This window comes from Muscardinus avellanarius, assembly GCF_963383645.1.
Source record: "Muscardinus avellanarius genome assembly, chromosome: 15".
NCBI lineage: Eukaryota > Metazoa > Chordata > Mammalia > Rodentia > Gliridae > Muscardinus > Muscardinus avellanarius.
Genome location: NC_137801.1, coordinates 87,370,830 through 87,431,777, shown reverse-complemented (window position 1 = coordinate 87,431,777; position 60,948 = coordinate 87,370,830). Strand labels below are relative to the sequence as shown.

General features: G+C 52.3%; 2 protein-coding genes across 4 annotated transcripts; both read left to right on the top strand.

The window, feature by feature from the left end:
* Nucleotides 1-812: 812 nt before the first annotated feature.
* TTL (tubulin tyrosine ligase) lies at nucleotides 813-23,142 on the top strand (the record flags this gene model as incomplete). Its single annotated transcript, XM_080712056.1, has 7 exons — nucleotides 813-969; nucleotides 2,908-2,986; nucleotides 11,786-12,024; nucleotides 15,186-15,321; nucleotides 15,699-15,968; nucleotides 22,072-22,215; nucleotides 23,031-23,142. The coding sequence occupies 7 exons, from the start codon at nucleotides 813-815 to the stop codon at nucleotides 23,140-23,142; spliced, it is 1,137 nt and encodes a 378-aa protein (XP_080568182.1).
* A 4,979-nt stretch (nucleotides 23,143-28,121) lies between these two features.
* Nucleotides 28,122-48,834, top strand: POLR1B (RNA polymerase I subunit B; the record flags this gene model as incomplete). Of its 3 annotated transcripts, XM_080711904.1 has the most annotated exons (15): nucleotides 28,122-28,298; nucleotides 30,297-30,464; nucleotides 30,792-30,938; nucleotides 31,303-31,435; nucleotides 32,566-32,702; nucleotides 33,276-33,499; nucleotides 34,561-34,732; nucleotides 35,207-35,378; nucleotides 39,481-39,762; nucleotides 40,767-40,900; nucleotides 43,146-43,316; nucleotides 43,762-43,918; nucleotides 45,942-46,138; nucleotides 46,739-46,992; nucleotides 47,952-48,834. In XM_080711904.1, the coding sequence occupies 15 exons, from the start codon at nucleotides 28,122-28,124 to the stop codon at nucleotides 48,832-48,834; spliced, it is 3,408 nt and encodes a 1,135-aa protein (XP_080568030.1). The 3 variants fall into 3 exon arrangements, with proteins under 3 accessions (XP_080568030.1, XP_080568031.1, XP_080568032.1); XM_080711905.1 differs by lacking the exon at nucleotides 30,297-30,464; XM_080711906.1 differs by lacking the exons at nucleotides 35,207-35,378; nucleotides 39,481-39,762; nucleotides 40,767-40,900 and having other exon boundaries at nucleotides 34,561-34,738; nucleotides 43,128-43,316.
* Between the last annotated feature and the right edge of the window lie 12,114 nt (nucleotides 48,835-60,948).

Genomic DNA, 60,948 nt, shown 5'->3' with positions numbered 1-60,948 from the left:
GAGCGCCCGCGCCGACCCGATGGGCCTCTGAACTTTGTCCTTTCGAGCTAGGCAGAGGCGCCAGGAGCTCCAAGAGCTCAGGGACGGGAGGGCGGCCCCGCGCCCGGACCGCGCGAACGCCCGCCCCGAGCGCGCAGAGCCCGCAGGCGGCCGGGGGGCGGAGCCACGACGGGCGGGGCGGGGACGAGGGCGGAGCCACGACGGGCGGGGCGGGGACGAGGGCGGAGCCACGACGGGCGGGGCGGGGACGAGGGCGGAGCCACGACGGGCGGGGCGGGGACGAGGGCGGGGCGGGGCCGCGATGGGCGGGGACAAGGGGCGGAGCCACGACGGGGCGGGGATAAGGGGCGGGGACGAGGGCGGGGACGGGGGCGGGGCAAGCATGACGGGCGGGCGGTGGGCGGGGCGGAGCCACGACGGGGCGGGGACAAGGGGCGGGGCAAGCATGATGGGCGGGCGGTGGGCGACCGCGGGGCGGGGCCTCGGTGGGCGGGGCCTCGCGGGGCTCGGCGGGCGGGGCTCGGCGGGCGGGGCTCGGCGGGCGGGGCTCGGCGGGCGGGGCTAGGTGGGCGGGGCCTCGCGGGGCTCGGCGGGCGGGGCTCGGTGGGCGGGGCCTCGCGGGGCTCGGCGGGCGGGGCTCGGCGGGCGGGGCTCGGCGGGCGGGGCTCGGCGGGCGGGGCTCGGCGGGCGGGGCTCGGCGGGCGGGGCCTCGCGGGGCTCGGTGGGCGGGGCTCGGCGGCCTGGGCCGCGGGCGGGCGGGCGGAGCGGCGGTCCCGCGGCGGTCCCGGCCGGGCTGCAGCCCCGCGGCCGCCATGTACACGTTCGTGGTGCGCGACGAGAACAGCAGCGTGTACGCCGAGGTCGCGCGGCGGCTGCTGGGCACCGGGCACTGGCGGCGGCTGCGCAGGGACAACCCGCGGTTCAACCTCATGCTGGGCGAGCGCAACCGGCTGCCGTTCGGGAGGCTGGGTGAGCTTTTGTTTCTCGTCCCGGCGGCCTCTGCCCGCGACGCGGCCCCGGTGCTGCCCCCCGCCCGGCTGTGCAGGGCTGCGCAGGCCCCGCCGCGCCGGACGCCCCCCGCCCGCCTCCCCGCGCTGGGGCCAGCCGCGCCTTTCCCGATGACGTCAGCCAGAAGTTGTCCCGCGCGTGCCTGAGGTCGCCCGACCTCGGCCTCGGCTCCGGCCTCGGCTCGGCCTCTGGCCGCCGCGCTCCTCGCCCAAACCCCGCCGGGGTCGGGGCCAGTGGTAGCCGAGGACCGAGGGGGGGATTGAAGCCGGAGAAGAGGGTGTTCTTAGATAGGTGTGGTCCCCCGTGTGATGGCTCAGATCTGTAAGTCCTGGTACTTGGGAGGCCGAAACAGGAGGGTCGCAGGTCGGAGGCCAGCCTCAGCAATGCAGCAGGGCCGGGCTTCAAAAAGAAAGAAAGAAAAAGAAAAGGCCAGGCGTGGTGCACTTGTCATCCCAGCATTCGGGAGGCTGAGGCAGGAGGATCGCGGTTCACTGACAGCCGCAGCCACTTAGTGAGGCCTCTGCAACTTAGTGAGCCCTTGTTTCAAAATAAAGAATAAAAAATAGGGCAGGGGGTGTAGCTCGGACGTAGAATGTCCATGGACTCCATCCCTGGTACTCCCAGAGAGAGAGAGAGAGAGAGAGAGAGAGAGAGAGAGAGAGAGAGGGGGGGGGGAGGGAGGAGGATGGAAGTATCGATATAGGTGTGGCCGGAGGTTCCTGAACACAGCTTGAGCAGGGGCTGCGCCTGCCGGCGTCCGGCTGTACTGGGGACACTTTGCAGTGCCAGCTCGGGTGTAGCTCGCTGACTCCCTGGCAGGGCTGGCTGGAGCCCCCGGCATCTTGGGTTGCAGAGAGTGGCCTGGAGGGTTCCTTTGCTCAGGAAGCCGGCGCTCAGATGAGGAATGGCTTCCCTGAGAGGAGGAGAGGAAGGCTGCGTGTAGTTGAGGAGTAATTTCCTCCTGCCAGTCCTCCACCCTTCTTGACTTCCTTTCCTGGTTGCACTTGGCAGCACCTGGTTATGGAATTCCCAGTACTATTTTCTTAAAAAAAAAAAGTCCCAGTGGGTGTGGTGGTGTGCACCTGTAATCCCGGCATGTGAGAGGCTGGGACAGGAGGATCACAGGCTCGAGGCCGGCCTCGGCAATTTAGTGAGGTTCCTCAGCTATTTAGGAGGCAGAACGCCTCTAGGATCAACCTCCAGTACTAAAAAAAAAAGTAAAAAAAAAAAAAAATCCAGCCATACTGCGACAGGAGGATTGCAGGTTCAAGGTCTGACCACGTAATTTAGCAAGACCCTCTTTCAAAATAAAAAATAAAATAGGGCTGGGGGTGTAGCTCGGAGGCAGAACTCCCCTGGGTTCCATCCCAGCATAAGAGGTAAGTAGACGGATGGATAAGACGTAGCCTCATGTGTGTCCAGAGACTTCAAGTCTGTTGGTTTTAAGTAAGCCAAAGGAGGTGTGGGAGGGAGATGTGCAGGGAGGGGCCGACAGAACATCCCCGGCACTCTTTAACAAGAAAAAACAAGGGAGCGGTTTGGTGGCGCTGCGTGCTGGTTCCATACTATCCACTGTGGGGAGAGTGAGGAGAGACAGACAGACAGACAGACCTCCGGCGCAGAGAAACAAATACATCTCATTTTTTTTTTCTTTTTTTTTTTTTCTTGGTGCTGAGGGTTGAACCCAATGGTGGTCTAGCTTCTGAGCAACCCCCACCAGTCTTTTTTTTTTCTTTCAATTTTGAAGCAGGGTGTCACTATGTTGCTGAGGCTGGCCTCCAGCCCGCAATCCTCCAGCCTCAGCCTCCCAAGTACTGGCACTCGGAGCGCGTGCGCCGTGGCCAGCTCCGCGGCTGCTCTCACCACCCGGCCCCTTCCGAGTCTCTTCTCTCCTTGCAGGTCACGAGCCCGGGCTGCTGCAGCTGGTGAACTACTACCGGGGTGCGGACAAGCTGTGCCGCAAGGCTTCCCTAGTGAAGTAAGTGTGCATTCAGGCCCCGGCTCTCCAGGGCTTCCAGGAAGGAGTTGCACTCCTGCAGCACTCACGCACGCACAGTCGTGGGCTTCTCCAAAGGGCGAGATACTTCTACTATTTTAGAAGCCAGCAACGCCCCGCCCTGAAGCTCGCTCTAAGCTCCGGCTCAGCGTTTCTTAAGAAGTCGGCGGCTTAGGGCGGTGAGGCCGTCCGCCTCCTAGGTGAGGCTGCTGGAGGCGGCTCCTGGCTCAGGCTCCTTGCTCTGTGGTTTCTTGGGGAGAGGGGGTTCTCAAGGCAAACCCACCCGGAAGCAGAGGAGCAGGGCAGAACGAGGGGAAAAGCCTAGCGCAAGAAATTCTGCAGTGGACGGGACTGACAGGGTGTCGCATCTTGAAGCTGGGGACCAGGCTTCTGTGCTCCAGGGTGAGCCAGCCGTTGCTATGGGGAAGGGTGGAGGCCCCAGCCGCCCAGGCGTGTCTGAGCAGAGGCTGGTCCCGGAAGAAGGATGTACATAAATCCTGGGCAGCCGACTCTGCCAGCAGCTAGGGATGAGGAAGGATATTGGGCAGACACGACAGAGTCAACCCACCGCCTCTAGTGGGCACTGCCTGGATATCGCAGGAACAGTACTGAGCCGGGCGTGGTGGCGCACGCCTGTAATCCCACAACTCGGGAGGCTGAGGCAGGAGGATCGCAGGGTGGCGGCCAGCCTCAGCGATTTAGGGAGACCCCTCGGCAATTTAGCAAGACCCTGATTCAAAATAAAAAGGGTGAGGGATGTGGCTTGGAGGAAGAATGCCCCTGGGTTCAACCCCCAGTACCAAAACCCACAACAAAACAGTCTTACGGGGAGGAGACAGCTTTATCCAGTGATTTGGATCTGGGGTCAGCAGCTTGGGCCTTAACCCCAGCTCTCTATCCCATTAGCGTGGACCCATCTCCTAATCCCTCTAAGCCTCAGCTCGTCCCTTGTAAGGCTTTCGTGAGGATTAAGTACAGTGATATAAGCCAGGCCAAGAGCGGTGGCCCACGCTTGTGATCTCAGTCCTGGGGAGGCTGAGACTGGAGGATCGCAGGTTCTTGGCCAGCCTCAACTACTTAGCGAGGCCCTCCGCCACTTAGTGAGTCCCTGTTTCAAAATAAAGAATAAAATAGGGCTGGGGATATAGCTCGGAGGCAGAACGCCCCTGGGTTCCATCCCCAGACAAGAAAGTAGTGTTTTGCATACCTGCATATTTAGCCGCTCTACCGAGGCAGAGTGAGAGCAGGGCTGGACCAGGACCGGTGCTGAGTCCGCGCCGTGACCTTGGATAGCGCCGTGACCTTGGGTAGCCACTCCAATCCCAGCGTCCTGTCCGCATGTGACGGGACCTGCGATGGCGCCTTGGAAGCGATGACAAGACTTTGGGGGCTGGCGTGGCGGCCCTCATCAGCTGGTTCATTTTCTCGGGCCCCACAGGGGCTACCGCGAGGCCCAGAGGTGACGGTTCACTCCGCCCGTTGATCTCTCTGCTGGGACTCTGTAGGACTTGAAAGGGCCTCAGAGAGTTAAAATCACCTCCGCTGGGCATGACGACGCACGCTTGTGATCCCAGCATTCGGGAGGCTGAGGCAGGAGGACCGTGGTTTGCGAACAGCCTCAGCTACTTAGTGAGGCCCTCTGCAACTCAGTGGGATCCTGTTTCAAAAATAAAGAATAAAAAATCAGACTAGGGATGTAGCTTGGAGGTAGGATGCCCCCGGGTTCAAACCCCAGCAGTCACCTCCTTCATCAAAAAATCAAAACAGCAGCTCAGAGAGGCCTGCCGCCTCGTCCGGGCCACAGCACCTCCTGTTGGGTCCATCACCGGGACCCCGGACAGTGTGCCTGGTGCCCTCGTGCGCCTCCCGGGGGTTCTGCGCCGGCCCGGTCCAGCCTTCCCTTTCCTCCTGCCACTTCAGAGAGATTGCGGGATTCTTCAAGGCCCCACGGCCAGCCAGAGTCTTGAGTCCCCGAGGGCTTTTCTTGTGAGCGGCACTCCCTGTCAATGCTTCCCAGGCGGGCTGAGGGGTTGGAGGAGTGCGGAGGGTTTCCTGCACAGCTTGAACATGATTCTGTGCAGGAAATGAGGGCTCCGGCCTAAGGGCATCTCAGCCCGCGCTGTCCCCCAGAAAGACAGTGCCAGCCACACATGGGATTGTCAGCGTCCTAGGAGCCACGCTGAAACAAGTGCAGAGAAGCCGGGTGCGGTGGTGCATACCTGTAATCCCAGTACTTGGGAGGCCGAGACAGGAGAATCACAGGTTCGAGGCCAGCCTCAGCAACCTAGCGAGGGCCTGTCTAAAAATTAAAAAATAAAGTTGTTCTGGGTGTAGCTCTGTTGTTAGAATGCCCCTGGGTTCCCTCCAGTGCCCTCCAAAACGTACAATTAAATGAATAACCTATTTACTGAACCAGAGAAATCTAAAACATTAGGCGAGAGTGTGGCTCCGTGGGAGAATACTTGACCTAGCGTGTGTGAAGTCCTAGTGTTGTGGGGGATAGGTTGGGGGGAAAGGTGCGTGGTGTGTGTGTGTGGAGAAGTAATCCCCCCCCCCCACTATCACACAGACAGACAAACAGAAAAACCATGGATTCTTGTCCTAAGCTAAGAATAAGTATTCATCGCTTGGACAGCTGCTGAAGATTTAAAGAAGTTTATTAAAAAGATAGAAATATAGAGATAGTTACAGCCCTGTGCCGGAGCGGGGCACAGGGGGGCAATTCGAATGAAAATGCCAAGGAACTCCAGTTTATTGAGTTTTTATCCTGTCTAAGTCCAGCAGGTCCCTCTGATTTTTGGAGATCATGTTACCCCTTATCTCCAACCCCGGCTCTGCTTCTGTTATCTCTCCAGCCGAATTTATGGCCTAAAGGGGGAGACATCTCTGTCTCCAAACACAGGCCCAGATTTATGGCCTGAGAGGGAGGCATCTCTGTCTCCAGACACAGGCTTTTACCTTTCGTCTTCTCCCCCAAAATGTGTTAAATTGTTCTTAGGAATGCAAGGACATGTTAGCTAACCCTGGCTTTCTTAGTAAAGAAGACATATTTCAAGATTGGACATCTTTCCCAGTATTGACACATTAATACATTTTAAACCCTCTTCCCAACACCAGTCCACTAGGTTTGAACTCTAGCACTATAAAACAAACCCTCAAATATTGTCACTTTGACAATATGTTTGTTATTAATATAGCAGAATATCTTATTAATGTAAAATTTGCTAACATGATTTTTGTGTGTGTGGTTCTGGGGATGGAACCCAGGGACATTCAACCTCCGAGCTACACCCCCAGCCCTGTTTTTTATTCTTTATTTTGAAACAGGGTCTCACTGAGTTGCAGAGGGCCTCACTAAGGAGCTGAGGCTGACCACAAACCATGATCCTCCTGTCTCAGCCTGCCAAGTACTGAGATTACAAGTGTGTGCCACCACACCTGGCTCTAAAATAAATGTTAATATAAAAACAATGAGACATTTTTATTTTTTTTCATTCTGAGTCTTCAAAACCTAATGTGTGGAGCTGGGCATAGTGGTGCACTCTCGTCATCCCAGCGTTCGGGAGGCTGAGACCTGGAGGATCGCGGTTTGCGGACAGCCTCAGCTACTTAGTGAGGCCCTCTGCAACCCTGTTTCAAAATAAAGAATAAAAAACAGGGCTGGGGGTGTAGCTCGGCAGTAGAATGCCCCTGGCCTCCATCCCCAGGATCAAAAAAAAAAAATCTGATGTGTATTTTATATTTATCACATACCTTAATTCAGACACTTAAATTTTCATTGGACATCCTCTGTCTGAATTGAGATTTCACAGAAATTGATGGGTGGAAATGTAGACACGTACCCAGGCTCTTTCACCATGCATAAAAGTTCTCAGTAACTGAATTAAATACCAAAAGGATTATTTAAAAAAAAAAAACCTTTCCATCCATGTTGACCAAACTGATTCATCCTAAAACCGACTTGACTTTGGAGCAGAAGGGTGTCCTTGGGGAGCTGGGTCTGTCCAAGGTCAAGGAAGACACAACCCTATCAGCTCAGCAATAATGCTGGGCTCAGGGTAATATATAGAATAGAACAAAGAATGGCTTTGTGTGTGTGTGTGTGTGTGTGTGTGTGTGTGTGGTACTGGGGGTGGAACCCAGAGGCTTTCTACCTCCGGGCTACACTCCCAGACCTATTTTATACTTTATTTGGAAACAGGGTCTCACTAAGTTGCCGAGAGCCTCACTAAGTAGCTGAGGCTGGCTTCGAACCCGCACGATCCTCCTGTCTCAGCCTCCCGAGCGCGGGGATGACGAGCGTGCGCCACCACGCCCGGCCGAAGAATTACTCTCAGGCTTAGCGACATCAGCAAAGTATTCTTCGAATTTCGTTTTTGCCAATTTTCATGATGCTTTTTACTATAATTATAATCTTCGTCATCTTGTCATGCTATACAAATGTGTAAAATAATGACTACTGACTTGTTTCGTGAAGTCGGACCATAAGTGATAACATCCGCAAGGATCAGCCATGAACATCTTTGCCTTTCCTGGGAAGGGGAAACTTAACCCGCCCCTAGCCAGCGTGGATGTTAGCGGGTAACGGAAATAACACTGCCGGTGTTTACACCTGGTTATTAAGTGAAAGAAGGCTTGGCGAGTACAGTTGACGATTTGGCAGCCATTCTGTTTGTTTCAGGAAACTCTGAGTTGGAGTTGATGTGCAGCAAATCTTTGCAAAACTCGTCTCTCCATCAGTAGGTTTTGGCAAAGGCTCATCATTGCTTCATTGTCTGTTGACTGAGGGATCCTTGTAACACTTGCTAGTACATTCTATCCTGTTACTTTTTATAGTCCGCTTCAGAAAACTGAGAAAGCAAATGTTTCCAATGTGTCTCACACGTGCAGGGAAGCAAATGTTTCCAGCACGTTCCATAGGATAGCTGCTGTAAAAAAGGAAGCCGTCTTTGGGGATCCCAGTAAGTCCGCATTTGAACCCAACCTCATTGAGGCCCCGTCTGATGTGAGAAAGTAAAATTTCAAGCTTCATATGGCGCCTTGGCCTGGAATTCCAGTACGTGGAAGGCTGAACGCGAGGGTCTTAAGTTGGAGGGCAACCTCGGCAACTCAGTGAGAGCCTGCTTCAAAATGAAAAAGTAGAGCCCGGCGCGGTGGGCACGCTTGCAATCCCAGCACTCGGGAGGCTGAGACGGGAGGACCGCGGTTCGCGGACAGCCTCAGCTACTTAGTGAGGCCCTCCCCAACTCAGTGAGACCCGGTTTCAAAATAAAGAATAAAAAATAGGGCAGGGGGTGTAGCTTGGTGGTTGAATGCCCCAGGGTTCCATCCCAGACCTATAAATAAATAAATAGGTCTGGGATTGTAGCTCAGGGGTAAAATGTCCATGGGTTCAATTCCCAATACAAAAATAAAACAAAAACAAAGGTTTTTTGTTTGATATCTGTGATTTTAGCCACTAATATCATTGATACTTTTTTGACTGTTGAGAAATACATATTAAATACATGGTGTGTGTGTGTGTGTGTGTGTGTGTGTGTGTGTGTGTGTGTGTTACTGGGGATTGGATTCAGGAGTATATACCTATATTCCAGTCCTTTTTACTTTTTATTTTGAAACAGGGTCTTGGTAAGTTACGGAGGGCCTTGCTAAGTTATTGAGGCTGGCCTCAAACCTGTGATTCTCCTATCTCAGCCTCCTAAGTACTAGGATTACAGGTGTGCACCACCACGCCAACCCATATTTAATCCCTTTTTTTTTACAATATTGGGGATGTCAGCCAGGGGCATTCTACCTCCGAGCTATACTCCCAGCCCCATTTTTTATTCTTTATTTTGAAACAGGGTCTCACCAAGTTGCAGAGGGCCTCACTAAGTAGCTGAGGCTGGCCGAGAACCCAGATCCTCCTGTCTCAGCCTCCCGAGTGCTGGGCTCACAAGCGTGCCCCCACGCCCGGCATTACCGAGTGTAATTTGCATAGCACCAGAACTCGTGCTTTCTATAGAATAATGACTTTGCTGCGTTTCATCTCTGCACAGAAAAAGATCATTTGAGCTAAATAAACCTATTGTCTCCAGACCAGAGAGAACAGTAATGTGTTTGTGTGTGACCCCGGCCTCATGGGCCTGGTGTGCGCACAGCCACCCACACAACCACGAAGTCCAATGCCAAGCTACCAAGGCGGTACAGTTGCGATTAATGGTGCAGTGTTTTAGGAGTCATCGGTTTTAAAATCCAAATGGAAAACAGTTTTCAATTCAGTCCTCCAATCACTCCGGCCACATTCTAGCTGCTCGGGAGTGGACGTGACAAGTGGCCGCCACTCGGGACACAGCGGGCACACGGCCGCGCAGCCAGGTGCAGGGTGCACACCTGCGACCCTGGCACTTGGGAGGCTGGGACAGGAGGATCGCGCAGGTTCAAGGCCAGCCTCAGCAACTTAGCGAAAACCGGTCTCAAAAGAAAAAACTAATAGCCAAGCGTGGCGGCACACGCTTGGAATCCCGGTGCTTGGGAGGCTGAGACGAGAGGCTTGAGGTTCGCAGCCAGCGGCGGCAACTTAGTGAAACCCCGTTCAACCTAAAAAATAAAACAGTGCTTGGGGGTGTAGGTCAGAGGTTGAACACCCCAGGTTCAATCCCCAGTATGTATCATACACATACACACACACAATAATAATAATAATAATAATAATAATAATAATAATAATATTAAATAAATAAAAGGGCTGGAGGTATCTCTGGGTTCAAGTGACTTAAGTTCTGTTGCCTCTCACTTTCAAATGATTTCTTTTTTTTACTTTTCTTTTCTTTTTTTGCAGTACTGGAGATGAAACCCAGGGGCATTCTACCTCCAAGCTACACCCCCAGCCCTACTTTTTATTTTTTTTATTTTGAAACAGGGTCTCACTGAGTTGCAGAGGGCCTAAGTAGCTGAGGCTGGCCTTGAACCTGCGATCCTCCGGTCTCAGCTCCCAAGTGGTACTGGGATTACAAGCTTGGTACTGGGATTACAAGCTTGGTACTGGGATTACAAGCTTGCACCGCCATGCTCAGCTTAAATGATTTCACTTTTTGTGTGTGTGTGTGTGTGTGTGTGTGTGTGTGTGTGTGGTACTGGGGGTGGAACCCAGGGGCTTTTCTACCTCCGGGCTACACTCCCAGACCTATTTTTATATTTTATTTGGAAACAGGGTCTCACTAAGTTGCTGAGAGCCTCACTAAGTAGCTGAGGCTGGCTTCGGACCTGTGTGATCCTCCTGTCTCAGCCTCCCAAGCGCGGGGATTACAAGCGTGCGCTGCCACTCCCGGCATGATTTCACTTTTAATCTTAAATTACCTTATCATTTCTGCCATTTGCTCACGGACCAGGCCTTGGAGGTGAGCATGAGCGGCGGGAGGGAGCGGGCCGGGCCAGGCGTGCACCCACCTCGGCAGGAGCGTGGCGGGAGCTGAGCTTGAGTTCTGACCACACTGCTGCTTGAGGGTCTCGGAGCGTCCTCTGTGGCCAGTCCCTCCTCAGTGGAGTAGGCTTCGCTTCTACTGCCTGAGGCTGGGAGGAGCCGCAGGAGGAAGCTGCTTTGCGTCAGACACCCTGCCCGGGACCTGACCATAGGGCCATTATATATAATCCTTCTATAATCAGAAAGATTTTTTTAAATTCTGTCACTAAAGTGAGACTGAGCTAAAAGCAAAGAATGCGGGACTTTAAAGTAGTCTAATGAGCCGGGCGTGGTGGCGCACGCTTGTCATCCCAGCACTCGGGAGGCTGAGACAGGAGGATCGCGGTTCGCGGACAGTCTCTGCTACTTAGTGAGGCCCTCTGCAACTTAGTGAGACCCTGTTCAAAATAAAGAATAAAAAATAGGGCAGGGGGTATAGCTGGGAGGTAGAATGTCCCTGGGTTCCATCTCTAGTACTGAAAAATAATAGTTTTTAGATAAAGCTAATTCAGATTCTTTTTTTTTTCTTCTTTCGGTACTGGTAATGGAACCCAGGGGCATTCTCCCCTCAGCCCTATTTTTTATTCTTTATCTTGAAACAGGGTCTCACTGAGTTGCAAAGGGCCTCACCGAGTAGTTGAGGCTGGCCGTGAACCCGGATCCTCCAGTGTCAGCCTCCCTAGTGCTGGGATGACAAGCGTGCCTGCCATGCCCAGCTCAGTAATTCAGATTCCTAATAGCTTTTTCTTCCCTGAGATGGTGGCGCACGCTTGTAATCCCAGCATTTGGGAGGCTGAGACAGGAGGATCTGGTTCACAATCAGCCTCAGCAATTTAGTGTGAGACCTTGTTTCAAAATAAAGAATAAAAAAAAAAAATAGGTGTGGGATGTAGCTCAGGGGTAGAATGCCCCTCGGTTCCCTCCCCAGTGCTGTAAAGAAAAAGGAATTACATCAAGTTGTGTGTCCTTAGACAGGCATTTTAGAAGGAGCTGTGGAATTCTAAGAAGTAAGCCTTTTTTCTGTAGTAGATTTTTTTTTTTTAGTACTGGGAATCACACCCAGGCGTTCTCTTCCAAGTGACATCCCAGCCCTTTTGAAAATTTGAGTTGGCGTCTTGCTAAGTTGTTCGGGCTGGCCTCAAACATCCCGTCCTCCTGCCGCAGCCTCCTGAGTGGCTGAGGTTACGGGCGTGTCCCGCTGGGCTGGGAGAAAGTGTTTTGAATTGATGGGTGATGTCTTTAGGGTTGCACCTGACAGCTAGAGTGTGGCCAGGGAGGCGGAGAGCCAGAGTGGGTGGGCGGAGGCTGAGAAGGGAGCCTGAGCCCCTCTCTCCTGCCAGGCTAATCAAGACGAGCCCAGAGCTGGCGGAGAACTCGTGGTTCCCCGAGTCCTACGTGATTTACCCAAACACTCTCAAGACCCCGGTCGCTCCGTTGGCTCCGGCACAGAATGGCATTCAGCCACCCATCAACAACTCGAGGACGGATGAGAGGGAGTTCTTCCTGGCTTCTTACAACAGGAAGAAGGAGGACGGGGAGGGCAATGTTTGGATCGCCAAGTCCTCAGCCGGCGCCAAAGGTGAGTTTGGGGGCTACTCTTTCCTGTTGAGCTGAGTGTTGATGAAGGCACTTCAGATTTCAATTGTGTCTTTGGAGGAGAAACTGGGTTCTAATCTCAGTCACCAGGGATAGAGCCATGTCTAGTTTTAAAATTCATCCCTAAGCCGGGCGCGGTGGCGCACGCTAGTAATCCCAGCACTGGGGAGGCTGAGACAGGAGGATCCCGGTTCACAGCCAGCCTCAGCCTCAGCTACTTAGCGAGGCCCTCTGCAACTCAGTGAGACCCTGTTTCAAAATAAAGAATAAAAAAAGGGCTGGGGGTGTCGCTGGGAGGTAGAATGCCCCTGGGTTCCATCCCGAGTACTGCAAAAAAAAAAAAAAAAATTAGAAGACAATATTACAGAGTTTAATTTTATTTTTTATTATTTTGCGGTCCTAGGGATGGAAACCTGGGGCATTCTGCCTCTGAGCTACACCCCCAGCCCTTTTTTATTCTTTATTTTGAAACAGGGTCTCACTGAGTTGCAGAGGGCCTCACTAAGTAGCTGAAGCTGTCTGCGAACCATGATCCTCCTGTCTCAGCCTCCCAAATGCTGGGATTACTAGCGTGCGCCACCACGCCTGGCTTTAAATATTTTATCTTTAGTCTGGGTCTTCCTTTTAATCTGCCTATTTATGGCATCCCCTCCATCTCTAAAAGGCCAATCTTTCTTTCTTTCTTTACTTTCTTTCTTCCCCCCCTTCTCTGCCTTTCTTGCTCCTTCTCCTCCCCAGCATTGAACCAGGAGCATGCTACCTCTGTACTACTCCCCAGCTCTATTTTATCTATTTACTTTTTAATTATTTATGTATGTATGTGTGTGTGAAAGAGAGAGGGGGGGGTCTGACTCTGAGTCTTCCCTTGCGAGGCCACTGCCCCAGGCTGTAATGGCCGCGCCTTCTCCCAGCCAGCTCCCTCCTCCTGGACAGAGGGAGGCTTCTGGAGCACAAATGAGATCGAGTTACCTCCCTCGGACTCACCAGCTGGCCTCCCGCTGCGCTGAGAATGCCCAGCTCCGGCCATCAGGTCTATCCCTGCCCCTGGCCGCTCGGGAGCTGTCGAGCTGTCCGCCGTGGCGCCCCTCGGACTCTCACTTTGTCTCCGCACCTGAATGTGCCGACGGCCGTTCTCTGTTTCTGTCGGCCGGCGTTGCCTTCCCCGCAAAGACTTTCCTGGCCTAAAATAGCCCGGTGCCCTGCCGCCTGTCCCTGACGCGCCGTATTTTTCTTCCTCCCCAGCTGTCAGCGGCCTTCCCTTCCCTGAGCTTGGCCTCCACGCCCGCCTCGCAGGCGCCGGGCTTATAATATCCACCCGGCTCGATACCGGCGGCTCCAACGTAGCCTGCACATGAGCGGGCTTCTGTGACCACCAGCATAGGCTTTTTTTGGTGGGGGGCAGAACTGGGATGGAACCCAGGGGCATTCTACCTCCAAGCTACTCACCCAGCCCTACTTTTTATTCTTTATTTTGAAACAGGGTCCCACTGAGTTGCAAAGGGCCCCACTCAGTAGCTGAGGCTGTCCTCGATCTGTGATCCTCCTGTCTCAGCCTCCCGAGTGCTGCCATGACAAGCCTGCACCAGCACACCTTGCTATCATAGGCTCTTTTAAAAACCATCCTATTTGGCCAGGTGTGGTGACACATGCCTGTGATCCCAGTCCTTGGGAGGCTGAGACAGGAGGATCACGGTTTGCAGACAGCCTCAGCTACTTAGTGAGGCCCTTTGCAACACAGTGACACCCTGTTTCAAAATAAAGAATAAAAAATAGGGCTGGGGATGTAGCTTGGAGGTAGAATGCCCCTGGGTTCCATCCCCAGTACCACAAAATAATAATAATAATTAATAATAATAATAATAATAATATAATTTGAGTGTATCCAATTTTTTTTTACAGTATTGCAGGGAACATGCTTGTAGATTTGTTTTTATGTCCTAAACTTCCTGATATTTCTATAAGATACAGTGTTAGAAGTGTATTTACTGGTTGCTGGGCATGGTGGCGCATGCTTGTAATCCCAGCGCTGGGGAGGCTGAGACAGGAGGATCACACATGTTCAAAGCCAGCCTCAGCTACTTAGTCAGGCTCTTAGCAACTTAGTAAGACCCTGTTTCCAAATAAAAATATAAAAAAATAGGTCTGAGAGTATAGCCCAGAGGTAGAAAGCCCCTGGGTTCCACCCCAGTACCACCACCAAAAAAAAAAAAAAAAAAAAAGTATATTTATTGGTCATAAGCAGTATAGTCTTTTTTTTTATTTGGTGGTGGTGGTAGTACTGGTAATTAAATCCAGGGGCATTCTATCTCTGAGCTACATCCCCAGCCCTATTTTTATTTTTGAAACAAGGTCTTGCTAGGTTGATGAGTCTCACTACTTGCTGAGGCCGTCCTCGAACCTGCAGCCCTCCTGTCGCAGCCTCCCAAGGACTGGGATTACAAGTGTGCACCACCACGCCCGGCTTATGTTTTGTATTTTTAGACAGGATCTTGCCACGTTCCCAGGCTGGCCTTGTACTTGTGATCCTCCAGCCTCAGCCTCCGAGTTGCTGGGCTTACAGGCACACACCACCACACCCATCATGGTAACGTCTTTATTACAGCCAGTGATCAACAGTAAAAGGGCATTTATTTTACGTCTCAAACACTTCAACTGTTGATAAAACTAAAGTGTCCTGGTTGCAGCCTGCCCGGGGTAGAGTTAGGGGTCCTAGGTAGAGACAGAGGGTGGGTGGCCCTGGGTGCTCTTGTCTGCAGAGGGCGCGTGTGAGGGTCAAATGAGGGCAGAGGAGGAAAAGACAGCAGCCGCGGGCCAGCGAAAGCCCCCTGCGTCTGCTGCTGGTTTCCTGCCGTGTGTGTGTGTGTGTGTGTGTGTGTGTGTGTGTGTGTGCATGTGTGTGTGTTGCTGGGGGTTGAACCCAGGGACCTCTTCCTCTAGGCTACACCCCAAAACCTATTTTTTATTTGGAAACAGGGTCTCACTAGGTTGCTGAGAGCTTCACTAAGTAGCTGAGGCTGGCCTCTAACCCAGATCCTCCTGCCTCAGCCTCCCAGGTACTGGGCTCACAAGCGGCGCCGCCGCGCCCGGCTGTTTGTGCTTCCTCTAGAAGACTGGGCTGCTTTCTCTCTTGCTCTGTTCCGTTAGGTGAAGGCATCCTCATCTCCTCCGAGGCTGCAGAGCTTCTGGACTTCATCGACAGCCAGGGCCAGGTGCATGTTATCCAGAAGTACCTCGAGCGCCCTCTGCTGCTGGAGCCCGGTCACCGCAAGTTCGACATTCGGTAAGGCTCAGAGCCCCCGCCTCGGCTCTACCCCTCCGAGGGACTGTGGTGGGTGAGGCGAGAGGGGACCTGCAGCATGGAGAGAGAGGGGACCTGCAGCGTGAGCACGCGGACTGTGCAAAGCGTTACCAAAGACAGCACCGGTGTACGCCTAGAATCTCGGTACTGGGAGGCCAAGTCGGGAGGGTTGCAGGTTTGAGGCCAGTCTTCGCAAGTTAGCTAGACCCTCAGGAACTTAGTGAGACTTGTTTCGAAATAAATAAAATAGGGCTGGGGGTGTAGCTCAGAGTTAGAACATCCCTGGTTCAGTCTTCAGTGGGGGGGGGGAGTGTAAAAGCCCAGGTGACCTGAACCCGATAGCATTTTCCTGTCTGCAGAAGCTGGGTCCTGGTGGACCACCAGTATAACATCTACCTCTACAGAGAGGGCGTGCTGCGGACCGCTTCCGAGCCCTATCACGTTGATAACTTCCAAGACAAGACTTGCCACCTGACCAATCACTGCATTCAGAAAGAGTACTCAAAGAATTATGGGAAGTACGAGGAAGGGAACGAAATGTTCTTCGAGGAGTTCAGCCAGTACCTGGCCAGCGCCCTGAACGTCTCCCTGGAGAGCAGCATCCTGCTCCAGGTCAAGGACATCATCAGGTGACGGTCCTTTGAAGAGGCACTGGTGTTTGTACGCCTTCGGGGACGACTCCACTTAGGTTGTCTAATGGGCAAAAAGTCACTCACAGAATGCCCTTATTTTATCTTAATCTGTTGGAGCTGTCATGATGCCATCTCTTTTGCTCTTGATATTGATAATATCTATTTTCTGTTTTACTTGGACAGATTGGCCAGAGGGTTATTTGTTTTTACTCTTTCCCTAAAAAAAGCAGCTTTTGGCATTATTGATTTTTTTCTGTTGTTTTTGCTTGTGAGTCCTTTGATTTAGGTTCCTTATTATTTTCATTCTTCTGCCTTTGGGGTATTCAGTTTCATCTTTTTCTAGATTCTTAAGGGGAAAGCTTGGGTCATCAATTTGAGGTGTGTGTGTGTGTACGTGTGTGTGCATGTATATATGTGTGCGTGTGTGTGCATATGTGCACGTGCATGTGTGCGTGCGCGTGCGTGCATGTGTGTGTGCATGCGTGTGTGTGCGTGTGCGTGTGCGTAAAACAATGAGCATCTGAAGCCTTCGGTTTTCTTCTTTTTTTTTTTTTTTGGTGGTACTGGGGTTCCTGGAAGCCCTTCTACCTCGGGGCTACACTCCCAGACACCTATTTTGTATTTTTATTTGGAAACAGGGTTTCTTAAGCCAGCGCATGCGCCTGGCTTCGAACCTGCGCGATCCTCCTGTCTCCGCCTCCCAAGCGCGGGGATGACAAGCGTGCGCCACCACGCCCGGCTTCAGTTTTCTTCTAAGCACTGCATTAGCTGCGTTGCACAAATCGCTGTGTTATATTCTTATTCCTATTATGTTAAAATATTTTTAACTTCCCTTGTGACTTTATCCTTGAATTGTGTAACTTAAGGTTTTTTTCCTAAATACCCAAATATTTGAGGATTTTCTAGTAATTTGATTATGGTCATAGAGACATACTTTGTATGGCTTAATTAATTTTGGGGGTACTGGGGATGGAGCCCAGGGCATCTGCCTCTGAGCTACACCCGCAGCCTGGTATTATTTCTTATTTTAAAACAGGGTCACACTAGGTTGATGCAAGTCTCACTACTTGCTGAGGCTGTCCTCTAACCTGCAGTCCTCCTGTTTCAGCCTCTCAAGTGCTAGAATTGGAATTAGAGGCATGCGCGCACCACACACACAGTTGATTCTTTTGTGTGTGTGTGTGGTACTGGGGATGGAACCTTTCTACCTCCGGGCTACACTCCCAGACCTATTTTATATTTTTTATTTGGAAACAGGGTCTCTTAAGCCAGCGAGGGGCTTCGAACTTGAGCAATCCTCCTGTGTCCCCCTCCCAAGCGCGGGGATTACAAGCGTGCGCCACCACATCCGGCTGGTTTATTCTTTATTTTAAAGCGAGGTCTCAATAAGTTGCCAAGGGCCTCACTAAGTAGCTGAGGCTGGCTGCAAACCTGCGATCCTCCCGTCTCAGCCTCCTGAATACTGGGATTATAAACTGCACCACCACACGTAGCTCAATTTGTGATCCTTGTGTCTTGGCCTGGGATTAGAGTATGGCTCTTCATTTTAAAAAAAATTGTTAAAGTTTGTTTCATGGAATTGGGAAAACAGCGAAAAGATCCATTAAGAGCGATCCCAAAAGCCGGGTGTGGTGGCGCACGCTTGTAATCCCAGTACTTAGGAGGCTGAGGCAGGAGGATCCGGGTTCGCGGCCAGCCTCAGCAGGTAGTAAGAGACTCTCTGCGACTTAGTTTCAAAATAAAAAACAAATGGGGGTGGGAGTATGGCTCGGAGGTAGAATGGCCCTGGGTTCCATCCCCAGCACCACACACACAAAAAGCGATACTAAGATTTCTGCTGATTCTCTGCTTTGGAAAGAAGCCAGAAGGCAAGGTTGTGCCACCTTCTGGGTGGGAAAGCGCATTAACTGCTGACCTAGAACTGCTTCCTGAGAACATGTCCTAAAAACAAAATCCTAGAGGATGCCGCCCCTGCTTCCAGTCCCCAGCACGCACGCACCCCGAGGGCGGCCGGGCGCGCGCGGCTCATGTGGAGGCCCTGGGCCCCCGGCCCACTTCCCACCCGGGGAGTCTGCACTTGTCCTTCACTGCATTCACATTTCTCCTGTAGCTTTTCTGAACTATTTTATCTTTTTATGTCTCCACTCATTCTTTTAAAAACATTTTTTAGCACTGGGGATGGAACTTAGGGGCGTTCGAACTCTGAGTCCACCCCCCTGCCCTAGTTTCTTCTTTTATTTGGAAACAGGGTCTCACTAAGTTGCTGAGGCTGCCAGGAATCTGTGATCCTCCTGTCTCAGCCTCCCAAGTACTGGGATTGTAGGCGTGTGGCCGTCATAATTCCCAACACTCCCAGAGACTCCTGTGAATCCCCTTAGGATATTCCTGCTGGGCATGGTGACACGTGCCTGTGATCCCAGGACTTGGAAGGCTGACACAGGAGGATCAGGTTAGAGGCCAGCCTCAGCTGCTTAGTTTCAAAAAAAAGGATATTTATGCCCTGGCAAAGAGGCCCATTCTTCTTACTTTCATCCCCACACATTCCTTTGGCTTGTTAGTTAAGCCTGTGTGAGCGGGATTCCTCTGTAGTTTCTGTGTGAGCGGGATTCCTCTGTAGTTCCTGTGTGAGCGGGATTCCTCTGTAGTTCCTGTGTGCGCGGGATTCCTCTGTAGTTCCTGTGTGAGCGGGATTCCTCTGTAGTTTCTGGTTCATGTTAAACTTATGTCTGTAGCTTTCTTCCACGTTGCTACACACTCAGTAGCTTGTCCTTTATTGTTGGGAATATTTTGGAGCTTGTCTCTTCTGCAGTCGATAGGCCTCCGAGTGTGTGTGTGTGTGTGTGTGTGTGTGTGTGTGTGTGTGTGTTACAGGGAATGGAACCCATGGACCTTCCACCTCTGGGCTATACCCCAGCCCTATTTTATTTATTTTGAAACAAGGGCTTGCTGAGTTGCTGAAACTGGCTTCAAACCTGTGATTTTCCTCTCAGGCTCCCAAGTACTGGGATTAAAAATATACGCCACCACACTCAACTAGAGCCCTGAGCTCTATTTCTTACATTTGAGGCCTATAATCTGTCTGGAATTGCTACAGGTCAGGCTTCATGTGTTTCCACAAGGATAGCTCAAGACCGATTGTGCAGGGGACGGCCCCTGCACACTGCACGCGGAGGCCCTTGTCCCAAGCCAGGTGCCGTTGGAGGCAGGTCTATTCCTGGGCTCCGGTCCTCAGCCCAGTCTGTGTATCTGCAGTGTCGCTGTCACCTGGTCCCGTGGCTGACATTTCTTCTTTAATGTAGCCTGATATTGAATTCAGCAGAATAATTCAGGGCGTGGGGTCCTGTTTCTCCAGAGATCATAGACGGCTAAAATGCCAGCACCAAATAAGCAAGATATACCAGAGAAAGAGTTCCCATCTCGGAGTTACGGGCTGGCACCTAGTCATCCCCCGGCTCCCGCAGCCTCGCTCCTCGGTGCTGTGGCGGTGCCAGCCCCACGCCGCTCTGCTCGCCCCAGCCAGCCTCCCCTGGCTTCCCGCTCCAGCCCAAACAGGTGCTGTATGACAGGAAGAGCCTCTGCAGGGACCGTCTGCTGCGAGCTTCCGCCTGGGGAAGATACTGGGTGTGTGTGTGTGTGTGTGTGTGTGTGTGTGTGTGTGTGTGTGGTTTTTTTCAGTACTGGGGATGGAACCCAGGGGCATTGTACCTCTGAGCTACACCCCCGGCCCTGTTTTTTAGTTCTTTTACTTTTGAAACAGGGTCTCGCTGAGTTGCAAAGTACCTCACTAAGTAGCTGAGGCTGGCTGCGAACCGGCATCCTGCAGTCTCTGCCTCACGGATGCCGGGATTACAAGTGTGCACCACCATACCTGGTTGAAAATACTGTTTTGATTTGGTTCTAACTCAGTTTCTTCTTGCCAGAGGCCAGTGCTTCTTTTCTTTTTTATCCTTTCGATTATTGGTTTCTCTCTTTCATCTATTTTTTCTTAATAATTACATTTAAGGGTTTCTTATTTTTTTATTTATTTTAATTTATTTATTTTTGGTGGTACTGGGGTTCCCGGAAACCCTTTTACCTCTGGGCTACACTCCCAGACCTATTTTATACTTTTTATTTGGAAACAGGGTCTCTTAAGCCAGCGCGGACAGCTTTGAACCTGGGCGATCCTCCTGTCTCCGCCTCCCAAGCGCGGGGATTACAAGCGTGTGCCACCACGCCCGGCTTAAGGGTATTTTTAATTAAAACATTCTCAAAGGTGTTGTCTCAGAGTGAACAGAGCTTCTTTTTTCCATTTGTTTTCCAAGACAGGGTCTCGGTCTGCTGCCCAGTGTGCCCTCAAACTCCGGAGCCGCAGTGATCCTCCGGCCTCAGCCTCCCAAGCACTGGGACTGCAGGCGCGTGCCGCCATGCCGGCCTCAGGTTTGCTTTAAAGTCATGCGCCAAACCCTGCCCGTAAGGCTACCTTGCATAGTCAGTCACATGTGAGCCAGTTCCCGCACCTTTACCTGCTAAACACACAGCCACAAAGAAGGCCCGTCATCTGCTCGGCCTGCAGTCATCAGAACACACTTTATTTCCTAAGATACAGCATTCCCCATAAATCATTTGAAGGGATCATCATGGAAGATGTTCCTAAAGCAGACAGCCTGGGTGTTCTGAGATGTCCGCACCGCACCGTAGCTGGTGACTGTTCGCAAACAGTAACCTGTTCCTGAGGGCAACATCAGGTGCTTCCTAGAGGCTGCGTTCCGCCAAGTTCCTCGGGTAGTTCTCTCAGTGGACAGTCTCAGTTCTAGGAGCAGGGAGGGTATTTTTACCCTCAACTATACAGGTAGTAAGGAAATCAGAGTTTAAGCAAGGTTAAGAAACTTACCCAAGACTCACGCCTTGGGGCTCCTCATTCTGTTTCTGAGATTCCCTTTCAACTCCTTTCTGTGTCACTAAAATTCCCTTTAGAAGCCGGGTGTGGTGGGCACGCTTGTCATCCCAGCATTCAGGAGGCTGAGACAGGAGGATTGCCACTTGCGGACAGCCTCAGCTACTTAGTGAGGCCCTTCACAACTCAGTGACACCTTGTTTCAAAATAAAGAATAAAAAATAGGGCTGGAGATGTAGCTTGGAGGTAGAATGCCCCTGGGTTCCATTAGCAGTACCACACAAAATAAAATAAAATTCCCTTAATCTTTTCAGACAGTAGTTGATGCTAATAATAATCCCGTGTTAGTCAGGCGTGGTGGTGCACACTTTTAACCCAGCACTTGGGAGGCTGAGACAGGAGGATCGCACAGGTTCGAAGCCAGCCTCAGCTACTTAGTGAGGCTCTCAGCAACTTGGTGAGACCCTGTTTCCAAATAAAAACTATAATAGGGCTGGAGGTGTAGCTCAGAGGTAGAATGCCTCTGGGTTTAATCCCCAGCAACACACACACACACACACACACACACACACACACACACGCTATATTTTAGCACTTAGTTTTAATATATATCGCTCTTAAATCTCTTGTTAGCAATAATTTCACAGTAGAACTAGAACTAGTGAAAGAAATAAATGAGGCCGGCAGTCTGTTGAAAATTCTGCTTTTCACCAGACGGTAGTGGGTTTCGTTTTATTTGTGGTGCTGACTGAACCCTAGGGGGTTCTGCCTCTCAGCTACGCATCCAGCCCTTTTTACTTTTTATTTTGAAGCAAGGTCTCACTCAGTTACTATGACAAACCCCAGTCCTATCCGCCTTCCGAGCGCTGGGATTCTAGGTGCGCGCCACGGCACCTGGCCGTGCTCAGTTATCTTTACATAGCAAGGTACAGGGGAGCGTTTTATTTGTTGTGGAGCCATGGTCGGCGGCCCCTGTGGAGGGATCTGCATTCCCCCAGGCTGCCGTGCAGGGGCCTGGGACCGCGGCCTTGGTCTGGAAGAACACAGCCTACTGGAGTCTCTAACGAATCGCTTGATAAGTAACATTTACTTAAATGTGGACTGCTGGGGAATTTTGAGAGTTCAGTGGAACTGCTGCTTCTACACATTTGCTGCAGAACGTCCCAGCCCCTGAGTCCTCTCCGCCTCCCCCCTGCTCAGCCAGCTCTCCCCTTCTGCCCGCAGGAGCTGCCTGCTGAGCGTGGAGCCGGCCATCAGCACCAGGCACCTCCCGTACCACAGCTTCCAGCTCTTTGGCTTCGACTTCATGGTGGACGAGGAGCTGAAGGTCTGGCTCGTGGAGGTCAACGGCGCCCCCGCGTGTGCGCAGTAAGCCTCTTCGCCTTGTGTTTGGCAAGTGGGGGGTTTGTGGCGCCCTGAGAATAGTTTTGCGAGAAGGTTCGAGTGGGCCCCTCGAGCCAGGCGTGGCGGCGGGCCTGGCATCCCTTAGGCGCTTAGGAGGGTAAAACGGAAGGACCCCGGTTGGAGGCCGGCCTTGCTAACTGAGCAGGACCTTCAGTAACTTAGTAAAGCCCTGTTTCAAAAAATAAATAAATAAACAGCTGTGCGTGGAGGCACATGCTGCAATCCCAGCATTCGGGAGGCTGAGACAGGAGGATTGTGGTTCGCGGACCACCTCGGGTACTTATTGACGCCTTTTGCAACTTAGTGAGACCCTGTTTCAAAATAGAGAACAAAAAATAGGGTTGGGCTGTAGCTTGGAAGTAGAATGTCCCTGAGTTCCATCCCTAGTACCGCAGAATGTTAAATAAAACATCAAAGCCGGATGTGGTGGCGCACACTTGTAATCCTAGTACTTGGGAGGCTGAGAAGCCAGCCCTGACGACTTAACGAGGCCCTTCACGACTTAGTGAGACCCTGTTTCCAAATACGACATAAAATAGGACTGAGGGTTTAGCTCAGAATGCCCCTGGGTTCAATCCCCAGTACCAAAAAGTGAACATTATAAAACAGTTTTAAGTATTAAGAGTAAAATATGGCTGGGGCATAGCCCAGATAAAGCACATCCCTGGGTCAATCCCCCAGTATCACCAAAGGAAAAAAGAAAAAAAAAGGTGACACGGCGGCGGCCTTGGGGCAGGCCTTGCACCCGGCGCCCCTCAGCGTCTCTAATCGACTTCCAGGAGGCTCTACCCCGAGCTGTGCCAGGGCATCGTGGACTTGGCCATCGCCAGTGTCTTCCCGCCCCCGGAGGTGGAGTCGCCGCCGCCGCCGGCCGCTTTCGTCAAGCTGTGACCCGGGGCCGGCGGGCGGACGGACGGGTGGACGGATGGACGGATGGATGGGCTGCCGGCTGCCCTGGGGAAGGCGGACCAGCGGCTGCTCCTTACACAGGAGGGGAAGGAGAGGCAAGGCCCCTGGGGGCGACGGAAGAGGAGGGGGCGACTCCGAGGCAGGTCCTCCAAGCGACCGCGAGAAGCCAGGCGTCGGGCTGGACTCGCGGATTGTACGTTCTCACCCCTAAAACGTCGCCACGTCCCTCGGCGCGGAGAGACCCCTCCCGAGGGATGGCAGGCGCGGGGCCTCTCCCCGGGGAGGGCCGGGACCCCCGCGCGCCCCTGCAGCCCTAGTGCCTTAGCTCGCTGGACGCGAACTGGACGCGGCGCCGGGCTCGCCTGTGCCCCCTGGGCGCTGCCAGGACCAGGACCAGGCCGCAGGGCGGGCGGCGCGTCTGGGTCTGCTCTCTGCATGTTTTAGAAACAGCAGCACGCTGGCCGAGCCTGCAGGCACCGAATCCGCATGAGAGGAAGCCAAACAAAACGTATCTTGCTTTACTTGGGGGGGGCATTGAAATGGGCCCGGGTCTCCATTGTTTTTGTTCTAACCAGAGGTCTAAATGTGGGCTGGGTGCGGCTCAGTGGCAAAGCGCTTGCCTGGCGAGTGCACCGCCCTGCCTTCCATCCCCAGACCAAAATGACAAAAGAAAGAAAAAAAAGATTTTCTCTAAAAAACAGAAAGCTGAGAAGTCTAAATGTACATTTGCAAAGACCCTGTTCCTCACTCTCATTTTTAAGCTTTGTTAAAACCTCCCCAAGGGTCAGGGTCCGACTCCCTGCCCCCAGTCACAGTGGCCATCCCTGCCCTGCTCTCGCAGGAGCGAGAGGGGGGCTCTGCTCCAGGCAGGATTCCCGCCGCTGGGGCCGTGGGCAGCAGGACAGACCTCCGTGAGTCCGTAGGTCTTACCCCTAGTGGGAAGGCGGCGGTCTGAGAGCCAAGGGCAGCGTCTCCGGATGTGTAGGTCAGGGGTGGCTTCTCAGGAGGCCCTGTGGCTAGCCGGGGCGGAGGTGCCTTTGTGCTCCATGTGGGCTGGCTCCGCGGCTCTTCCCAGCCTGGCCTGCAGATCCAGCGGCCGCGCAGAGGCCTCGCTCCTCCCCACACTCTTCCTGGCGCACAGGGACACTCCGGTCCTCATTTCTACTTGACACTTCTCTGCAGTCAGGTGAGACTTTACAGAAAAAAAGGCCCACAGCTTCGCCTGCTCGAACAGGGTCGTCTGTGTGAGCTTAGGGTGAAAAGTAATCATGGTAAGAAGTCCTTTAGCAGATGCCGCAGTGCAGGCGTGCGCAGTGCAGGCGGGCGCGGTGGCGCACGCCTGTAATCCTAGTACTTTGGGAGGCTGAGACAGGAGGATCTCAGGACCGAGGCCGGCCACGGCAACTTAGCGAGACCCTGTTTCAAAATAAAATGGGCCGAGGATGTAGCTCAGAGGTAGAACACTGCTGGGTTCAGTCCCCGGCACCAAGTATATCTAGGTGTAGATGTAACAGCAGTGGGTGATAGGTGTCAAGGTATGCTGTTGACGCGAAGGAAGTCCAACTGGGTTGGTTCTGGTGGGGATTTGGGATTCCAAAATAAAAGTCTTATGAGTTACCTAGAATATGGAAAGTAAAGTCTATATCCAGAGCAAAACAAAATAATCAATAGTATGTCAACCCCAGAGACCCAGCGCAACTGGAGGGAGAACTTCCCAGAAGAGAGAGGTCCGGCCAGATCCCGGAAGACCCATGCCCATTTAGAAAGTGGAGGGTGCCGGGGCCTGGGCAAGCCATGGGCTGGGCTGGGGAACAGGGAGACAGTTTTGTGTCCTTCTGGAGCTGAATCGGGCGAGGAGGCGAGTTCCCAGCTGTTAGGGCGACTGCGCTAAGCACTCGGTGTCACTAATGCTGTCGCCCCGATGGCTTTTCTAAGAACCCTGACTCCATAGCATGTATTTGAGAGAAGTAGAGCTTTAGGAAAAGGCCGTCAGCCGGGCACAGTGGCACACGCCTGTCATGCAGTGGGAGGCTGAGACAGGAGGATGGCAGGAGGAGATCAGTAACTTAGATGATCCTGATTTAAAATAAAAAGGTCTAGGGGTGTTGCTTGGAGGTAGAATGCCCTGGCATTTAATCCCCAGTGTGAAGAAAGGAAAAAGGAAGAAAAGAAAGAAGAAAGAAAAAAGAGGAGGGAGGGAGGGGGGAGGTGCATTATGGTTCATCCCTCCCATGGTTAAATACATGCCTATTTTATGATTCCTTCTCTGGCCTGGTGTAAGGTAGGCTGACTGTCCCACACCCTTCCTTCGTGGTGTCTGCCCAGATGGGCAGCCTGGCTCCTGTCACTTGCCATACATCTGGTCCACCAAAGCGCTGCCAGTTGCCAGGGGAGAAGGTGCTGCTCGTTTGGAGAGGTGGATTCCAATCTTGGTTCTTTGATCGCGTAGTCCCAGAGAGCTGCCAACCTCTCTGTGCCTTCCTTCCTTACTTTGCAGAAGAGGTTATTGCTTTACCCAGGACTAACTCGGCTTTTTTTTGGGGGGGGGGCAGGTCTGGGGATGGAACCCAGGGGCATTTGACCTCCGAGCTACACCCCCTGCCCTATTTTTTATTCTTTATTTGGAAACAGGGTCTCACTGAGTTGCAAAGGGCCGCACTAAGTAGCTGAGGCTGTCCGCGAACCAAGATCCTCCCAAATGCTGGGATGACAAGCGTGCGCCACCACGCCCGGCCCTCAAGGGCTTTTAACGGGGACAGATGAGAGTAGAAAGAGCCTTCGGGACCAAGGTTCCCCAGTGCTGACTATTTGCTGGAATCAAGCTTTTAAAACAGCCTCCCCCCTCCCCACCCCTGGCCAATTAAATCAGGCAGAAGCACGTTCTGAGATGCCCTGACCTCTGCTGGGGAAGGGAGGATGGGTGCATTGTTATTTTGGAAGAACTGCATATGGTTTACAGCCTTTCAAAATATTCTTTCTGGCCCGGCCTAGTGGCACGTGCCTGTAATACTAATACTTGGGAGGCTGAGGCAGGAGGATCACAACTTATCGAGGCCCTCAGCAACTCAGTAAGACCGTTTCCAAGAAAAAATAAAAAGGACTGGGAGGTGTAGCTCCGAGGTAGACTTCCCTGGGTTCAATCCCCAGTGCCAAAAAATAAAATAACATATTCTTTCTGGAAATAGGCCTTTCTTTCAGGATGACCACACGATGACCTAGGTTTGCACGGCGCAGGCCAGCGTGGGCCAGGGAGGCGCGCTCTGTCTGTCTGGTCACAGTACTTGGAAACTCAAACATGCTCTCATTAGGTAAGCAGTGTATGAATCCTGGACAACAAAAGGAAGCAGACACAAATGTCTAAATCTACTAAATAAGTGTTCTCACTAATCATGAAGAAAAAAGCCCCTTCGCTCACACTGAACTCACAATAACTGTGAATTCCATTTACCAAGAACTCAGCAGTGCTTGTGCCATGACGGAGCGAGCAGGCGGGCGCGATGCTCGGGTCTCTCGCAGGATCGCAGTCCCGCGGCATGGACTGTGTCAGTGACGCCACAGTGTTCTCATTACCGGCCGTGGTGGTGTGGACGGGTGTCCGCGGGGATGGAGGGGGTGGGGGCTCTGCTAAGGAAGAACAGGTGCCAAAGGGGATCGCACGAAGCATGTGGACACTAGAGAGAAAATGCAGGGGTATATGTGTCTCTGTACCCAAAGGGAGATGACTTCTGAATGTTTAAAATGCCTGGAGCATTAAAGTCATACTATTTCAAGAGCGTTGCAGCTGCTGGTTCTGTTATCCTCTGTAGGTGTTGACTCTCCTAGGACCTCACCGGCTCTTTAAACCCACGACACTGCGGACGCGGGGGCGCGCGCTGGTCATCCCGGCACTCGGGAGGCTGAGACTGGAGGATCGCGGTTCGCGGACGGCCTCAGCTACTTAGTGAGGCCCTCCGCAACTCGGTGAGACCCGGTTTCAAAGTAAAGAATAAATAGATAGTGCAGGGGGTGTGGCTTGGAGGTAGCATGCCCCTGGGTTCCAGGCCCAGACCTGCAAAATAATAGTATAAATCCACGACATTACTCATTACCCGGAGGTAGGTAGGCTTCCCCAGGAACAGCCACGCAGAAGGTAGGCTAGGCCTTTGCGAGCCATATGGGCCCCTTGCATATTCTTTGACCCCCCAACTCTGGGTGTGCGGTACTGGGGGTAGAACCCAGCGGCATTCTGCCTCCGACTACACCCCCTGCCCTATTTTTTATTCTTTATTTTTGAACCAGGGTCTCCCTGAGCTGCACTAAGTAGACGAGGCTAGCTCGAAGTTGAGATCCTCTCTTCTCAGCCTAAATCCTGCCATCACAGGCACGCACGCGCTTTAAACGCGTGCCCTTTAAGGCGGCCACACCCCCGCACAGCTGTTACACGCGCGCGCGCACACGCGGAAGCTCGGAGCGGCAGCCGGTCCCCGACGCAGCGCCGTTCTGGGGAGACACGTGACTCGCGGACCCTCCAAGGTCTGGAGGCTGCGAACCCACTGGGGCGCCCCGCCCGGTCTCCCCAGCCAGGCCCGCCCCAGGACTTGGCCCAGAAGATGGGGCGGGCCCGGCCCGCCGGGCTTTGTTCTGGGGCCAAGACTCCCGCGGGTGTCTCCCCCAGATCCGCATCAGCAGCAGATCCGAAACCGCTCCGGGAGGAGACAGCGCGCCCCCGCGGTCCTAAGGCCCCGGGCCGGGCGGCGCCCTCTGACGTCACTGGGCGGGGCCGGGGCGGGTCCGACCTGCGCGGGGCCGGGCCGCCGCGCTTCCGCTTCCTGCAGTTTGGGCCGGCGCCCTCGCGCCGCGGCTTCGGTTTCCGGCCGGCCCCATAAAGCGAGGGTCGGGGGGCGGAGCCAGCGAGGACTACCCTTCCCGGCAGCCCGCGCGGCCGGCGCCGCCATTGCTCGGGTGCGCGGCGCGCGGGGCACATGGAGCCCGGCGGCGGCTGGCGGGGCCTGCCCGGCGGGCCCAGCCTGCGGCACCTGACCGCCCCCTGCTACGGCGCGCCCCCCGAGCGGCAGCAGGCCGCCCTGCAGGAGCTGACGCGGGCGCACGTGGACTCCTTCAACTACGCCGTGGGCGACGGGCTCGGCCGCGCGGTGCAGGTGGGCGCGGCGGCGGGGCCGCGGGGGGGGCGCTCGCGTGCACGTGGGCGCGCGCCCCTTAGTTTCTGGCGCTGCGAGTCTCGAGGTGCCCCCTCAGGTGCCCCCAGCCACTCAGCGCCCGCGCCTCAAGTCGCCCAAAGCCTTACCTTCCCAGCCTGCCGCCAGGTCTGCCGAGTTGCCCGGGCCCTCGCTTCGTAGCCGAGGCCGCCCTCGAACCGCCATCCTCCGGTCCAGCCTCTCCGGTGCTGGGATTGCAAGCGCGCGCCACCACGCCTGGCTTGCCTCCATTCTGCGAGTCCGAATTTATCCGTCTGCCACATTAATCTTTCCAGAATACAATTGGCGTTTACTATTTGGGGATTCAATATTTGCAAATTCACCTATTCGCTAAAACTTACCTGTGATCTCCAAATGCGTGTCACCAACATGCCACCGGGTGACACTGAGCCTCGGGTCAGGCGCAGGACCACAACGGTGCCTGGTTTCAGGCTCCGACCTGAAGCCAGCCTCCTCCTTGCTGTCTGTTCGGTGGCATGTTTTTCACATTTTGTTGCTGGTGGTGGTGATTTTGCTATTTTAGTGGCACTCAACCATAGTACTAGTGTTCCAAGAGGCTGTGCTGTGCTTTAAGAATAAAGTACATGTGTTAGATAAGTTAGTGTTGCTAAGAGTTCTGTGTTACTGATTCACTAGAATCCTCATATATTAAGTACAGCATCCTTAAACAGAAACACCCAAAGCAGAGCTAAGTATTGAGCAGTTGAACAATGTCAGGAGACCCTCCAGAAACTCATCTTGTGTTTCGTCTAGGATTTGAGAACTGGTTGTACTTGGAAAGTCTATCTGTGGTTGGAGAAAGCAACTCTTAGCCGAGCGTGGTGGCGCACGTTTGTAATCCCTGCTCTTGGGGGATTACAGGAGGATCGCGCAGGTTTGAAGCCAGCCTTCCTGGCTTAAGAGACCCTGTTTCCAAATAAAATATAAAATAGGTCTGGGAGTGTAGCCCGGAGATAGAAGGGTTCCATCCCCAGTACCACCAAAAATAAAAATAAATAAATAAAACTCAGTGAGATCCGGGTTCAAAATAAAGAATAAAAAGTAGGGCTGATGGTGTAGCTTGGAGGTAGAAATGCCCCTGGGTTCCATCCCCAGTACCGGTACACACACACACACAAAAAAAAAAAAAAAAGAGCGAGAGAGAGAAAGCAATTCTTCTAATTTTTTTTTTCAGTGCTGGGGGTGGAACCCAGGGGCATTCTACCTCCGAGCAATACCCCCAGCCCTATTTCTTATTCTTTATTTTGAAACAGGATTTCACTGAGTTGCAGAGGGCCTCACTAAGTAGCTGAGGCTGGCCATGAATATCCATCCTCCTGTCTCACCTCTCGAGTGCTGGGATTACAAGCATGTGTCACCACGCCAAGCTTGTTTTAATTTTAAGTTTATATATTTAAATATATATTTTTAAATATAAATTCAAAATAGTACCCGCTTGAGATAACAGCTTAAAGGTTTAGACTTGGTCATTTTCTTGGCTCTGTTTTGGCGGTCTTGTGACTCCAACTCTAAGGCTTCCCTTCTCAGCGCCGGCGTCAGTGCGAGGCTGAGGTGACACGTGGAGGGGCGGTGCTTGGTGCCAGGTCCTGATTGGGCTGTCTCCCTTCCGCTGTTCACAGCAGTCCTGCTTGTGCTGTGCATAGAGGCGATGAGATGTGTGAAGAGGGGCGCTTGGTTCAGAGCACAGGAGCTTTTCCACTGCTGTAGCCGGCTGCGGAATCTGACACTTGATGCGGAATCAAAATAATCCTTAGCTGTGGGTTATGGTCTTCAGGTGGCCAGAGGAGTTAGTGGACCGCCACGCCCTTCACTGCCCTCTCCAGATGAGTTATTGTTGGCGTGTGGGCATCGGTGCTCGTAGAACACGTGGGAGTTGCTAGTCTGAGGAAGAGCACCTCGGAAATGCAAGAAATTGACTGAATAGTGTGAACTGTATTTCAGGCGATCCCTTCCTTTGAATTTCTTTTCAAAGATGAGCGGATCTCTCTTACTATCGTGGATGCTGTCATCACTCCACCCACGGTTCCAAAGGGGACCATCTGCAAAGAGCTCAGCGTTTATCCAGCCGAATGCCGGGGCCGAAGGAGCACCTACCGTGGGAAGCTGACGGTGAGTGTCGGGCGCAGGGCTCTTGCTGTATGTTTGAGAATGGGAGATGCCTAATAAGGCTTACGTGAGAATTCTGCCTCCTTCCCACCCCCTTTGGGCCTAGGATAGAATCCAGGTGCATCTTGCTGTGTTGCTGAGGCTGGCCTCAAACCTGCAGTCCTCCCATCTCAGGCTCCCAAATAGTGGGATTATGGTGTGTGCCACCAGCCTGGCTCATAATTCTGCTTTCTTGGTCACCTAAGAGGTCCCGTCGTCTAAATCGAAGGCATAGAGTCATGTAGCCGTGATCCCGGTGTCTTAGGTCATTTTTCTCTTGTTTTCATGTAGGCTGATATCAGCTGGGCAGTCAATGGAATCTCAAAGGGAGTCATTAAGCAGTTTCTCGGCTATGTTCCCATCATGGTGAAATCCAAGCTTTGCAACTTGCACGGCCTTTCCCCACAAGCCCTAATTGAGCACCACGAGGAGGCAGAGGTGATCGCGGGTACTGGCGGTGGGCCGGAAGTAGCCAGGGCTGGGAGGAGTGGGAGGCAGGGTGCTCCTTGGTGGGAACCAGGTTTTGTCTGCTCGGATTTCTGGGTGGTGAAGTGGGGCTTTACTGTCTTGTCTGCACACTAACTTCTCTTTGGAGATTGAAGTCATTTGGGGGCAGCAAGGCAAGTTGGGCTGCGCCTGCCTGGTGAGGGCAGCTCCCTGTTCCCTCCCATCCTTTTGCGGCCGTGGGCCCGCACCTGAGGTCCCTCCGTGCGCTGCTCCTGTATGCTGCGTGGGTTAGCGAGGTGTGTGCCTGTGGTCCATCCTGCACTCTCACCTAACATGCTGATCCGTCTCTTTGTAGGAAATGGGAGGCTATTTTATCATCAACGGCATTGAAAAAGTCATCCGAATGTTAATTATGCCTCGGAGAAATTTCCCCATTGCAACGGTCAGACCAAAGTGGAAAAGCAGGGGGCCTGGCTATACTCAGTTTGGTAAGTTTGGGTGACTACTGGAATGGTTTTTTAGAAAAATGTAAACCATTTTCTTTATTAAATAGACGTAGCTACACAGAATTCATTTTTTCCATAGTGCTTTTTTTGTGTGTGTATGGGTGTGTGTGGTTGTCGTTTTGTGGTACTGGGGATGAAACCCAGGGGCTTTTTATCTCTGGGCTACACGCCCAGACCCATTTTATATTTTATTTGAAAACAGTGGCCAGGGCCTTGGAATTTGCCCGAGGTCTCTAGCTGATCAAACAGCTGGCCTCTTCTCAGACGCTTTCCGTGACAGTGCCTGACTTCAGGGCCGTTCGTAGTGTTCTCTGACAACCCTACAGTTAAAGTTATTTGTATCATGAGATAAAAACCAGCCTTGTGTTGAGTGCGGTGGTGCACACTTGTAATCTCAGTACTTGGGAGGCTAAGGCAGTAGGTTTGTGGCCAGCCTCAGCTACTTAGTGAGACCCTGTTTCAAAATAAAGAATAAAATTAAATAGGGCTGGGGGTGTGGCTTGGAGGCAGAATCCCCTGGGTTCAACCTAGAGCACCTAAATAAATAAAGCTGGGGGTATAGTTTGGAGGTAGACTGCCCCTGGGCTCAATCCCCAGCACGGCAAAACCCCCAAAGCCAGCCTTGTCACTTCGTGGGGTTTGCCGTGCACGACACCAGGGAAGAGCCGCGGCTTGGCGCCAGCTGTCTAGTCCCTTGCGCTTCACTCACGCTGTGTTTTAGCAATCCTTGTCTGAAGCCAAAGTCGTCTGGAGTCTAAAGCTCTGCTTCCTTATGTTTGAACTTCTATGTGGCACCCCCATCTCTTGACCAGACTCCACAGGGAGGGTGGTAGGGATCTGACGTGCTGTCTGACCCCGCTCTTTAATGGAAAGTTCTGTCAGGTGTGGCCCTGGCCAGTCGGCGTCTTGGACGATTGGTTGAGTTCAGTTTTAGTTACTTTACACTGCAGCTTCACAGCGCAGGGCGGTTTCGCGCCCAGAGGACATTTGGCAAGGCCTAGAGACATTCGTAACGGCCTGCCTTGGCTGTCTCAATGATTTGGCTTGAATGACATCCGAGTGTGGCAGTTCAGAAAAAAAGATGTCCGAGCTGACGCGCCGCCCGTCCGCAGGTGTGTCGATGCGCTGCGTGCGGGGGGAGCACTCTGCCGTCAACATGAACCTGCACTACGTGGAGAACGGCACCGTCATGCTGAATTTCATCTACCGGAAAGAGCTCTTCTTCCTTCCCTTGGGGTTTGTGCTTAAGGTACGGCGTGAGGATGCATTTCTTTGTTGGGAAGACTCGTAGGTAGTGTAGCGTAGCGTGGGGGTTAGGCGACTCCTGCTGAATGCCCGCTGTCTACTGCTCTGGAACAGTCTCGGAACCGGTAGCTGAGCTGTCAGGCAGCAGTCAGGGCTGGCCCAGGAGCGGGCGGCATGGCTGGGCAGTTCTAGCCTGGGTGTCTTAGGAGGTAGCCGTCATGTTGAAGACTGGACCAGGTTCCGAGGGCCCACCCACCTCTGCAGGCCTGCTGTGGCCGGCAAGTCCTCCCAGCCACCTTCCCTAGAGTCCGTGGTGCCACCGTGGCCCGGGCCTGCGAGCCTCCTCGCGTGTGCAGGGCTCTGCAGCTTTGTGATGGCCCGGAAGTGGCGGTCGTGGCAGCCAGCCAGCCATCACAAGAGGGCTGCTCTATTTTGAAGACTCCCCTTGAGCTGTAGTGGAATGGTAATTTGGGGGCGAATAAGATCATTAGAGGAGAGAATTGTCATTGAGTGAATGTAATGGCTCGGTTGTTACTGGCAGTGACTAAGAAGAAAACGTCTTCGCTTCCTGTTGCAGGCTCTTGTCAGCTTTTCTGATTACCAGATTTTCCAGGAGCTCATCAAAGGGAAAGAGGACGACTCGTTCTTCCGGAACTCTGTGTCTCAGATGCTGCGGCTGGTCACGGAGGAGGGCTGCTCCACACAGAAACAGGTCCTCAGCTACCTAGGCGAATGCTTCCGCGTGAAGCTCAGCCTTCCCGACTGGTATTCCAACCAGCACGCAGCGGAGTTCCTGTTTGAGTACGTCCCCCACATACCCCCTGTGCGGGGACATCGGGAGGAGGGCGGCGGCAGCCCCTCACGTGGACCCTGGCATGCAGTCGCCGGGGCATCCCGTAGGGGCCAGCTTCCTCTCTGTGGGATCCTCACCTTCCTCTCTGTGTCTGGTTGTTTCGTTCATTGTATTGTATTTCTGTTATTCTGAAGTAATTTCAGACTTCAGGAACACTGATCCGGTAACACACTGGACGCTCCAGTGGTGGTTTGCTCACATTTTACCCTGTCGGGTTGATGAGGCCGTAGTGGCTCTGCGTTCCTTGGTGTGCCAGTTGTTGCCGGGATCGGGTCACTGTTGCCTCAAAGCAGGACTGAGTCTTGTGTGGTGGCTGTATCACCATCCAAGCACTCAGCTCTGGACCAGTCTGTCCGCTGTGTCACGACAGGCCACTTGGTGACATGGGAAATGTGGCCGGTGCAGCTGGGAGACCAAGTTCTCAATTTTAATTAAGCTTAGCTACACTGGCTGGCACAGCTCTAGACTTTGTGACAATACCTTTTGTTGCTAATAATGCCAGTAAGGGTGAAAAGCAGTTTTTAGCATTTTTATTTATTCATTTTTTTCGTGGTACAGGAGATGGAACCCAGAGGCATTCTACCTCTGAGCTACGCCCCCCACCCCAGCCCTATTTTTTATTCTTTATTTTGAAGCAAGGTCTCACTGAGTTGCAAAAGATCTCACTAGCCGGGCGTGGGGACGCACGCTGTAATCCCCGCGCTTGGGAGGCGGAGGCAGGAGGATCGCGCAGGTTCAAAGTCAGCCGCGCTGGCTTAAGAGACCCTGTTTCCAAATAAAATATAAAATGGGTCTGGGAGTGTAGCCCAGAGGTAGAAGGGTTCCGTCCCCAGTACCACCAAAAAAAAAAAAAAAAAAAAAATCTCACTAAGTAGCTGAGGCTGGCCATGGACAATTTTGGGGGGGAAGGATGTTTGTTTTAAGTGTACCTGAGTTAGGGAGCTTCATCATTAGGACACTGAGCAGGGCTAGCAACTGGATTGTTTTAAGATTTCTTTCTGTCTTGCAGCCAGTGCATCTGCATCCACTTGAAGTCCAGCACTGAAAAGTTCTATTTGCTTTGCCTCATGACCCGGAAGCTCTTTGCGTTGGCCAGAGGGGAGTGCCTGGAGGAGAGCCCCGACAGTCTGGTGAATCAGGAGGTCCTCACCCCTGGCCAGCTCTTCCTTATGTTTCTGAAGGTCAGTGTGCGCCGCTGCCCAGTCACCTGGGCCAGCCGTGGAGTGATGTTGCTTTTCTGCAAGGATTAGAATTTCTAGTCAACAGTAAGGGACCTAATCAAGAATTCTAGCCTATTCCAGATTCACAGATTCATTTAATATTTTTATATAGTTAGTCTAAAGACAACTGCTGGCACATGGGGCAGAGGCAGGGATGCTCTGAGCATCCTACGATGCACAGGCAGCCCCACAGTATCTCCCTGCAGAACGTCCTCGTGCTGGGCAGCGCAGAAGCCTCACCTGGCTGTCACGTGCTGTCTGGCTTGGCCCACAGCAGGACGGGATCGGTCCTCGGGGTTGTGCTTCATGTGTTTTCCATGTCCAGTGTGTAAGTCGTCAGGCTGTTGGTAAGGGCTGTACGGATTGGGTGGGAATGAGTATGAAAGTTATGACACTTAAAACGTACTATTTAAGATTTTAAATTTTTTATTTCAGGAAAAAATGGAAGCTTGGTTAGTGTCTATTAAAATAGCTTTAGATAAGAAGGCTCAGAAGACGGGTGTGTCCATAAACTCTGAAAATTTGATGAAGATTTTTAGTATGGGAGCAGATCTTACAAGACCATTTGAATATCTTCTTGCTACTGGAAATCTGCGTTCAAAAACAGGTGAAATAGAGTGGATAGACTTGACTTTTATATGTTTCAAATTATTTGCATAATGTAGATTTAGATTTTGATGGAATTTTTTTTTCTTTTTGGTACTGAGAAGTGAAAATAGTCATTCTCTCTTTGAGGTACACCCCCAGCTCTGTTCTAGATTTATTTATTTATTTATTTATTTATTTATTTATTTATTTAATGTGTGGTTCTGGGGATGGAACCCAGAGGCTTTCTACCTCTAGCTACATTTTCAGATCTTTTTTTTTTTTTTTTTTTTTTTGAGGGTCTAGGGATGGAACCCAGAGGCATTCGACCTCTTGAGCTACACCTCTGCCCAATTTTTTTATTATTTATTTTGAAACAGGGTCTCACTGAGTTGCGGAGGGTCTCACTATTTAGCTGAGGCTGTCTGTGAACCACGATCCTCTGGTCTCAGCCTCCCAAATGCTGGGATTACAAACCTGCACCACCACGCCCGGCTCCTATTTTATTTGGAAGCAGGGTTCTCACTAAGTTGCTGAGAGCCTTACTAAGTAGCTGAGGCTGGCTTCGAACCTGTGCAATCTTCCCGTCTCAGCCTCCTAAGTACTGGGATTACAAGCGTGCGCCACCACGCCCAGCTTTCTAGTTTTTATTTTGAACTAGGGTCTTGCTAAGCGGCTAAGGGCATTGCTAAGTTGTTGAGGCTAGGCTCGAACCTGTGATCCTTCTGTATCAGCCTCCTAAGTACCAGAATTACACACATTTGCCACCAAGTCTACCTTGGGAGGTTCTTTTTAAAAGTAAACTCGCTTTTTGCGGGCCGTGGTGGCGCATGCTTGTAATCCCAGCACTCGGGAGGCTGAGACCGGAGGATCGCGGTTCGCGGACAGCCTCAGCTACTTAGGTTCTCTGCAACGCAGTGAGACCTGGTTTCAAAATAAAGAATACAAAATAGGGCTGGGGGTGCAGCCCGGAGGTCGAATCCTCCTGGGTTTCATCCCCAGACCCGCAAAAAAAAAAAAGTAAACTCACTTCTGCTGAAGGCAGATTTCGTTGTAATGGTGAATTTTGACAAGTATCTGTTGGTCTGAAGGGCTTTACACAAGGTGTCTGTGGAGTGTAAATCCAGTCCTAATCACCAAACATATTTCTTCACATTTTAGAAAACTAAAGACCACTTAGGTGTCTGAGGAAGGATAACCTGACAGGATGTCTGGAATGCTTGCTCTTTGTGCCCATTACTAAACCTGGGAAATTTTTTTTTAAGTGGCAATTGGGATCCAGAAGGGTTTTTCTTTTTCTTTTTCTCTCTCTCTTTTTTTTTTTAATAAAACAAAGTACTGCTGGTGTAGATTGTTCTGTTTGCATGTTAACAGATGTGCATTTGTTTTCTAGAGCATGCAGATGAATTTAGTTTTTATGTGGCAGGGGCACTGGGAATTGAACTGGGGTGTTCCTTTTTTTATTTCTTTGGTACTGTGGGTGGAACCCAAGGGCATTCTACCTTTGAGCTACACCCCAAGCCCTATTTTATTCCTTTATTTTGAAAAGGGTCTCACTAAGTTGCAGATGGGCTCACTAAGTAGCTGAAGCTGGCCCTGAACCTGCGATCCTCTTGTCTCAGCCTCCAAAGTACTAGGATTACAAGTGTGCGCCACCACACCCAGCTGAGCTGAAGTGTTCTACCTTTGAGTTATACCCAGCCTTACTTGGGTTTGTTTTGTTTTAATTTTTTTTATGGTACTGGGGATTGAACCCAGGGGCATTCTGCCTCTGAGCTACACCTTCAGTCCTATTTTTTTATTCTTTTATTTTGAAATAGGGTCTCACTAAGTTGCAGAGGGCCTCACTAAGTAGCTGAGGCTGGCCTGAACCCAGATCCTCCTAAGTCAGCCACCCCAGGTATTGGGATGACAAGCGTGCGCCACCGCGCCCGGCTTAGTTTTATTTGGACAAGTTCTCACCGAGTTGCTGAAGCTTTGAACCTGTGATTCTTTCTCAGGCTCCCAAGTACTGGGGGTGCAGGTGTGCGCTTACTATTGTGCTTACTATTACATGCGTGGCTTACTATTTTTTTTTAATTATTTTTAATTGACATAGAATAACTACCTATTTAGGAGATAAAATGTAATAGTTCAACACACATGTACAACATGTAATGGTTAAATCAAGTCAATCAGCATTTCTATTTTCTTATACATTGTCATTTGCTTATATTTGGAGCCTTTGAATTCTTGTCCTCTACTTCTTTATAAGAAATGTAATAGGTTGTAGTGAGCTGTAGTCACATGTTTTATACTAGAACCTATTCTCCCTATATAGCTGTATTTTTTTAAATTTCTTTTTATTGGTGCATTGTAATCATACATCATATTGGAATACAAGACTTGAGAGGATATACAAGCACACATCATCCAATTAGCCCTCATCCAGTCCCCATCCCATTCCCTCCCCCTCCCTGGATCCCATGCTTGTTTGGTGATTAACTTTGATACATATGTTTATGTACCTCCTGCTTTTTAAAGAGGCTCCATCCTCCCCTATTCCATACCCTCTGATTGGTCACCTTAGTTGCTTCACTATAGGGCCCTTTCTATAGCTCGACCACTTCCTGTTGCCCCTTTCCTCCTAGTTATTGCTGATTAGGGGAAGCATCTGGTTTTAATTTTCTGTGATATTTCTCTGTGCATGCCGCGTTGCAAATACCGATCCCACTCTTGACGGCCCAGTAGTGGACTGGCTACCCGGTGGACTGATCCAGACCTCGCTGGCTCAAGCAGCAGCCGTGCCTCATGGGAGGCCCTGGTTCTGGCCACGCTGGCCCCGACACTGTTCTAACCCCTCAGCTGGCTCCGATCTCGGCCTCAGAGGCCCCAGCACCGGCCTTCCTCACGGCAGGCTCCGATCTTAGCCGATCCCGGCCTCGGAGGCCTCAGTAGCAGCCTTGCTTCATGGAAGGCTCCGATGCCGGCCACTGGCCCTGGCACTGGCCTAACCCCTCAGCAGGTTCCAATCCCGGCCTCTGAGACCCCGGCACCGGTCCTGCCTCGCGGCAGGCTCTGATCCCAGCCTCGCTGGCCCCAGCACCGGCCTAACCCCTCGGCAGGCTCCGATCCCGGCCTCGGAGGCCTCAATAGCGGCCTTGTCTCACGGAAGGCTCCGATGCCAGCCGCTGGCCCTGGCACTGGCCTAACCCCTCAGCAGGCTCTGATCCCAGCCTCGCTGGCCCCAGCACCAGCCTAACCCCTCGGCAGGCTCCAATCCCAGCCTCAGAGGCCTCAATAGTGGCCTTGCCTCACGGAAGGCTCTGATGCTGGCCAGTGGCCCCGGCACCGGCCTAACCCCTCGGCAGGCTCCGATCCCGGCCTCGGAGCCCTCAATAATGGCCTTGCCTCACAGAAGGCTCCAATGCCAGCTGTTGGCCCCAGCACCATGGCTTACTATTTTTTTACTCTTAATGTTCTCCAGCAAAGGAGGTAGGTAGAAAAGATAGGTAGGAGCCAATAGGATTTATGAAGCCTGGGGATTTAAAAATTATTTTCTAGGCTGGGCATGGTGGCGCACGCTTGTAATCCCCGCGCTTGGGAGGCTGAGACAGGAGGATCGCACGGGTTCGAAGCCAGCCTCAGCTACTTAGTGAGGCTCTCAGCAACTTAGTGAGACCCTGTTTACAAATAAAGTATAAAATAGGTCTGGGAGGTAGAAAGCTCCTGGGTTCCACCCCCAGTACCACCAAAAAAAAAAAAAAAAATTATTTTCTAGCTGGGCGTGGGGGTGTACGCTGTCTTCCCAGCATTTTGGAGGCTGAGACCAGAGGATTATGGTTTGCAGGCAGCCTCAGCTACTTAGAGGCCCTCTGCAACTTAGTAACTTAGTGAGACCCTGTTTCAAAAATAAAAGAATAAAAAATAGGGCAGGGGATGTAACTTGGAGGTCAAATGCCCCTGGGTTCCATCTGCAAACCCACAAAATTATTTTCTGTCATCAGTAAATGTTTAAATGTTACAATAACCCACCCTGAGTTTCTGAGGTCTTATCATCAGAGCCTCAAAAGTAGACATTTGTTTTTTGTTTGTTTGATTTTTGAAAGTTGGGCGTGTTTCTTAGTGCCTTTCCTTTTATGAAGGTCTGGGCTTCCTGCAAGACTCTGGGCTGTGCGTTGTGGCTGATAAGCTGAACTTCATACGCTACCTCTCCCATTTCCGCTGTGTGCACAGAGGAGCTGACTTCGCCAAGATGAGGACCACCACCGTCCGCAAGCTGCTGCCAGAATCCTGGGGCTTCCTGTGTCCCGTGCACACCCCAGACGGGGCGCCCTGTGGGCTGCTGAACCACCTGACTGCCACGTGCGAGGTGGTCACGCAGCTGGCATACACGACACCTATTCCAGCTTTGCTCTGTAGCTTGGGTACGTGGTGTGCAGGAATAAGTGGGCTTGTTTGATTTTATAGTTTACACCAGAAAACAGGTGCAGACCATTAAATTCTGCTCCTTTGAGTGATTCAGCAGAGAATTCTTGGAAAAATCCTTTTTCATTCTTACAGGAGTGGTGCTATCTCTTGGCTTATTAATAGAACATAAATGCATTTGTTGGAGATAGAAAAAGAAATTAAATGTTATGTTCTTTTCAATTTTAAGAAAAGCCAAAACTTAAAAGTTTAGCAGCAATTAGTATTAAATGTATGTAGAAGCTATCATGTAACTTTCGGGGGCATTGAACCCAGGCCATTGGTTGATGGTGCCCATAGTATTAATTTTGTAATTAAAAATAATGTAGCAAATAGGCAGATTTGTGAATATGAATCTGCAGATAATGAGGCTCAAATGTAACTAGATTGCTGGGCGTGGTGGCGCACGCTTATAATCCCCGCGCTTGGGAGGCGGAGACAGGAGGATCACGCAGGTTCGAAGCCAGCCACGCTGGCATAAGAGACCCTGTTTCCAAATAAAAATAATATATAAAATAGGTCTGGGAGTGTAGCCCGGAGGAAGAAGGGCTTCCAGGAACCCCAGTACCACCAAAAAAAAAAAGAAAAGAAAATGTAAAAATAGGTCTGGGAGTGTAGCCCGGAGGTAGAAGGGCTTCCAGGAACCCCAGTACCACCAAAAAAAAAAAAAAATGTAACTAGATTTTTTGGGGAAAACAAATGTTTACGTGGCTCAGAAATGAGCATATAAGCCACCGTGCTTGTCATGGATGACGTGGCTGTAATCCCGGGAGGCGGTGTACAGTGGGAAGCCCCAAGTCTGTCCCCGAGTCAGTCTCCTGACAGGCAGCGCCCTGCCTAAGTGCTGTGTATGTGAAGCAACCAAAGCCCGCGTGCGCTAGAGACGGCAGTTAGATACTAAGCGTGGGCCGTTGCCGCAGCCAGGGGAGGGACTGCGCGCTCATTCTGTCTGTTCCCTTCCCAGGGGTCACTCCTGTTGATGCGGCACCACACCGGCCGCACAGCGAGTGCTACCCTGTCCTGCTGGACGGCCTCCTGGTGGGCTGGGTGGACAAGGACCTTGCTCCTGGCATCGCAGAGTCTCTCCGGCATTTTAAGGTAATGGGAGTCGTGGCCTGGGTTTTCAGTCCTTGCGTTGAGGTGGCCCCGGGGCTACCCTGTCTGCCCTCTGCTGGGAGAGTCTTTCCTTGTGTTGACCTTGTTGGTTGGCTTCAGTGATGACACCTAAGCCACATGCATTTGCTGGTGATTTTATTGAGCCCTTCGTCTACTGGTCTTCACAGGTTTTAACTTTGTGTGTGTGGTGCTGAGGATTGGAATCAGCAGTGTTCTACCTCCTGGCTATACCCCCGCGCTATTTTATTCTTTTTTTTTTTTTTTGGTGGTGGTGGTACTGGGAGTGGAACCCAGAGGCTTTTCTACCTCCAGGCTGTACTCCCAGACCTCTTTTTTTTTTTTTTTTTTTTTTTTTGGTGGTACTGGGGTTCCTGGAAGCCCTTCTACCTCCGGGCTACATTCCCAGACCTCTTTTTACATTTTATATTTGGAAACAGGGTCTCCTAAGCCAGCGCGCGCAGCTGGCTTCGAACCTGCGCGATCCTCCTGTCTCTGCCTCTCAAGCGCGGGGATTACAAGCGTGCGCCACCACGCCCGGCTACTCCCAGACCTATTTTATACTTTAATTGGAAACAGAGTCTCACTAAGTTCCTGAGATCCTCACTAAGTAGCCGAGGCTGGCTTTGAACCCATGCGATCCTTCTGTCTCAGCCTTCCAAGCACGGGGATTACAAGCGTGCGCCACCACGCCTGGCTAACCTGTTTTTTTTTTGTTGTTGTTGTTTTTGTACTAGGGATTGAACCCAGGGGTATTCTACCTCTGAGCTATACTAGTCCTTTTTGATTTTCTTGTTTTGAAACAAGGTCTCACTAAGTAGCTAAGGCTGGCCTTGAACCTGTGACTCTCCTGACTCAGTCTCCCAAGTACTGGGATCTCAGGCGTGCGCCGCCGTGTCCAGCTCACTTGAGCCTTCTTTTTTTTTTTTTTTTTTTTTTTTTTTTCAGGTCTGGGATGGAACCCGGGGCATTCGACCTCCGAGCCACACCCCCTGCCCTATTTTTTATTCTTTATTTTGAAACCGGGTCTCACTGAATTGCAGAGGGCCTCACTAAGTAGTTGAGGCTGCCCATCAACCGCCATCCTCTGGTCTCAGCCTCCCGAATGCTGGGATTACAAGCGCGTGCCACCACGCCCGGCAACTTGAGCCTTCTTAAAGCTGCAGCTCTGCAGCACCCCTGCAGAGCCCTGGGCTCGCCAGCAGCACGCTTCAGTCTCCTCACTGATGTCTGCCAGCCGCTAGTCTACTTCTGTCTGTGGGTTTGACCACTGTATCTTGTATAGAGGACACCTGCAATGTCTTTTTGTGGCTAATTATTGGACATGGCTTATGTCTTTGAGAGTGATACAGTCTGGATATCATGTGTCAGAATTTCCTTCCTTTTTTTTTCCCTCCAGTACTGGGGATGTAACCCAGGGGCATTCTACCTCCGAGCTATACCCCAGCCCTATTTTTTATTCTTTATTTTGAAACAGGGTCTCACTGAGTTGCAAAGGGCCTCACTAATTAGCCGAGGCTGGCTGAGACAGGAGGATCTCAGGTTTGCCACCAGCCTCAGCAACTTAGTGAGGCCCTCTGCAACCTAGGGAGACCCTGTTTCAAAAAATATATATATATATATCTCACGTAGGATGCCCCTGGGTTCCATCCCCTGTATCATGCACACGCGCGTGTGCGCGCGCACACACACACACACACACAGAGTTTAGTGTTTTTCCCACTTTGCCCAGCAGTCGTTGAATAGTTTGTCATATGGTTTTGTCCCATTCCCATGCAGAAGGGCCTTTTCACAATGTGATATGTTTAATAAAAGTAAAACTAGAGCCAGGCATGATGACCCATGCTTGTAATCCTAGTTCTTGGGAGGCTAGGACAGGAGGATCGCAGGTTTGAGGACAGCCTCAGCAAGTAGTGAGACTCTCTTCAACCTAGTGAGACCCTGTTTGCAAATAAAAAGAAAATAGGGCTGGAAGGCGTGGCTGCAGGAGAATGCTGAGTTCACTCTTCAGTGCCCACCTTCCTTTTGTGTGTGTGTGCTAGGGATTGAGCCCAGGGGCATTGCACCTCTGGGATACACCTGTACCGTCAGCCCTGTTTTGTTTGTTTACTGTGAAGCAGGGTCTTGCTGAGTTGACGCTGTTCTTCCCCATATACGCGCCGTTCGTGTCGGTGAGTAAAAGGATGTGACACATACGCTTCATCTTCATCAGATTCTCCTGTTGAAACAGGTGCTGAAGGAAAAACGAGTTCCTCCCTGGATGGAGGTGGCCCTTGTCCCCATGACAGGGAAGCCAGGTCTGTACCCGGGGTTGTTCCTTTTTACCACGCCCTGCAGACTGGTGCGGCCCGTGCAGAACTTGGAATTGGGCAAGGAAGAACTTATCGGCCCGATGGAACAGGTGTGTGCAGTGTGCCTGGTGGTGGGTCTTGGAGCTTGTCCAGCAGACAGCTTCCGGAGGCTGAGCGAGGTGGTGTGATCACTCCACCCAAACAGCCAAAGCTTAACTTCCGTCCTTCTGTGGTCGGCACCACGCAGGGCCACGGACCTGCCTTCCTGCCTGCCCCTGGCGGAGCTCCTGGCACCGCCTCCGCCCGCGGGCGCGGTGGGAGCATCCGCTGCTCACTCTCGGGCTTTATGCACCTCCTCACAGTGCAGAACCACGGTTGGTGCTGCTCAGAGCTCTCTCCTCCTCCTCCCGTCACGGTTGGACCTGTGTGATGCAGGGTCTGCTACCCCGCAGATCCCCGCGGCCTCCTGCCAAGCCGCTGGGGGTGCTGCGGCTGGAGTGTGCTTAGCAGCCTGCTCCTTGGTGCCTGCAGCGTCCTCCCCTTCCTCCTCCATAGCTCTTCATGAACATTGCCATCTTTGAGGACGAGGTGTCTGCTGGCGTCACCACGCACCAGGAGCTCTTCCCCCACGGCCTGCTGAGCGTCATCGCCAACTTCATCCCCTTCTCCGACCACAACCAGAGTCCTCGGAACATGTACCAGTGCCAGATGGGTGAGGCGCGTGGGCTTCCTGCTTTCCTTCTGGGGTGCTGTGGTTGAGTGTCGAGCCCAGGCCCATGGGTGCTAGGCCAGTACTCTACCCGAGACCCACCCCCAGCCCGCAACTTTGGGTTCTGAGGATTCTTCTAGCTCAGAAAAGTTGCAAGAGTAGCGCAAAGAACTTGCCATATCTAGCCACTAGCGTTGCCCAGCGGCTGTCTCCACCTGGAGGTGTGCTGCAGACGCGGCCTGTGGGCCTGGCCAGGGCTGGCCCTGTGGCCCACGGGTGACTCCCCAAATCAGGAAATGGAGCATGGATGCCCTTGTGTGCACGCTACTGGGGATGGAGCCCCGGGCATTCTGCCTCCAAGCTATACCCCAGCCCTGTTTGTTTAATTTTTGAAACAGGGTCTCACTAGGTTCATGAGAATCTCGCTACTTGCTGAGGCTGTCCTCAAACCTGTAATCCTCCATTAGTTTAGCTATAATTTTTACTCTCCAGAGCTTTAGCTAGTAAATTTGTGTAATTTGTTGGGGTTTTTTCCCCCTTGGATCTTAGTGTTGAGGGTGGTTTGTAGAAGCAGCCTCTGTAATTGTGAAAGTCATAGGTCTCCTATATTTTTAAAAATATTACATTATGTATATGTAATTTTAGGTTTTTAGTGTAGCTTTGTTTTTCTGTACTGGAGATGGAACCCATGGGCATTCTGCCTCCGAGCTATACCCCAAGCTCTCTTTTTAGTCTTATTTTTGAAGCGGTGTCACCGAATTGCGAAAGGCCTCGCTATGTAGCTGAGGTTGTGCATGGACCTGCAATCCTCCTGTCTCAGCCTGCCAAGTGCTGGGATTATAAGCATGCACCACCACTCCTGGCTTCCTATTTTTTATTTTTTATTTTGAAATAGAGCCTCACTAAGTGTGCTTACTGAGCCCAGCTATACTTTATTTTTTGGTTTTGGTTATTTTTTTCTTCAGAACTGAGGGTTGAACCCAGGGGCATTCTACCCCAGTCTAGTTTTCTGTTTGTTATTTTGAAACAGACTCTAAGTTGTGGAGGGCCTCACTGACTAGCTGAGGCTGGCCACGAACCTGTGATCCTCCTGTCTCAGCCTCCCAAGTACTGGGATTACAAGCGTGCGCCATCATACCCGCTATAGTTTAGTTTTTAAAATCACTTTTTCTGAAATGATTCTTTGTACCATGAAGGAGTACATTTTACCTGTACTGTTATATTCTGCTACCCCAAATTTACAAATAGTGACCTTTCCTCTGTGTGACAAAGGAATTGGATAATAGTTACCATCCACCTTCCCCCTCTTTTCCCCAAGTAGTGACATTCAGTAGTTTGTGTGGCTTCTGTCCCTTTCCATGCTTCCGTTACGTGCGTGCTGGGCGTCGGGCTCAGGAGCCGTGTGCTCGGCGCGTCCTGCTGCCCAGCCCCGCAGCCAGTGCCGCCTGCAGTGGGGCCGCTGCTCCATGGCTTGCTCATTCTCTTCCAGGAACATCTAGGTGCTCGCCTCTTTTTTTTTTTTTTTTTTTTTTTTTTTTTTTTTTTTTTTTTGCGGGTCTGAGGGTGGAATCCAGGGGCATTTGACCTCCGAGCTTAACCCCCTGCCCTATTTTTTAATTCTTCACTTTGTGTTTTTTTTTTTTTTTTTTTTTTTTTTTTTTTTTGGTGGTACTGGGGTTCCTGGAAGCCCTTCTACCTCCGGGCTACACTCCCAGACCTATTTTTACATTTTTATTTGGAAACAGGGTCTCCTAAGCCAGCGCACGCGGCTGGCTTCGAACCTGCGCGATCCTCCTGTCTCTGCCTCCCAAGCGCAGGGATTACAAGCGTGCGCCACCACGCCCGGCTTTATTCTTCACTTTGAAGCAGAGTCTCACTAAGTAGCTGAGGCTGTCCACGAACCGCGCTCCTCCTGTCTCAGCCTCCCAAATGCAGGGATTACAAGCGTGCACCACCACGCCCAGCTGCTTGCCTCTTTTAACACCCCTGTAATTGCAAGCGCATGCTGAGGTGCTGTCTCCCACAGGTAAGCAGACCATGGGCTTTCCGCTGTTCACCTTTCAACACCGGTCGGATAACAAGCTGTATCGCCTCCAGACTCCTCAGAGTCCTCTGGTGCGGCCGTCCATGTACGACTACTACAACATGGACAATTATCCGATCGGGACGAATGCCATCGTGGCTGTGATCTCTTACACGGGCTACGACATGGAGGACGCCATGGTGAGGGCCTTGGCTGGCCTCGTGGGCTCAAGGCTGCCTAAGGAATATTCATTTGTCCCCAAGAAGCTAGTGTTCTGTTAAATGGTTAGTTCCTGGTCAGTTGAAAGCGGGTAGGTCTTACAGGACACACTAAGTGTTCATGCGTGTGGGTGTCATCCATATTTGGGTGCACAGAACGAGTAGATGCTGAGGGAGTGTGGTCTTTGATGTGTGACTAGGTCTTAGGCCATTTATCTGTCTGGGTTTTTTGTTTTGCCTTACTGGGGATTGAACCCAAGAGCATCCTACTTCCAAGCCAAACCCTAGCCCTGTTTTTTATTCTTTATTTTGAAACAGGGTCTAAGTTGCAGGTGGCCTCACTAAATTGTTGAGGCTGGCTGCGAACCTGTGATCCTCCTATCTCAGCCTCCCAAGTACAGGGACTACAAGAGTATATCGCCATGCCCAGCTTGTATCTGGTTTTTAATAGTATTGGTGGTTTGCAAAGTGTGGGGAGAGTTTGAAATTTGAAGTCCAAACCAAGTATTCATACGGTCCTGACTGGTTTCATTTTGAAGCGCCCAGCTAGCCGGGGTTCTTACTGCACCTTTGCCCTCACAGATTGTAAACAAGGCTTCTTGGGAGCGAGGCTTTGCCCATGGGAGCGTCTACAAGTCAGAGTTCATCGACCTCTCGGAAAAGATTAAGCAAGGCGATGACAGTCTGGTGTTTGGAGTCAAGCCCGGGGACCCGCGGACTCTGCAGAAGTTGGATGACGATGGGTTGCCGTTTATCGGAGCCAAACTGCAGCATGGAGATCCGTACTACGGCTACCTCAACCTCAGCACCGGGGAGAGCTTCGTGGTCTACTACAAGTAAGCCGGGCGCAGTGGGGTTTGTCGAAGGCTTCCTCAGTGGAGGTGCTTGGATTTTAATGGAAGTTGACTTTCGTTTTTTTGTTGTTGTTTTTTGGGTGTTTTTGGTGGTACTGAGGGAGCAGCCCAGAGGCATTCTGCCTATTCTTTTATCTGGAAATAGGGTCTCACGAAATTGCTGAGCTGTGAACCTGTCATCCTCCGATCTCAGCCTGTTTGTTCATTTAAGAATGCCAACTCTGTTTCTATTGAGTGACTTAACATATTTTTTGTGTGGGTGTGGGTGTGTGAGATACTGGGGCTTGAACTCAGGGGCATTCTACTTCCAAGGTATACTCACTTTTTTTTTTTTTTTTTGCAGGTCTGGGGGTAGAACCCAGGGGCATTTAACCTCCGATCTATACCCCCTGCCCTGTTTTTTTAAATTATTTTGAAAGAGGGTCTCACTGAGTTGCGGAGGGCCTTACTAAATAGCTGAGGCTGTCTGCGAACCACGATCCTCCAGTCTCAGCCTCCCAAATGCTGAGATTACAAGCATGTGCCACCACGCCTGGCTTTCCATCCCTATTTTATTTACTTACTTGCTTATTTATTTATTTTGGTGGTACTGGGGTTCCTGGAAGCCCTTCTACCTCCGGGCTACACTCCCAGACCTATTTTTATATTTTTATTTAGAAACAGGGTCTCCTAAGCCAGCGTGTGCGGCTGGCTTCGAACCTGCGGGATCCTCCTGTCTCCGCCTCCCAAGTGTGGGGATGACAAGCGTGCGCCACCGCGCCTGGCCTCCCATCCCTATTTTAATTTTTGTTTTTGAAACAAGGTCTTCCTTTCTCAGCCTCCTGAGTACTGGGATTATAAACACGTGCTACAGATAATCCTTAGAATCGCTAATTTTGTCAGTAAAACTTCTCTGTACACTTAAACAAAGCACTTAACTTTTGATGTGACTTTTTTCTTAGGAGTAAAGAAAATTGCGTTGTGGACAACATCAAGGTGTGCAGCAACGACGGCGGGAGTGGGAGGTTCAAGTGTATTTGCATCACCACCCGTGTGCCCCGGAACCCAACCATCGGCGACAAGTTCGCCAGCCGCCACGGGCAGAAGGGCATTTTGAGCAGGTTGTGGCCGGCCGAGGACATGCCTTTTACGGAGAGCGGGATGGTGCCTGACATTCTGTTCAACCCTCATGGCTTCCCGTCCCGCATGACCATCGGCATGCTCATTGAGAGCATGGCTGGGAAGTCCGCGGCTCTGCACGGCCTCTGCCACGATGCCACTCCCTTCACCTTCACCGAGGAGAACTCGGCGCTCGAGTACTTCGGTGAGATGTTGAGGGCTGCTGGCTACAACTTCTACGGTACCGAGAGGCTGTACAGCGGCATCAGCGGGGTGGAGCTGGAAGCGGACATCTTCATAGGTGTGGTTTATTATCAGCGCTTGCGCCACATGGTGTCGGACAAATTTCAAGTTAGAACGACAGGCGCCAGGGACAAAGTCACCAACCAGCCTATCGGGGGCAGAAATGTGCAGGGGGGGATCCGATTTGGGGAAATGGAGCGCGATGCCCTCTTGGCCCACGGTACGTCCTTTCTCCTCCACGACCGCCTCTTCAACTGCTCCGACCGCTCGGTGGCCCACGTGTGCGTGCAGTGCGGCAGCCTGCTCTCGCCGCTGCTGGAGAAGCCCCCTCCCTCATGGTCTGCCATGCGCAACAGGAAATACAACTGTACTCTTTGTAACCGTAGCGACACCATTGACACTGTCTCTGTGCCTTACGTCTTCCGGTATTTTGTAGCTGAGCTGGCAGCTATGAACATCAAGGTGAAACTGGACGTCGTTTAGCTGGGCGCTGGCCGTCTGGGTCAGGGAGCTGGACGGGATGGAGCTGCAGTTCAGTGAAGATCAGTTACTGTCAGGTCGCTCCTGGTTTCTCAAGGGTGTTAATACTTGAAGACCAGAGTTCAAAGTTTCTGAGTCTTTGGTATGTCTGTTTACAAAGTCCACATATGTCTTATAAACACAAGATCAAACAGGGAAAAGTATCCTTTCCAGCCCCAAGCTCCCCTATTCCCTGCTCAGAGTCCATCCCCAACGGAGCGGTGAGATGCGAGCCACACAGGTGGTGTTTTATTCTTATGATTACATACAAGAAAGCAAATTAGCGGACATAATTTTAACAACTTTGGTGAAGTATAATTGTTACAATAAAACGATACACACTTAATGTACGCAATTTGATGGATTAATTTGAACGTCACAGCCTGTGATGCCATCACCTGTCAAGGTAAATAACATACAACACTGTCCCTTTGGGGGTTTTGTAAGGTTGTGTGTGAGAGAGAGAGATAAGAACACTGAATTTTAAGAACTACCCTCTTGACAAAATTTCAGGTCTACGGTGCGGATTGTTAACTGCAGGAGGTGTATTGTGCAGTGGATCTCAGAGTGTTCGCCTGGCAAAGCTGAAACTTCATGCCTGTTGAACAGCAGCTCCCTGTTTCCTTGCCCCTGGCGGCCCCCACTCTGCTCGCCTGAGCCTCACTAATTGATGACTCCCGGAGTGGCTCATGCATCATCTGCCCTGTTAGCTGGCTGGCTTCACTTGATGTTTTCAAGGTCCAACCGTGCTGTAGAATGTGCCCGGGTTTCACTGGGCATGACGGCACACACCTGTAATTCCAGTATGTCAGAGGTTGAGACAGAAGGATTGCAAGTTCAAGGCCAGCCTCAGCAACTTGGACCTTGTTTCAAAATAAAAAAATTAAATGGGCTGAGGTGTAACCCAGGTAGAATACCACTGGGTTCAATTCCCAGTACCACACACAACACAACATGACAGGGTGACCTCCATCACTTCTGAATGATGGTGAGTTGTATGTGTATACCACCCTTTCTCTGTTCTGTTAGTGAACATTAAGGTTGTTGCCATATGAAATTAATTACAAGCCAGGTGTGGTGGCATACTCCTGTAATCCCAGCATTTGGGAGGCTGAGACTGGAGGATTGTGGTTCACAGCCAGCCTCAGCGACTTAGGGAGGCCCTCTGCAACTCAGACCTGGTTTCAAAATAAAGAATAAAAACTTGGGCAGGGGCTGTAGCTAGGAGGTCAAATGCCCCTGGGTTCCATCCCCAGACCCACACACAAAAAAAAAGATTAGTTACAATAATGTATTTTAACAATGTAGCTAAAAATGGCATTTCAACATATACAGAATTTATATTAAAAATTTTTGAACTGAAGTGCTGGTGCACATCTGTAATCCCAGTACTTAGGAGGCTGAAGTTTGCAACCAGTCCCCGCAACCTAGCAAGAGCTCAGCAACAAGTGGCACTGTAGGTTGAACCCAGGGGTGCTTCACCTCTGAGCTATGTCCCAGCCTTTTATTTACGTAGGGACAAGGCCTTGCTAAGTTGGCCAGACTGACATCAAATTTATGATCCTCCTGCCTTGGCCTCCCTAACTGCTGGAATTGCAGGTGTGTGCCATCATACTTAGTATAAAACGCTTTGGTGGTAAAAGCTTTCCTCGGGTAATTAATGGAGTCTGGCTTTAGGGAACTGGCCCCTACGTATAAGGCAGGACTAGACTAAGAAAAACCATTCAAGATAAATACCTGGCTTTGTCCCGTGAAGTTGAAAATAAGGAAAAACACCTTGAATCTGTTGGTTGATATTTCCCCCCACCGTTGTGGAAGCACCCTAGTTCTGGGAGCTGAGTATGAGATCATAAATACGAAGTTTGTAGGATAAAGACTCAGGTGGTGAACGATCTGTCAGGTTTTAGAGATGGGTCCTGAGGCTCCGTGGTGGGCTCAGGCGTCCTGGGATGGGACTTGGGCTTCTATCAGAGTCCTACAAGTAAGATCTCGGAGGGGAAGATAAAGGCCTGGGAATCCAGAGCAAGGTCAGAGGGGTCTAGGACCGAGGCAGAAGTCTGAAGTGCTGGGCAGATCTGGAAAGTTCAAGAAGTGATCCCGGTACTTCAGAGAGTGAGAGCGGAGGATCGCAGATTTGAGGATAGCCTCGGAACCTAGTGAGACTCTTGGCAAACTAGGGAGACTTTTCAAGCTTAAAAAGGGCTGGGGGTGTTAGCCGAGGTAGAGCACTTAGGGATTCCACTAAGGATAAATTTTTGTGGTTCCCAGTACCACAAAAAAATAAATGAAAGACAAAACAAAGGTTGGGTTCGGCAGTGAAGGGAAGCACTGTAGCTCTGGGACAGTTACTGGAGTCCTGGAGGCCCTGAGAAGTCTAGAATCCTAAGGTGGAGCTGTCAGGGACGACAGAGCTGATGGGAAGGGAGGTGGAATAGAGAGAAGGCTATGTCCCGGGTCTCCAGGGCCAGGATGCTAGTCGCACGTGTCCCGGCCTCGGAGCCGGCGCCCGGGGTGGGCCACCTAGGCTGTGCGGAGGGAGGCCCAGCGGCGCTGCTCTGCGCTCGGGGTCACCTCCCCTTCCCGCAGGTCGGGGCGCGCAGGAGTCCGCGTCTCGGCCCAGTGAGCGCCTGCGTGGCGATGGTGGCAGCTCGGCGTTAGGGTGCGGCCGCGCGACCCAGCAGGAGCGGGGCGCTCCGGTGACAGGCCTGTCTGCAGAGCCGCGGCACGTGCTAACGCGCCTCGCTTCCGGGCGCAGGACTTCCGGTGGGGTACTTCCGGTGGCCCTGGGCGCAGGCGCAGCGATCCGGGGGTGGAAGGGGCCGAGGCCACCTAGCTGCGGAGCCGGAAGCGGCGCGCAGGACGCCGCCATGACAGGCTGGGAACCGGAAGGGGAGGCGCGAAGGGCGACGCCGAGCGGAATGGGCCGCGCGTCCTCTCCGCGACCGGAAAAGCGAAGTCGGAGGGCGGAGCCCGGCGCCGCCATGACAACCAGACACCGGAAGGGGCGGGGCGCTCCTGGAAGGCTCTCACGCCCGCACCGGCCTCGAGATGTGAGTAGCGGGACGCCTTTCCGAACTCGCTGCCCTCCCCTCGCTTCCCCTCGCTTCCCGGCGGCCTGGACCTGGCCCGACCTCAGAAGGAAGGAGCCGACCCGCAGGATGCAGCGCTCGGGCTCCTCCCCGGCCCTCGCGGTGGCCGAGGACTCGAGTCCAGCCTGGCACCCAGCTGCGCCCAGCACCGCAGGCGACCGCGACCCTGGGCCTGAGCCCATCCCAGCACCGCGGGGACCCCAGGGCCCGACCTTAGAGCTACGAGCCCTGCCTTGTGCGTGTGCTACCGGGATTCAACCCATGGGTGTCCTTTCTACCTCTGAGCTACACCCCCAGTCATTTTTATTTTTATGTTGAGACAGTCTCATTAGGTTGCCGCCAAGAGCCTCACTACGCTGCCGAGGCAGCCCTCAAACCTGCGATTCTGTCTCAGACTCTCCAGTGCTGTAATTACAGGCCTGCCACTCCCCTCGCCAAGCCTTAACTTCCGAGCCTCCCAGATCTGCCCAGGACCTCAGACCTCAGCCTTGTTCCTTGACCCCTCTGACCTTGCTCTGGATTCCCAGGCCTTAACTCCCCCTCCAAGACCTTACTTGTAGGACTCTCCTTATCTTTGCCTGAGTTTGGCCTCACCCGAGGCTTCCAGATCATGCCGTTAGGACCCCGAGTCCCATCCCAGGACTCCTGTACCCACCACCACAGGGTCTCAGCTCTCATCTCCAAGACAAATCGCTAAAAGTTTCTGGTGAAGAGATCCCTCCCTGGGACCTGAGACCTGACTCCTAGCACTACAAACCTCATATTTTGGACTTCCATTTAAATCTCCCAAGCTCTCTCCGTAGAAGTCTGGATCCTACCTTTAAGGCCCCAAGTCTTCTCTGCATTATCCCAAACCCTACTGGGAGATGCCTGCATTCCAAGACCCTACCAGTCCCTCAGGTTTACCTTGGAATAATCGGGCTTTGGCTGAGTGTGATGGCGCATGCCTGTAATCCCAGTACTTGAGAGGCTGAGACAGGAGGATGGCAGGTTCAAGGACAGCCTCAGCAAGCAGTGAAATGCTCATCAACCTAGCAAGACCCTGTTTCAAAACTAAAAATTAAAAATAAGGCTGGGGTGTAACGCAGAGGTAGAATGCCCCTGGGTTCAATCAATCCCAGTCCAAACAAAAGAAAAAAACAAGAATAATCGGGCTTTGTTTTAGGATCTCCGCTATCTCCCCAGAAGTTCCCACCATGTCCCACACCACTAGTGCTCCGCCTCACCTCTCCACCGCCATCCCCATCCCAGAATCCTTAGGTTTCTAGGTCTGCCCAGCCCCCACCCCCTCACTCCACCCAGACCTGGAGCCAAAGGCCCTGTCGTGCCTACTGGCTGACGTTACCCTCGACCCACCCTGTCCCGCAGGCAGGCGGCCCTGGAGGTCACTGCTCGCTACTGTGGCCGGGAACTGGACCAGTATGGCCAGTGCGTGGCTGCCAAGCCCCAGTCATGGCAGCGGGACTGCCACCACCTCAAAATGAGCATTGCGCGGTGCACGGCCTCCCAGTGAGTACGGGCAGAGAGGAGGCCGCGGGCTGGGGCGGGAGGTGGTGGAGTACCAGGATCCGGGCCTGAAACGCTGTGCCACCCCCAGCCCCATCATCCGCCAGATCCGCCAGGCCTGCGCTGAGCCCTTTGAGGCCTTTGAAGAGTGTCTCCGGCAGAATGAGGCAGCCGTGGGCAACTGTGCCGAGCACGTGCGCCGCTTCCTGCAGTGCGCCGACCAGGTGCAGCCAGCGCCCTCACCCACAGCTCTGGAGGTAATGGCCGGCCTCATCTTCCCAGTGGTTCAGAGACCTGCAGATCCTCCGCCCCACCCACGTTTGCACCTGTTTGCCTCCCGGCAGAGTCCCAGGCCCCTGCCGGTTCCCTGTGTCCCAAGCTGCCCTGGTCTGTCTCCTCCCTCTCCACGCCCTCCTTTGGCTGCTTCGTGGGGCAGGCGAAAGAACAGGCTTGGCTTAATGTAGGCGCACATAAGCAGGTGTGCAGCGCGTTTGACGCGCCAAAATTGTCCGTGGGCAGCTAGAACATCTAGAAAGCCTCTTTGGAGGGCGGTGAGGGGCCTGGGGTGGGCTCGGGGTAGAGCACCTGCCTAGCATGCATGAGGCCTGGCTTTGACCCCTAGCACCAGAGGAGGAAAAAAAAAAAGATCTTTCGTTGAGCTGGGCCTGGAGTTCCACACCGGTATTCACAGTATTGGGAGGCTGAGACAGGAGGATGGCGAGTTCCAGGCCAGCCTCAGCTACTCAGCAAGACCCTCCCTGTTTTAAAATAAAAGGGGCTGGAGGCATAGTTCAGAGGTAGACCGTCCCTGAGCTCAATCCCCAGTACACGCACACGCGAGAATGGCAGGTACTTCTTTGAAGTCCCCTGCCCCTCCAACCACTGCCTCCTGCTGCCGCCCCACTTGCCACTGGGCCTCCGACTGGGAGCAGGAGGATTCAGGCTCCTCTGCTCTCTAGTCTACACAAAGGGTTTCTGACCGGTTTACTTGTGTGTGCGTGTGCAGTACTGGGGGTTGAACCCAGGCGCATTCTACACCCTAGCTCTTTTATTTATTTATTTATTTATTTATTTATTTATTTTGCAGTACTAGGGATGGAACCCATGTGCATTCTGCTTACAAGTGACACCCCAGCCCTGCTTTTTATTCTTTATATTTTGAATCAGAATCTCACTGAGTTGCAGAGGGCCTCACTAAGTAGCTGAGGCTGGCTGCGAACTTGCGATTCTCCTGTCTCAGCCTCCCAAGTACTGGGCTTGCAAGTGTGCGCCACCACTCCGGCTTTTTGTTTTTTATTTTGAAACAGGGTCTTGCTAGGCTGAGAGCCTTGCTCCTGAGGCGGCCACGCACCTGCAGCCTGCCTGGCTCAGCGTGCACACGGCTGTGTGTGTCCTTCCTGCCTCCTGTGTGAATGGGACCTCCCAGAGTCAGAGGAGTTTTCCCGCTGGCCCAGCACCCTGGTAGTGCCACGCACACGCAGGACTCGCACAGGACGCGTGGTGCCCTCCATGTGACAGCTGACCAGGCGCCCTTGTCGTCATGGCACATGGTCAAGCCATTGCCTGGGCCCTCTGCTCCAGACTGGGCCCTGCAAGGGCGGCCTTTGCTGTGTCTGCTGAATGGCCCCGGCACGGAGGGGTCAGCGGATGCGTGTGTTTCTCCTCAGGCACGGCCGCTTCCCGCCTCCTGAGGACCCCTCTGGCTTTGGGCAGACTGGACCTGAATGCCTGGCTCCAAGATGCCTTCAACCCTGCTGAGTGAGGAGCCGGCGGGCGGCTTCCCGGCGCGCCAGGACTCCCAGTAAATAAAGACTGTACACTGGCTTTGGTTCTTGCCTTGAGCGCCTGAGGGGCCCTCGGAGAGCTGGCTGCCAGAAACCCACCGTCCCCCAGCTTCCTGGTCTGCTGAGGAGGGCCGGGGGAAGGGACAGCCCTCCAGACCCCAGCCCGCAGTGAGCTCCTCCTCCAGGCAGCCCGCCTCTGACCCTTGCTGCTGGCCAGTGCAGTGTTGGGAGCTGGGGTCCAAGCCCCGGTTGAGCTGACCCCTCTGCCCTCGTTAACACTGCCAGACACCGCTGCCTGTCTCCTGTTGCACGTCTGGGGTTCCCTTTCTCCCCCGCCTCTCCAGTCTCCTTGAGGCTTGTGTGGGGCAGTAAAGCGCCTCTCCCTGCCGAGTTCAGGACCCGCATTGGTGGCCGTGCTGGCCCTCCTCAGGGCAGAGCTGCACGGAGGTGTGGTTAGGAGGCTCGAGCCGGCCACGCCTGCGGTGGGGCCAGACTGTCCAGAAGCACCAGCGGCAGTGACGGGGACAGAGGGAGGCAGTCAAGGACAGGCGTGTCCAGCTGGTGACTAGGAGGTGGCTCTGAGAGGCCACAGACCTCAGTGCCCTGGTCAAGGGACCTGGAAGCGGGTGTTTGTCCACCAGCGGCCCGTCCATCCAAAGCTGTTCCTCTGTCTCTCTTGGCCTGACCTGGGTGGCCATCAGAGAAGCAGGAGCAGGGGGTGACAGGACCCAGGGATGGCCTAGTCCACAGGAGGAGGCGCTGGGCAGGGCCGCTGAGGGTCCTGGGCTCCCACGGGAGAATGCAGCGAGCAGGCCTGTGAGAAGTGTTCAGGGCTGCCCTGGGTTCAGCTGTGGAGAGTGGAGGGCAGATGAGGGACCCCGGGACCTTAGTAATAAGCTACAAGCTGCAAAGAACAAGACCCTGTTACATTCTTCAACGTGTGTGTGGGTTTTTTGTTTGTTTGTTTGTTTTGCTGCAATCCTGGAGATGGAACCCAGGGGCATTCTGCCTCTGAGCTACAACCCCAGCCCTATTTCTTATTCTTTATTTTGAAACAGGTTCTCACTGAGTTGCAAAGAGCCTCACTGAGTAGCTGAGGCTGGCTGAGAACCCGGATCCTCCTGTCTCAGCCTCCCGAATGCCGAGATTACAAGTGTGCGCCACTACGCCCAGCATAAAACCCTATGTTTTAAAATAAAGAATAAAAAATAGGGCTGGGTTTGTAGCTTGAAAGAAGAATGCCCCTGGGTTCCATCCCCATTACCACAAAAAAAACCCATTTCCTAATATCTAAACATGGGAGTTTCCCCCTTGCTACCATACCCCCTTGCCAGAGCTTTGGACCATGTCTCATGTTTTTCATCCTCTGAGATCTGCCGAGCTGTCTGGCGTGGATTATGCTCATTTTTTTTTTAATGCACCATGTGTGCTTGAGTCAGTCCCTGGCTCGTGACGCCCAATCAGCTGGGGATCCTGAGACGAGGATTTGGGAGCTAATCCCAGAATGCTGGCAGGCGAGGGACAGCTGCAGGTAGGAAGGGCCCCTCGCCCAGCAAGGGAGCCCTGCGTGCAGAGCCGCGTCCTGTGGGGGCCCAGAAACAGCAGAGGACGGACTCCGGCCCTGGGCCGCAGGAACCTGCCCATCCGCTTCCACACGTCATTTGTTGAGGGCTCGTAGGGCTGGGCATCCAACCCAGGGCCTTCTCCCTCCACGCTGTAACCCCGACACGTTTTCTTTCTTTTTTGAAGCAGGGTCTCACTAGATTACTGAGAGCCTCACTACTTGGTGAGGCTGTCCTCCAGCCTGTGCTCCTCCTGTCTCAGCCTCCCAGAACCGAGCTCTTGGGTACGGCTACTGCACCCGGCTCGGGGCTGAGGTTTGTGTTCCCTGCTGCATCCTGCTTACCATCCACGCAGGCAGCCGGGCCTGGGTGGGGAGGGAGCGCTCCGCAGAGCGCTGGTTCATGCCTGTGGAAGCCATCCTTGTCTGCCTCAGCAGCCACCGCCAGCACCCGGACCATCTTTTCCCTCCGCTCCACGGAGGGAGGCCGACCAGGAGCCGCTGGGGAGAGCGAGGGGCAGGTGGCGGTCTGGCGGGATTGTGCGAGGCTGCCACACTTGAGGGAGCTGAGGGTGCTCGACTTTGTTTTTCTTTGGGATTGAACCCAGGTGCTCTGCTACCGAGCTGTCCCCAGCCCTACGTCCCCTTAGGGTCTCACTAAGCTGCGGAGGGCCTCCATAAGTAGCTGAGTCCGGCTGAGAACCTGCGATCCTTCTGTCTCAGCCTCCCAAGTACTGGGATTACAAGCGTGTGCCACCACGCCTGGCTTCAAATTTTTATAATGTTTAAAGCTATGGCTTTTTTATGCTAAAAGTTAGCAACACATCAAAGATGACTACATTTAATATTTTTTGCTCAAGCCGGCTGTGGCGGCACATGCTTGTAATCCCAGCATTTGGGAGGCTGAGGCAGAAGAATTGTGGTTGGCACACAGCCTCAGCTGCTACTTAGGCCCTTTGCAACTCAAAAGGCAGCGTTTTATGGTATATGACATTTCAAATTTGGGTTTTTTTTCTTTTCTTTTTTCTTTGCAGTACTGGAGATTGAACCCAGGGGCATTCTACCTCTAAACTACACCCCTAGACCTATTTTTTAGTCTTTATTTTGTGACAGGGTCTCCCTAAGTTGCAGAGGGCCTAAGTAGCTGAGTCTGACTGTGAACCTGGATCCTCCCGTCTTGGCCTCCCAAGTACTGGGATTACAAGTGTGCACCACCACGCTGGGCTGACATTTCAGTTTTTAAATTTGTTATTCAAAGTCCCAAATTTAAAAAGCCAGCTCATTCCTCCTCTCAAACATTTGCTTAAGCATCTACAAAGTGTGAGGCATGACTTTAAGTGATAAAATTAACATATGTCAGTGAAGGAAACACAGAAACCCCATCCTGCTGACAGGAACGGGACAGACTGGGAGAGGAGGAGGAGGCGGCTGAGCGCCGGCCACGCGCGGGCACCCACTGGCCCCTGGATCCGCCACCTTCCGAGATCGGGGCAGCTGCCGTCAGACACGGGACACAAAACAAAGGGCACCCCGGAGCCAGGAGCGGGGTCCCTCACCTTAATCCCAGTTCTTGGGAGGCTGAGACTGGAGGACTGTAGGTTCAAGGCCAGCCTCAGCAACTTAGCAAAGCCCAGTTTCAAAATAAAAACAAGCCGGGCGTAGTGGCGCACGCTTGTAATCCCCGCTCTTGGGAGGCAGAGACAGGAGGATCGCGCAGGTTCGAAGCCAGCCACGCGCGCTGGCTTAGGAGACCCTGTTTCCAAATAAAAATGTAAAAATAGGTCTGGGAGTGTAGCCCGGAGGTAGAAGGGCTTCCAGGAACCCCAGTACCACCAAAAATAAATAAATAAATAAATAAATAAATAAATAAATAAATAAAAAAACAAAAAGGAGGTATAGCTCAGATGTAGAATGTCTGGGTTCCATCCTCAGTACCCAAAAAACAAACAAAAAGCCATGGTGTCCCCAGGGACAAGGATTCCCCGGGGACAGGGGACCGCTCTTGGTTTTGGCGTCTTGGTGGTTGAGGCAGTTTCCCTTGGCCTGTCCACCATGAGAGCTCTTCTTCTTTGCATCTGGGAAGAATTGGGAGAATCCTCCCAGCCATGCAGTGTATTTAGTGTGACTATAAAAATAACACAAGATTAGCTCAGGAGCCGGGCGTGGTGGTGCACGCCTGCAATCCCAGTGTTGGGGAGGCTGAGACAGGAGGATCGCAGGTTCGAGGCCAGCCCCAGCTACTTAGTGAGGCCCTCCACAACTTAGTGAGACCCTGTTTCAAAATAAAGAATAAAATAGGACTGAGGGTGTAGCTTGGAGGTAGAATGCCCCTGGGTTCCATCCCCAGTACCATCAGAAAAAAAATTTTTTTTTTTGGCTCAGGGCCCCACGTGACCCACAGCGAGATGCAGTCTGGCCTTAGCTCTGTCTGTCTGTCTGTCTGTCAGCCATCACAGCCCTGTGTCTCCGTGGACCCTGGCATATTTTTATATTTTTGCTTTCCACCATGGATGCCCGAGTGCCAGTGTCCACAGTATGGCGTGGAGTCAGTGAGAACAGTCTTTTCTTTTTAGGCACTGGGGATTGAACCCAGAGTATTCTACCTTCAAGCTACATCTCCAGCACAATTTTATCTCTTATTTGGAAACAGGGTCTCACTAGGTTGGTGAGAGTCTCACTGCCTACTGAGCCTGTCCTCGAACCTGCCATCCTCCTGTCTCAGCCTCTCAGGTACTGGGGTTACAGGCGTGCGCCGCCACTCCTGCTTGAGCACAGTCTTTAGGAAGGTCTCAACTTTACTTTTGTCCAGGTGTGTGTGTTACAGGAAGGGGGTGGCTTTTTAAATTTAATTTTATTATAATTTTTTTTTTTTTTTTGCAGGTCTGGGGATGGAACCCAGGGGCATTTGACCTCAGAGCCACACCCCCAGCCCTATATTTTATTCTTTATTTTATTTTATTTTGCAGGTCTGGGGATGGAACCCAGGGGCACTGTACCTCCAAGCTACACACCCAGCCCTATTTTTTATTCTTTATTTTGAAACCAGGTCTCACTGAGTTGCAGAGGGCCTCACTAAGTAGCTGAGGCTGTCCGTGAACCGCGATCCTCCGGTCTCAGCCTCCCGAGTGCCGGGATGACAAGCTGCGCCCCATGCCCGCCCTGGAGGGTGGCGCTCTCAGCTGCTGAGCCTGGCTCACTCGTCTGCAAAATGAAGCTCACAACACTGGCCTGATCGAGTGAGGACTGCAAGGACGGCACCTCGGCCGCCTCACTGCGGCGGAGCCGGCGTGACCGCCGCCAGCGGGGAACCTCAGCCAGGCCGGCCGCGGCGGGCCACCTGCGCCCCGCGCCCCGGCCTTCCTCGCTTCCTCTCAATCTCAAGTGTCTTATAGCATTTGATGATTCCTAATATTTCTTGGAAGTAGGCTGAGATTTTTGGATACCGAGGCTCAGAGAATACAAATGACTTACCCCTTTGTTTCAAAGAGTGAGCTGCATGTGTATATAAACTGTACATATATACAAAATATACATACATGTATATATATGTATACATGTACATATATACAGTGTGTGTGTATATATTTAGTGGTAATGGGGATTGAACCCAGGGTCTTTCTACCTCTGAGCTACATCCCCAGCCCCTTTTATTTACTTATTTATTTATTATTTGGAGGTACGAGGGATGGAACCCCGGGGGCATTCTACCTGCGAACTATACCCCTGGCCCCACTTTTCATAATTAATTAATTAATTAATTAATTATTTTTTGGTGGTACTGGGGTTCCTGGAAGCCTTTCTACCTCTGGGCTACACTCCCAGACCTATTTTATATATATTTTTGGAAACAGGGTCTCCTAAGCCAGCGCGGCTGGCTTCGAACCTGCGCGATCCTCCTGTCTCTGCCTCCCAAGCACGGGGATGACAAGCGTGCGCCACCACGCCCGGCTCTATGTAGTTTTCAAAAACAGGGGACTGGGGAAGTAGCTCAGCGGTAGAGCACTTGCCTAGCATATGTGACGTTCTGGATATAATCCCCAGCACAGTGAAAAAGAAACAAAAATGTGCAAGAAAATAAGTGTACATGTAAAATATGAATTCTTAAGATAATGGTAAATAATGATCATTTCTATTCCCC